Source organism: Pseudophryne corroboree, unplaced genomic scaffold (assembly GCF_028390025.1).
Source record: "Pseudophryne corroboree isolate aPseCor3 unplaced genomic scaffold, aPseCor3.hap2 scaffold_2326, whole genome shotgun sequence".
NCBI lineage: Eukaryota > Metazoa > Chordata > Amphibia > Anura > Myobatrachidae > Pseudophryne > Pseudophryne corroboree.
The window spans coordinates 1-59,364 of record NW_026968979.1 but is presented as its reverse complement, the minus strand read 5'-3'; the positions used below and the strand labels follow the sequence as shown (position 1 = coordinate 59,364).

The window sequence follows — 59,364 nt, the reverse complement described above, 5'->3', positions numbered from 1 at the left end:
ACGACCACGAATTTCCCTAGGAAGTCACGGAGCACATCGTTAATGAGGTCTTGAAAAACTGCCGGAGCATTGGACAGGCCGAACGGCATCACCAGGTATTCGTAGTGACCCGACTGAGTACTGAAGGCCGTTTTCCACTCATCTCCAGATTTAATTCGGATGAGGTTGTACGCTCCTCTAAGGTCAATTTTAGAAAAAATCACAGCAGAACGTAACTGATCAAAGAGTACAGAAATCAACGGCAAAGGATAGGTGTTTTTAACTGAGATCTTATTCAGGGCTCTAAAATCAATGCAAGGTCTAAGCGAGCCATCCTTTTTCTCCACAAAGAAGAAGCCTGCACTTAAAGGAGATTTTGATGGTCTAATAAATCCTTTCTCAAGGCTCTCCTTTACATAATCATTCATAGCCGCAGTTTCTGGCCCGGATAATGCATATAATCTTCCCTTTGGCAATGCGGCACCAGGAATTAACTCAATAGCACAATCATAAGGCCGATGGGGAGGCAGAATGTCCGCATTGCCTTTGGAGAAAACATCAGCAAACTCCTGGTATTCCACCGGAATGAGTTCTGGAATGATAGCTGCTACTCTGACTGGAAACGTGATACATTCCTTATCACAAAAAGTACCCCAATGTGAAATCTTCCCCGACCGCCAATCAATGGTGGGATTATGAAAGGCCAGCCAAGGGTGACCCAGAACAACTGGAACTGCTGGGCAATGTGTAAGAAAGAACTCGATTTTCTCGGAATGTAGAGCTCCTACTGTAAGTAGTACAGGGGGTGTACGGAGAGAAATAATCCCATTAGACAGCGGACTCCCATCTAAGCCATGCATGGTGACACACCTACCCTACAAGGTGAAAAAGCCTGAGGTAACCTTTGAGGGGGTCACATGAGCTGAACGAGTTATGTGAAAAAGCTTGGGAATCTCCAGATAAAAGACTGCAGATTTCCAAAAGGATTCTTATGGCGTATCCTTTCCCATCAATGGATAGGTTACGATGGGAATCCTACCCTAGGGTGGACAAAGCATTAACACGCTTATCCAAGAAGGTAGCCCTCCCGTCCCAGTATACGGCTACCCTCAAAGAGTCTGCTGACCGCAAACAGGAGATTACCCTGAAGTCCATTTATACACATTCAGGTACCTTACTCAGACCGGCAATTGCGTCGGCCTGGGTGTGTAGTGCTGTAGCGGCATGGACGGATACCTTATCTGAGGGGATGGATACCCTAGATAAGGATACTATTTTATTGACCCTGGGGCATATAAGAGATGCCGGGCATTAAGCCGCTTAGCCGATTCAATCTATTGCAGGTTCTTATGGTCAGTCAATACCGAAATAGTATGTTTTGCTCCCTCCAGCCAATGCCTCCACTCCTCGAAAGCCCATTTTACCGCCAGTAACTCCCGATTACCAACGTCATAGTTGGATTCAGCGGAGGAGAATTTCCTGGACATAAAGGCACAAGGATGTAACTCCAGAGACTCCGGATCCTTTTGAGAAAGGATAGCCCCCACTCCAACCTCCGAGGCATCAACCTCCACCACAAAGGGCAATTCCGGATTAGGATGTCAGAGGACTGGAGCCGAGACAAAGGCTTGTTTCAAGGCCCGGAAGGACAACTCAGCTTCACGCGACCAGTTGGTAGGATCCGCTCCTTTCTTTGTCAGAGCTACAATGGGAGCAACCAGGTCAGAAAAAGAATGAATGAACCTCCTATAATAATTCGCAAACCCTAAAAAACGCTTAATTGCTTTTAAATTGGTGGGTTGCGCCCAACTAAGGATGGCCTGGAGTTTCTTTGGTTCCATGGAAAATTATGTACCCTAAAAAAGATACTTCCGTGACATGAAACTCACACTTCTCCAGCTTGGCATATAAATGATTCTCACATAACTTTTGAAGAACCAGACGCACCTGGGTAACATGTTGTTCCATTGATTTAGAAAAAATCAGGATGTCGTCTAAGTAAACGACCACGAATTTCCCTAGGAAGTCACGGAGCACATCGTTAATGAGGTCTTGAAAAACTGCCGGAGCATTGGACAGGCCGAACGGCATCACCAGGTATTCGTAGTGACCCGACTGAGAACTGAAGGCCGTTTTCCACTCATCTCCAGATTTAATTCGGATGAGGTTGTACGCTCCTCTAAGGTCAATTTTAGAAAAAATCACAGCAGAACGTAACTGATCAAAGAGTACAGAAATCAACGGCAAAGGATAGGTGTTTTTAACTGAGATCTTATTCAGGGCTCTAAAATCAATGCAAGGTCTAAGCGAGCCATCCTTTTTCTCCACAAAGAAGAAGCCTGCACTTAAAGGAGATTTTGATGGTCTAATAAATCCTTTCTCAAGGCTCTCCTTTACATAATCATTCATAGCCGCAGTTTCTGGCCCGGATAATGCATATAATCTTCCCTTTGGCAATGCGGCACCAGGAATTAACTCAATAGCACAATCATAAGGCCGATGGGGAGGCAGAATGTCCGCATTGCCTTTGGAGAAAACATCAGCAAACTCCTGGTATTCCACCGGAATGAGTTCTGGAATGATAGCTGCTACTCTGACTGGAAACGTGATACATTCCTTATCACAAAAAGTACCCCAATGTGAAATCTTCCCCGACCGCCAATCAATGGTGGGATTATGAAAGGCCAGCCAAGGGTGACCCAGAACAACTGGAACTGCTGGGCAATGTGTAAGAAAGAACTCGATTTTCTCGGAATGTAGAGCTCCTACTGTAAGTAGTACAGGGGGTGTACGGAGAGAAATAATCCCATTAGACAGCGGACTCCCATCTAAGCCATGCATGGTGACACACCTACCCAAAGGTAACTGAGGAATGCCTAAGGCCTTAGCCCAAGTTAAATCCATAAAGTTTCCTGCAGCTCCACTGTCAACAAAAGCCGACACCAAAGAACTGAGGCTGCCAAAGGAAACTTTAACTGGGACTAAAAGGGAGTTATTCGAGGAGATAAGCTGCAGACCTAGGTGAACCCCCTCACAATTCACCTGGTCAAAGCGTTTCCCGACTTGTTCGGACAATTACGAGCAAAATGTCCCTTACCCCCACAGTACAGACAAAGACCAGAATTTTGCCTTCTGGCTCTTTCTTCAGGAGACAGCCGGGAGAGACCCATCTGCATGGTCTCCTCTACGTCTTCAGGAATGGAATATACACACGGACTTGTCCTTACAGGTGCTCCTTTTTCAGCCCTCCGCTCTCTGAGACGACGATCAATCTTAATAGAAAGCTCCATGAGTTTATCGAGAGTCTCAGGAGCAGGGTACTGAAGGAGACTGTCTTTTATAGACTCTGATAAGCCGAGGCGAAACTGACTGCGCAGGGCTGGGTCATTCCAGCCACAGTCGTTCGACCAACGGCGAAACTCCGTACAATAAACCTCTGCAGGATTTCTACCCTGTCTGAGAGGGCGCAACTGACTTTCAGCGGACGCCTCTCTATCAGGGTCATCATACAAGAGCCCTAAAGACTCAAAAAAAGCGTCAATTGACAACAATGCCGGATCCTCTGCTCTTAAACCAAATGCCCAGGTCTGAGGATCCCCCTGGAGCAAAGAAATAATAAACCCGACCCGCTGAGATTCAGTACCCGAGGAAGTCGGTCTTAAACGAAAATAAAGTTTACAGGATTCTTTAAAATTAAAAAACTCTTTTCTATCACCAGAAAAACGGTCAGGCAAATGCATCTTTGGTTCAGGGACTACCCTTGGGGAAGCTCGCAAAAGATCTTCCTGCGACTTCACCCGAAGAGAAAGATCCTGAACCATCTGAGTAAGTTCTTGAATCTGGCTGACTAAGAGCTGACCAGGATTTGGCCCTAAACCTGTTGGATTCATGAGGCCGATAAACTCTCACAAAACTGAATGAGAAAAAATTAAACCCCGTTTAATTTTAAGTTTTGGTATGGCCGGTAATAATGTTATGATTCCAGCACTCTGGTCAGAGAAGATCTTATGGCAAGGACTGGAGCACTGGAACGGAATGCTGGGGAAGGGAGCAGGACAGGAAAATAGCCCCTGGCGCCCTAACTCTGTTGTCTCACCCGTGTTGTCAGAAATCCCCTGCAAGACTATGGTTTCTTGAGCCCTTGGCAGCCGCGTTTGAAGGGCGGATTATGTCTGCCCAACTTCGATGCCCCCCCGGTCTTAATGAGAGACAAAGGGAAACCTGAGACAGGGTGATAACAAGAGGCCCTCTAACTAAACAACCAGGCCAGGGGCTAAGCAAACTCAAAACTATAATATGTGCGGAGAAACCGCCAGGAAACAGGACAACCAAAATATCCACTTGTCCAATTCTCCTACCCGGCACCGCCAAGTACCAGAGAGGACTTGTGGAAGCGGAACCATCCGCAAATGCTCCAAACACAAAATATAAAAGGTAAAGCGGCTGAGCCGCAACACACGGCAGAGCCGCAACTCACGAACACCACTGGATATAAAACGGTGATCAGTCAGGACTCCAGGGAACCAAACGACCTCTTGGGATGAGATGACAACTCCCGAATACCGGACTTCTGCGGACTGGAATGACCGGATACAGCAGGACTGGAAACAGACTCTCAGCAAACAAAGGCAGCATGCAGGAAGCTATTACCGGCGTCTGTGAGAAGCCCTGGGAGTGTATTTAACAAGGAGTCCTCCAATCAGCTGCTAAAGGCTGATTAGAATAAATGCCGTGCAGCTGCCTTGCTGCACGGCCAGAGAGCAGGTGAATATCTTAATTTCCTAAAGCCTAGCAACGGGGAACGCGGTCCGCCAGTGGCGTCCCCGTTGCTAGGGTCCGTGCGGCTCAGCGCGCCCGGCGTCTAGCGTTGCTAGGGAGCCGGCGGCTGTACGTGCACGGCGTCTCTAGTTGCTAGGCGCCGGGCCGCGCAGACCATCAAGCGGACCCCGGCGCCTAACAGTATGACTCCCAAAAACAACAACCGCGTCATTGGGACCAACTGCGATTTTGGCAAGTTTAGGAGCCAACCATGTTGTTGAAGAACTGTCAGGGAGAGTGCAATGTTTTGCACCAACTGGTCCCTGGATCTCACCTTTATCAGGAAATCATCCAAGTACGGGATAATTGTGACTCCTTGCTTGCGAAGGAGAACCATAATTTCCGCCATCACCCTGGTGAAAATCCTCGGAGCCGTGGACAGACCAAACGGCAATGTCTGAAATTGGTAATGACAATCCTGAATTGCAAACCTTAGGTAGCTTGAGGCAGTGGCTAAATGGGAACATGTAAGTAGGCATCCTTTATGTCTACCAAAACCATGAAATCTCCGTCCTCCGGACTGGAGATCACTGCCCTGAGAAATTCCATCTTGAAATTTAATTTCTTTAGGAAGAAATTGAGGGATTTCAGATTTAAGATTGGTCTGACTGAGCCGTCCGGCTTCGGGACCACGAAGAGGCTTGAATAAAAACCTTCTCCCTGCTGACTAAGGCCAATTTGAACAATCGGTGAGGGGGAACGTCTTGAAACCCCAGTTTGTACCCTTGGGACACTATTTGTAAAACCCACGAGTCCAGGTCCGAATGAATCCAGAACTGACTGAAGAGTTTTAGACGTGCCCCCACTGGTGTGGGCTCCTGCAAGAAAGCCCCAGTGTCATGCAGTGGATTTGGCAGAAGCAGAGGACAATCTCTGGTCCTGCGATCTTGAAGAGGCTACAGACCTCTTCCTTTTCCTTCCTCTACCTGCAAAGAAAGGGGAATCTAAACTTCTTGCATATCTATTGGGCCAAAATGACTGCGGTAGATAATGATGCGTCTTCATCCGTTGACAGGGAACATAGGGCAAGAAGGTTGACTTACCATTGAAATGAGGATGCATCTTGCTGCCTTTCCAATGAAGCAAGTTTAATTTAGTAATAGGTGAAAAACCATCCTTACAAAGGTGTTAATCAGAGACTTGGCTTTGTGGACACTTTTCAGAGAACAAATTTGTTAGCATAAAAATAAAGCCAGAAAATGAAGAGCTGTTTAATCACTCAATTGGATTTTTCTGCCAGCATATTTTTTTTCTCTGCAACCCACTGCTAAATTGTGCTTCCTAGCTGTTTTTATAAAATCACTGAATCAAATCTAACTCTGATTACATCAGAGAAGGCCAGGTACCCTACACCATAACAGGGGGTTTGAAATTTTGACTTGTCTACTTAAAGATCACCAAAATCTGATAACAAGGTCAATTAGGTCCCTGGGTGGGATTGAACCACCAACCTTATGGTTAATAGCCGTACATACTAACTGATTGCGCCACAGAGACACTTTGCGAAAGACCATACTGACAAAGGCTAATAAGCATTCATCTAAAACGTTTCCTAGAAAAACTTTAAAAAGTCAATAATCTGGAGAGTTTTTGTAAGATGTTTCTTCCATCAACCAACGAAGAAACACATTGGTACTTTCCCATGATGAGTGAGTGCTTCAGGATCTCTTGCACTTACATGTGCAGCAGAGTACTGCAATGGAAGCATGCTGGGCCCATAACCCAGAGGTAGGCAGATTGAAACTATCCTCTGCTATTTGCATTTTTTTTTGTTAATTAAAGTAATCCAAAACTGGGATTGATATTTTGGCTCTTTTATTTTTACTTAAAGTACAATAACTTTTACCATTTTAATTTGTTTTAATAGTATATTGACAGTATTGTTTTCTTTCAAAAATCCACTTCATTTTCTTTACCCTATTATTAAAATGGTAATTGACAAAAACAAACTACATTGTCACCAGAAGAGCAATACAAAATGTACAAGTGATATATTAAAATCATCTTTCCAGCTTGAATTTCAATGATGCATTGGGGCAACGATTTTGTGAGAAACATCTTCACCCTTAAATAAAGATTTTCTTAATTCCTTACCTGTGTGCTAATTAGATATCACCTTGTTTTCACATTAAACAGACTTCCACATGAGAAAGCAGCAAGGATGCAGTGGCGTTAATGTTTCCTGGTGTCAACCTGTATTATTTCAGTAGACATTGAAATGAGGATGCATCTTGCTGCCTTTCCAATGAAGCAAGTTTAATTTAGTAATAGGTGAAAAACCATCCTTACAAAGGTGTTAATCAGAGACTTGGCTTTGTGGACACTTTTCAGAGAACAAATTTGTTAGCATAAAAATAAAGCCAGAAAATAAAGAGCTGTTTAATCACTCAATTGGATTTTTCTGCCAGCATATTTTTTTTCTCTGCAAACCACTGCTAAATTGTGCTTCCTAGCTGTTTTTATAAAATCACTGAATCAAATCTAACTCTGATTACATCAGAGAAGGCCAGGTACCCTACACCATAACAGGGGGTTTAAAATTTTGACTTGTCTACTTAAAGATCACCAAAATCTGATAACAAGGTCAATTAGGTCCCTGGGTGGGATTGAACCACCAACCTTTTGGTTAATAGCCGTACATACTAACTGATTGCGCCACAGAGACACTTTGCAAAAGTACATACTGACAAAGGCTAATAAGCATTCATCTAAAACGTTTCCTAGAAAAACTTTAAAAAGTCAATAATCTGGAGAGTTTTTGTAAGATGTTTCTTCCATCAACCAACGAAGAAACACATTGGTACTTTCCCATGATGAGTGAGTGCTTCAGGATCTCTTGCACTTACATGTGCAGCAGAGTACAGCAATGGAAGCATGCTGGGCCCATAACCCAGAGGTAGGCAGATTGAAACTATCCTCTGCTATATGCATTTTTTTGTTTGTTAATTAAAGTAATCCAAAACTGGGATTGATATTTTGGCTCTTTTATTTTTACTTAAAGTACAACAACTTTTACCATTTTAATTTATTTTAATAGTATATTGACAGTATTGTTTTCTTTCAAAAATCCACTTCATTTTCTTTACCCTATTATTAAAATGGTAATTGACAAAAACAAACTACATTGTCACCAGAAGAGCAATACAAAATGTACAAGTGATATATTAAAATCATATTTCCAGCTTGAATTTCAATGATGCATTGGGGCAACGATTTTGTGAGAAACATCTTCACCCTTAAATAAAGATTTTCTTAATTCCTTACCCGTGTGCTAATTAGATATCACCTTGTTTTCATATTAAACAGACTTCCACATGAGAAAGCAGCAAGGATGCAGTGGCGTTAATGTTTCCTGGTGTCAACTTGTATTATTTCAGTAGACATTGAAATGAGGATGCATCTTGCTGCCTTTCCAATGAAGCAAGTTTAATTTAGTAATAGGTGAAAAACCATCCTTACAAAGGTGTTAATCAGAGACTTGGCTTTGTGGACACTTTTCAGAGAACAAATTTGTTAGCATAAAAATAAAGCCAGAAAATGAAGAGCTGTTTAATCACTCAATTGGATTTTTCTGCCAGCATATTTTTTTTCTCTGCAACCCACTGCTAAATTGTGCTTCCTAGCTGTTTTTATAAAATCACTGAATCAAATCTAACTCTGATTACATCAGAGAAGGCCAGGTACCCTACACCGTAACAGGGGGTTTGAAATTTTGACTTGTCTACTTAAAGATCACCAAAATCTGATAACAAGGGAAATTAGGTCCCTGGGTGGGATTGAACCACCAACCTTATGGTAAAAAGCCGTACATACTAACTGATTGCGCCACAGAGACACTTTGCAAAAGTCCTTACTGACAAAGGCTAATAAGCATTCATCTAAAACGTTTCCTAGAAAAACTTTAAAAAGTCAATAATCTGGAGAGTTTTTGTAAGATGTTTCTTCCATCAACCAATGAAGAAACACATTGGTACTTTCCCATGATGAGTGAGTGCTTCAGGATCTCTTGCACTTACATGTGCAGCAGAGTACTGCAATGGAAGCATGCTGGGCCCATAACCCAGAGGTAGGCAGATTGAAACTATCCTCTGCTATATGCATTTTTTTTTGTTAATTAAAGTAATCCAAAACTGGGACTGATATTTTGTCTTTTATTTTTACTTAAAGTACAATAACTTTTACCATTTTAATTTGTTTTAATAGTATATTGACAGTATTGTTTTCTTTCAAAAATCCACTTCATTTTCTTTACCCTATTATTAAAATGGTAATTGACAAAAACAAACTACATTGTCACCAGAAGAGCAATACAAAATGTACAAGTGATATTTTAAAATCATCTTTCCAGCTTGAATTTCAATGATGCATTGGGGCAACGATTTTGTGAGAAAACATCTTCACCCTTAAATAAAGATTTTCTTAATTCCTTACCTGTGTGCTAATTAGATATCACCTTGTTTTCACATTAAACAGACTTCCACATGAGAAAGCAGCAAGGATGCAGTGGCGTTAATGTTTCCTGGTGTCAACCTGTATTATTTCAGTAGACATTGAAATGAGGATACATCTTGCTGCCTTTCCAATGAAGCAAGTTTAATTTAGTAATAGGTGAAAAACCATCCCTACAAAGGTGTTAATCAGAGACTTGGCTTTGTGGACACTTTTCAGAGAACAAATTTGTTAGCATAAAAATAAAGCCAGAAAATGAAGAGCTGTTGAATCACGCAATTTGATTTTTTTGCCAGCATATTTCTTTTTCTCTGCAACCCACTGCTAAATTGTGCTTCCTAGCTGTTTTTATAAAATCACTGAATCAAATCTAACTCTGATTACATCAGAGAAGGCCAGGTACCCTACACCATAACAGGGGGTATGAAATTTGACTTGTCTACTTAAAGATCACCAAAATCTGATAACAAGGTCAATTACGTCCCTGGGTGGGATTGAACCACCAACCTTTTGGTTAATAGCCGTACACACTAACTGATTGCGCCACAGAGACACTTTTCAAAAGTGCATACTGACAAATGCTAATAAGCATTCATCTAAAACGTTTCCTAGAAAAACTTAAAAAAGTCAATAATCTGGAGCGTTTTTGTAAGATGTTTCTTCTATCAACCAACGAAGAAACACATTGGTACTTTCCCATGATGAATGAGTGATTCAGGATCTCTTGCACTTACATGTGCAGCAGAGTACAGCAATGGAAGCATGCTGGGCCCATAACCCAGAGGTAGGCAGATTGAAACTATCCTCTGCTATATGCATTTTTTTTTTGTTAATTAAAGTAATCCAAAACTGGGATTGATATTTTGGCTCTTTTATTTTTACTTAAAGTACAATAACTTTTACCATTTTAATTTGTTTTAATAGTATATTGACAGTATTGTTTTCTTTCAAAAATCCACTTCATTTTCTTTACCCTATTATTAAAATGGTAATTGACAAAAACAAACTACATTGTCACCAGAAGAGCAATACAAAATGTACAAGTGATATATTAAAATCATCTTTCCAGCTTGAATTTCAATGATGCATTGGGTCAACAAATTTGTGAGAAACATCTTCACCCTTAAATAAAGATTTTCTTAATTCCTTACCTGTGTGCTAATTAGATATCACCTTGTTTTCACATTAAACAGACTTCCACATGAGAAAGCAGCAAGGAAGCAGTGGCGTTAATGTTTCCTGGTATCAACTTGTATTATTTCAGTAGACATTGAAATGAGGATGCATCTTGCTGCCTTTCCAATGAAGCAAGTTTAATTTAGTAATAGGTGAAAAACCATCCTTACAAAGGTGTTAATCAGAGACTTGGCTTTGTGGACACTTTTCAGAGAACAAATTTGTTAGCATAAAAATAAAGCCAGAAAATGAAGAGCTGTTTAATCACTGGATTGGATTTTTCTGCCAGCATATTTTTTTTCTCTGCAACCCACTGCTAAATTGTGCTTCCTAGCTGTTTTTTTATAAAATCACTGAATAAAATCTAACTCTGATTACATCAGAGAAGGCCATGTACCCTACACCATAAGAGGGGGTTTGAAATTTTGACTTGTCTACTTAAATATCACCAAAATCTGATCACAAGTTTAATTACGTCCCTAGGTGGGATTGAACCACCAACCTTTCGGTTAATAGCCAAACACACTAACCGATTGCGCCACAGAGACACTTTGCAAAAAGTGCATACTGACAAAGGCTAATAAGCATACATCTAGAACGTTTCCTAGAAAAACATTAAAAAATCAATAATCTGGAGAGTTTTTGTAAGATGTTTCTTCTATCAACCAACGAAGAAACACATTGGTACTTTCCCATGATGAGTGAGTGCTTCAGGATCTCTTGCACTTACATGTGCAGCAGAGTACAGCAATGGAAGCATGCTGGGCCCATAACCCAGAGGTAGGCAGATTGAAACTATCCTCTGCTATATGCATTTTTTTTGTTAATTAAAGTAATCCAAAACTGGGATTGATATTTTGGCTCTTTTATTTTTACTTAAAGTACAATAACTTTTACCATTTTAATTTGTTTTAATAGTATATTGACAGTATTGTTTTCTTTCAAAAATCCACTTCATTTTCTTTACCCTATTATTAAAATGGTAATTGACAAAAACAAACTACATTGTCACCAGAAGAGCAATACAAAATGTACAAGTGATATATTAAAATCATCTTTCCAGCTTGAATTTCAATGATGCATTGGGGCAACGATTTTGTGAGAAACATCTTCACCCTTAAATAAAGATTTTCTTAATTCCTTACCTGTGTGCTAATTAGATATCACCTTGTTTTCACATTAAACAGACTTCCACATGAGAAAGCAGCAAGGATGCAGTGGCGTTAATGTTTCCTGGTGTCAACCTGTATTATTTCAGTAGACATTGAAATGAGGATGCATCTTGCTGCCTTTCCAATGAAGCAAGTTTAATTTAGTAATAGGTGAAAAACCATCCTTACAAAGGTGTTAATCAGAGACTTGGCTTTGTGGACACTTTTCAGAGAACAAATTTGTTAGCATAAAAATAAAGCCAGAAAATAAAGAGCTGTTTAATCACTCAATTGGATTTTTCTGCCAGCATATTTTTTTTCTCTGCAAACCACTGCTAAATTGTGCTTCCTAGCTGTTTTTATAAAATCACTGAATCAAATCTAACTCTGATTACATCAGAGAAGGCCAGGTACCCTACACCATAACAGGGGGTTTGAAATTTTGACTTGTCTACTTAAAGATCACCAAAATCTGATAACAAGGTCAATTAGGTCCCTGGGTGGGATTGAACCACCAACCTTTTGGTTAATAGCCGTACATACTAACTGATTGCGCCACAGAGACACTTTGCAAAAGTCCTTACTGACAAAGGCTAATAAGCATTCATCTAAAACGTTTCCTAGAAAAACTTTAAAAAGTCAATAATCTGGAGAGTTTTTGTAAGATGTTTCTTCCATCAACCAACGAAGAAACACATTGGTACTTTCCCATGATGAGTGAGTGCTTCAGGATCTCTTGCACTTACATGTGCAGCAGAGTACAGCAATGGAAGCATGCTGGGCCCATAACCCAGAGGTAGGCAGATTGAAACTATCCTCTGCTATATGCATTTTTTTGTTTGTTAATTAAAGTAATCCAAAACTGGGATTGATATTTTGGCTCTTTTATTTTTACTTAAAGTACAACAACTTTTACCATTTTAATTTATTTTAATAGTATATTGACAGTATTGTTTTCTTTCAAAAATCCACTTCATTTTCTTTACCCTATTATTAAAATGGTAATTGACAAAAACAAACTACATTGTCACCAGAAGAGCAATACAAAATGTACAAGTGATATATTAAAATCATATTTCCAGCTTGAATTTCAATGATGCATTGGGGCAACGATTTTGTGAGAAACATCTTCACCCTTAAATAAAGATTTTCTTAATTCCTTACCCGTGTGCTAATTAGATATCACCTTGTTTTCATATTAAACAGACTTCCACATGAGAAAGCAGCAAGGATGCAGTGGCGTTAATGTTTCCTGGTGTCAACTTGTATTATTTCAGTAGACATTGAAATGAGGATGCATCTTGCTGCCTTTCCAATGAAGCAAGTTTAATTTAGTAATAGGTGAAAAACCATCCTTACAAAGGTGTTAATCAGAGACTTGGCTTTGTGGACACTTTTCAGAGAACAAATTTGTTAGCATAAAAATAAAGCCAGAAAATGAAGAGCTGTTTAATCACTCAATTGGATTTTTCTGCCAGCATATTTTTTTTCTCTGCAACCCACTGCTAAATTGTGCTTCCTAGCTGTTTTTATAAAATCACTGAATCAAATCTAACTCTGATTACATCAGAGAAGGCCAGGTACCCTACACCGTAACAGGGGGTTTGAAATTTTGACTTGTCTACTTAAAGATCACCAAAATCTGATAACAAGGGAAATTAGGTCCCTGGGTGGGATTGAACCACCAACCTTATGGTAAATAGCCGTACATACTAACTGATTGCGCCACAGAGACACTTTGCAAAAGTCCTTACTGACAAAGGCTAATAAGCATTCATCTAAAACGTTTCCTAGAAAAACTTTAAAAAGTCAATAATCTGGAGAGTTTTTGTAAGATGTTTCTTCCATCAACCAATGAAGAAACACATTGGTACTTTCCCATGATGAGTGAGTGCTTCAGGATCTCTTGCACTTACATGTGCAGCAGAGTACTGCAATGGAAGCATGCTGGGCCCATAACCCAGAGGTAGGCAGATTGAAACTATCCTCTGCTATATGCATTTTTTTTGTTAATTAAAGTAATCCAAAACTGGGACTGATATTTTGTCTTTTATTTTTACTTAAAGTACAATAACTTTTACCATTTTAATTTGTTTTAATAGTATATTGACAGTATTGTTTTCTTTCAAAAATCCACTTCATTTTCTTTACCCTATTATTAAAATGGTAATTGACAAAAACAAACTACATTGTCACCAGAAGAGCAATACAAAATGTACAAGTGATATTTTAAAATCATCTTTCCAGCTTGAATTTCAATGATGCATTGGGGCAACGATTTTGTGAGAAAACATCTAAACCCTTAAATAAAGATTTTCTTAATTCCTTACCTGTGTGCTAATTAGATATCACCTTGTTTTCACATTAAACAGACTTCCACATGAGAAAGCAGCAAGGATGCAGTGGCGTTAATGTTTCCTGGTGTCAACCTGTATTATTTCAGTAGACATTGAAATGAGGATACATCTTGCTGCCTTTCCAATGAAGCAAGTTTAATTTAGTAATAGGTGAAAAACCATCCCTACAAAGGTGTTAATCAGAGACTTGGCTTTGTGGACACTTTTCAGAGAACAAATTTGTTAGCATAAAAATAAAGCCAGAAAATGAAGAGCTGTTGAATCACGCAATTTGATTTTTTTGCCAGCATATTTCTTTTTCTCTGCAACCCACTGCTAAATTGTGCTTCCTAGCTGTTTTTATAAAATCACTGAATCAAATCTAACTCTGATTACATCAGAGAAGGCCAGGTACCCTACACCATAACAGGGGGTATGAAATTTGACTTGTCTACTTAAAGATCACCAAAATCTGATAACAAGGTCAATTACGTCCCTGGGTGGGATTGAACCACCAACCTTTTGGTTAATAGCCGTACACACTAACTGATTGCGCCACAGAGACACTTTTCAAAAGTACATACTGACAAATGCTAATAAGCATTCATCTAAAACGTTTCCTAGAAAAACTTAAAAAAGTCAATAATCTGGAGCGTTTTTGTAAGATGTTTCTTCTATCAACCAACGAAGAAACACATTGGTACTTTCCCATGATGAATGAGTGATTCAGGATCTCTTGCACTTACATGTGCAGCAGAGTACAGCAATGGAAGCATGCTGGGCCCATAACCCAGAGGTAGGCAGATTGAAACTATCCTCTGCTATATGCATTTTTTTTTTGTTAATTAAAGTAATCCAAAACTGGGATTGATATTTTGGCTCTTTTATTTTTACTTAAAGTACAATAACTTTTACCATTTTAATTTGTTTTAATAGTATATTGACAGTATTGTTTTCTTTCAAAAATCCACTTCATTTTCTTTACCCTATTATTAAAATGGTAATTGACAAAAACAAACTACATTGTCACCAGAAGAGCAATACAAAATGTACAAGTGATATATTAAAATCATCTTTCCAGCTTGAATTTCAATGATGCATTGGGTCAACAAATTTGTGAGAAACATCTTCACCCTTAAATAAAGATTTTCTTAATTCCTTACCTGTGTGCTAATTAGATATCACCTTGTTTTCACATTAAACAGACTTCCACATGAGAAAGCAGCAAGGAAGCAGTGGCGTTAATGTTTCCTGGTATCAACTTGTATTATTTCAGTAGACATTGAAATGAGGATGCATCTTGCTGCCTTTCCAATGAAGCAAGTTTAATTTAGTAATAGGTGAAAAACCATCCTTACAAAGGTGTTAATCAGAGACTTGGCTTTGTGGACACTTTTCAGAGAACAAATTTGTTAGCATAAAAATAAAGCCAGAAAATGAAGAGCTGTTTAATCACTGGATTGGATTTTTCTGCCAGCATATTTTTTTTCTCTGCAACCCACTGCTAAATTGTGCTTCCTAGCTGTTTTTTTATAAAATCACTGAATAAAATCTAACTCTGATTACATCAGAGAAGGCCATGTACCCTACACCATAAGAGGGGGTTTGAAATTTTGACTTGTCTACTTAAATATCACCAAAATCTGATCACAAGTTTAATTACGTCCCTAGGTGGGATTGAACCACCAACCTTTCGGTTAATAGCCAAACACACTAACCGATTGCGCCACAGAGACACTTTGCAAAAAGTGCATACTGACAAAGGCTAATAAGCATACATCTAGAACGTTTCCTAGAAAAACATTAAAAAATCAATAATCTGGAGAGTTTTTGTAAGATGTTTCTTCTATCAACCAACGAAGAAACACATTGGTACTTTCCCATGATGAGTGAGTGCTTCAGGATCTCTTGCACTTACATGTGCAGCAGAGTACAGCAATGGAAGCATGCTGGGCCCATAACCCAGAGGTAGGCAGATTGAAACTATCCTCTGCTATATGCATTTTTTTTGTTAATTAAAGTAATCCAAAACTGGGATTGATATTTTGGCTCTTTTATTTTTACTTAAAGTACAATAACTTTTACCATTTTAATTTGTTTTAATAGTATATTGACAGTATTGTTTTCTTTCAAAAATCCACTTAATTTTCTTTACCCTATTATTAAAATGGTAATTGACAAAAACAAACTACATTGTCACCAGAAGAGCAATACAAAATGTACAAGTGATATATTAAAATCATCTTTCCAGCTTGAATTTCAATGATGCATTGGGGAAACGATTTTGTGAGAAACATCTTCACCCTTAAATAAAGATTTCTTAATTCCTTACCTGTGTGATAATTAGATATCACCTTGTTTTCGCATTAAACAGACTTCCACATGAGAAAGCAGCAAGGATGCAGTGGCGTTAATGTTTCCTGGTGTCAACTTGTATTATTTCAGTAGACATTGAAATGAGGATGCATCTTGCTGCCTTTCCAATGAAGCAAGTTTAATTTAGTAATAGGTGAAAAACCATCCTTACAAAGGTGTTAATCAGAGACTTGGCTTTGTGGACACTTTTCAGAGAACAAATTTGTTAGCATAAAAATAAAGCCAGAAAATGAAGAGCTGTTTAATCACTCAATTGAATTTTTCTGCCAGCATATTTTTTTTCTCTGCAAACCACTGCTAAATTGTGCTTCCTAGCTGTTTTTATAAAATCAATGAATCAAATCTAACTCTGATTACATCAGAGAAGGCCAGGTACCCTACACCATAAGAGGGGGTTTGAAATTTTGACTTGTCAATTTAAAGATCACCAAAATCTGATAACAAGATCAATTACATCCCTGGGTGGGATTTAACCACCAACCTTTTAGTTAATAGCCGTACACACTAACTGATTGTGCCACAGAGACACTTTGCGAAAGTGCATACTGACAAAGGCTAATAAGCATTCATCTAAAACGTTTCCTAGAAAAACTTTAAAAAGTCAATAATCTGGAGAGTTTTTGTAAGATGTTTCTTCCATCAACCAACGAAGAAACACATTGGTACTTTCCCATGATGAGTGAGTGCTTCAGGATCTCTTGCACTTACATGTGCAGCAGAGTACAGCAATGGAAGCATGCTGGGCTCATAACCCAGAGGTAGGCAGATTGAAACTATCCTCTGCTGTATGCTTTTTTTTTTAATTAAAGTAATCCAAAACTGGGATTGATATTTTGGCTCTTTTATTTTTACTTAAAGTACAATAACTTTTACCATTTTAATTTGTTTTAATAGTATATTGACAGTATTGTTTTCTTTCAAAAATACACTTAATTTTCTTTACCCTATTATTAAAATGGTAATTGACAAAAACAAACTACATTGTCACCAGAAGAGCAATACAAAATGTACAAGTGATATATTAAAATCATCTTTCCAGCTTGAATTTCAATGATGCATTGGGGCAACGATTTTGTGAGAAACATCTTCACCCTTAAATAAAGATTTTCTTAATTCCTTACCTGTGTGCTAATTAGATATCACCTTGTTTTCGCATTAAACAGACTTCCACATGAGAAAGCAGCAAGGATGCAGTGGCGTTAATGTTTCCTGGTGTCAACTTGTATTATTTCAGTAGACATTGAAATGAGGATGCATCTTGCTGCCTTTCCAATGAAGCAAGTTTAATTTAGTAATAGGTGAAAAACCATCCCTACAAAGGTGTTAATCAGAGACTTGGCTTTGTGGACACTTTTCAGAGAACAAATTTGTTAGCATAAAAATAAAGCCAGAAAATGAAGAGCTGTTTAATCACTCAATTGGATTTGTTTTGCCAGCATATTTTTTTTCTCTGCAACCCACTGCTAAATTGTGCTTCCTAGCTGTTTTTTATAAAATCACTGAATCAAATCTAACTCTGATTACATCAAAGAAGGCCAGGTACCCTACACAATAAGAGGGGGTTTGAAATTTTGACTTGTCTACTTAAATATCACCAAAATCTGATCACAAGGTCAATTACGTTCCTGGGTGGGATTGAACCACCAACCTTTTGGTTATTAGCCTTACACACTAACCAATTGCACCACAGAGACACATTGCAAGAAGTACATACTGACAAAGGCTAATAAGCATTCATCAAGAACGTTTCCTAGAAAAACTTTAAAAAGTCAATAATCTGGAGAGTTTTTGTAAGATGTTTCTTCCATCAACCAACAAAGAAACACATTGGTACTTTCCCATGATAAGTGAGTGCTTCAGGATCTCTTGCACTTACATGTGCAGCAGAGTACTGCAATGGAAGCATGCTGGGCCCATAACCCAGAGATAGGCAGATTGAAACTATCCTCTGCTATATGCATTTTTTTTTTGTTAATTAAAGTAATCCAAAACTGGGATTGATATTTTGTCTCTTTTATTTTTACTTAAAGTACAATAACTTTTACCATTTTAATTTGTTTTAATAGTATATTGACAGTATTGTTTTCTTTCAAAAATCCACTTCATTTTCTTTACCCTATTATTAAAATGGTAATTGACAAAAACAAACTACATTGTCACCAGAAGAGCAATACAAAATGTACAAGTGATATATTAAATTCATCTTTCCAGCATGAATTTCAATGATGCATTGGGTCAACAATTTTGTGAGAAACATCTTCACCCTTAAATAAAGATTTTCTTAATTCCTTACCTGTGTGCTAATTAGATATCACCTTGTTTTCACATTAAACAGACTTCCACATGAGAAAGCAGCAAGGATGCAGTGGCGTTAATGTTTCCTGGTGTCAACTTGTATTATTTCAGTAGACATTGAAATGAGGATGCATCTTGCTGCCTTTCCAATGAAGCAAGTTTAATTTAGTAATAGGTGAAAAACCATCCTTACAAAGGTGTTAATCAGAGACTTGGCTTTGTGGACACTTTTCAGAGAACAAATTTGTTAGCATAAAAATAAAGCCAGAAAATGAAGAGCTGTTTAATCACTCAATTGGATTTTTCTGCCAGCATATTTTTTTTCTCTGCAACCCACTGCTAAATTGTGCTTCCTAGCTGTTTTTATAAAATCACTGAATCAAATCAAACTCTGATTACATCAGAGAAGGCCAGGTACCCTACACAATAAGAGGGGGTTTGAAATTTTGACTTGTCTACTTAAATATCACCAAAATCTGACCACAAGGTCAATTACGTCCCTGGGTGGGATTGAACCACCAACCTTTTGGTTAATAGCCGAACACACTAACCGATTGCGCCACAGAGACACTTTGTGAAAAGTTCATACTGACAAAGGCTAATAAGCATACATCTAGAACGTTTCCTAGAAAAACATTAAAAAATCAATAATCTGGAGAGTTTTTGTAAGATGTTTCTTCCATCAACCAACAAATAAACACATTGGTACTTTCCCATGATGAGTGAGTGCTTCAGGATCTCTTGCACTTACATGTGCAGCAGAGTACTGCAATGGAAGCATGCTGGACCCATAACCCAGAGGTAGGCAGATTGAAACTATTCTTTGCTATATGCATTTTTTTTTGTTAATTTAAGTAATCAAAACTGGGATTGATATTTTTGCTCTTTTATTTTTACTTAAAGTACAATAACTTTTACCATTTTAATTTGTTTTAATAGTATATTGACAGTATAGTTTTCTTTCAAAAATCCACTTAATTTTCTTTACCCTATTATTAAAATGGTAATTGACAAAAAAAACTACATTGTCACCAGAAGAGCAATACAAAATGTACAAGTGATATATTAAAATCATCTTTCCAGCTTGAATTTCAATGATGCATTGGGGCAACAATTTTGTGAGAAACATCTTCACCCTTAAATAAAGATTTTCGTAATTCCTTACCTGTGTGCTAATTAGATATCACCTTGTTTTCACATTAAACAGACTTCCACATGAGAAAGCAGCAAGGATGCAGTGGCGTTAATGTTTCCTGGTTTCAACCTGTATTATTTCAGTAGACATTGAAATGAGGATGCATCTTGCTGCCTTTCCAATGAAGCAAGTTTAATTTAGTAATAGGTGAAAAACCATCCCTACAAAGGTGTTAATCAGAGACTTGGCTTTGTGGACATTTTTCAGAGAACAAATTTGTTAGCATAAAAATAAAGCCAGAAAATGAAGAGCTGTTTAATCACGCAATTTGATTTTTTTGCCAGCATATTTCTTTTTCTCTGCAACCCACTGCTAAATTGTGCTTCCTAGATGTTTTTATAAAATCACTGAATTAAATCTAACTCTGATTACATCTGAGAAGGCCAGGTACCCTACACAATAACAGGGGGTATGAAATTTGACTTGTCTACTTAAAGATCACCAAAATCTGATAACAAGGTCAATTACGTCCCTGGGTGGGATTGAACCACCAACCTTTTGGTTAATAGCCGTACACACTAACTGATTGCGCCACAGATACACTTTGCAAAAGTACATACTGACAAATGCTAATAAGCATTCATCTAAAACGTTTCCTAGAAAAACTTAAAAAAGTCAATAATCTGGAGAGTTTTTGTAAGATGTTTCTTCTATCAACCAACGAAGAAACACATTGGTACTTTCCCATGATGAGTGAGTGCTTCAGGATCTCTTGCACTTACATGTGCAGCAGAGTACAGCAATGGAAGCATGCTGGGCCCATAACCCAGAGGTAGGCAGATTGAAACTATCCTCTGCTATATGCATTTTTTTTTGTTAATTAAAGTAATCCAAAACTGGGATTGATATTTTGGCTCTTTTATTTTTACTTAAAGTACAATAACTTTTACCATTTTAATTTGTTTTAATAGTATATTGACAGTATTGTTTTCTTTCAAAAATCCACTTCATTTTCTTTACCCTATTATTAAAATGGTAATTGACAAAAACAAACTACATTGTCACCAGAAGAGCAATACAAAATGTACAAGTGATATATTAAATTCATCTTTCCAGCATGAATTTCAATGATGCATTGGGTCAACAATTTTGTGAGAAACATCTTCACCCTTAAATAAAGATTTTCTTAATTCCTTACCCGTGTGCTAATTAGATATCACCTTGTTTTCACATTAAACAGACTTCCACATGAGAAAGCAGCAAGGATGCAGTGGCGTTAATGTTTCCTGGTGTCAACTTGTATTATTTCAGTAGACATTGAAATGAGGATGCATCTTGCTGCCTTTCCAATGAAGCAAGTTTAATTTAGTAATAGGTGAAAAACCATCCTTACAAAGGTGTTAATCAGAGACTTGGCTTTGTGCACACTTTTCAGAGAACAAATTTGTTAGCATAAAAATAAAGCCAGAAAATGAAGAGCTGTTTAATCACTCAATTGGATTTTTCTGCCAGCATATTTTTTTTCTCTGCAACCCACTGCTAAATTGTGCTTCCTAGCTGTTTTTTATAAAATCACTGAATCAAATCTAACTCTGATTACATCAGAGAAGGCCAGGTACCCTACACAATAAGAGGGGGTTTGAAATTTGACTTGTCTACTTAAATATCACCAAAATCTGACCACAAGGTCAATTACGTCCCTGGGTGGGATTGAACCACCAACCTTTTGGTTAATAGCCGAACACACTAACCGATTGCGCCACAGAGACACTTTGCGAAAAGTACATACTGACAAAGGCTAATAAGCATACATCTAGAACGTTTCCTAGAAAAACATTAAAAAATCAATAATCTGGAGAGTTTTTGTAAGATGTTTCTTCCATCAACCAACAAATAAACACATTGGTACTTTCCCATGATGAGTGAGTGCTTCAGGATCTCTTGCACTTACATGTGCAGCAGAGTACTGCAATGGAAGCATGCTGGACCCATAACCCAGAGGTAGGCAGATTGAAACTATTCTTTGCTATATGCATTTTTTTTTGTTAATTTAAGTAATCAAAACTGGGATTGATATTTTTGCTCTTTTATTTTTACTTAAAGTACAATAACTTTTACCATTTTAATTTGTTTTAATAGTATATTGACAGTATTGTTTTCTTTCAAAAATCCACTTCATTTTCTTTACCCTATTATTAAAATGGTAATTGACAAAAAAACTACATTGTCACCAGAAGAGCAATACAAAATGTACAAGTGATATATTAAAATCATCTTTCCAGCTTGAATTTCAATGATGCATTGGGGCAACAATTTTGTGAGAAACATCTTCACCCTTAAATAAAGATTTTCGTAATTCCTTACCTGTGTGCTAATTAGATATCACCTTGTTTTCACATTAAACAGACTTCCACATGAGAAAGCAGCAAGGATGCAGTGGCGTTAATGTTTCCTGGTTTCAACCTGTATTATTTCAGTAGACATTGAAATGAGGATGCATCTTGCTGCCTTTCCAATGAAGCAAGTTTAATTTAGTAATAGGTGAAAAACCATCCATACAAAGGTGTTAATCAGAGACTTGGCTTTGTGGACACTTTTCAGAGAACAAATTTGTTAGCATAAAAATAAAGCCAGAAAATGAAGAGCTGTTTAATCACGCAATTTGATTTTTTTGCCAGCATATTTCTTTTTCTCTGCAACCCACTGCTAAATTGTGCTTCCTAGCTGTTTTTATAAAATCAATGAATCAAATCTAACTCTGATTACATCAGAGAAGGCCAGGTACCCTACACCATAAGAGGGGGTTTGAAATTTTGACTTGTCTACTGAAAGATCACCAAAATCTGATAACAAGATCAATTACATCTCTGGGTGGGATTGAACCACCAACCTTTTAGTTAATAGCCGTACACACTAACTGATTGCGCCACAGAGACACTTTGCAAAACTGCATACTGACAAAGGCTAATAAACATTCATCTAAAACGTTTCCTAGAAAAACTTTAAAAAGTCAATAATCTGGAGAGTTTTTGTAAGATGTTTCTTCCATCAACCAACGAAGAAACACATTGGTACTTTCCCATGATGAGTGAGTGCTTCAGGATCTCTTGCACTTACATGTGCAGCAGAGTACAGCAATGGAAGCATGCTGGGCTCATAACCCAGAGGTAGGCAGATTGAAACTATCCTCTGCTGTATGCTTTTTTTTTTTAATTTAAGTAATCCAAAACTGGGATTGATATTTTGGCTCTTTTATTTTTACTTAAAGTACAATAACTTTTACCATTTTAATTTGTTTTAATAGTATATTGACAGTATTGTTTTCTTTAAAAAATCCACTTAATTTTCTTTACCCTATTATTAAAATGGTAATTGACAAAAACAAACTACATTGTCACCAGAAGAGCAATACAAAATGTACAAGTGATATATTAAAATCATCTTTCCAGCTTGAATTTCAATGATGCATTGGGGCAACGATTTTGTGAGAAACATCTTCACCCTTAAATAAAGATTTTCTTAATTCCTTACCTGTGTGCTAATTAGATATCACCTTGTTTTCGCATTAAACAGACTTCCACATGAGAAAGCAGTAAGGATGCAGTGGCGTTAATGTTTCCTGGTGTCAACCTGTATTATTTCAGTAGACATTGAAATGAGGATGCATCTTGCTGCCTTTCCAATGAAGCAAGTTTAATTTAGTAATAGGTGAAAAACCATCCCTACAAAGGTGTTAATCAGAGACTTGGCTTTGTGGACACTTTTCAGAGAACAAATTTGTTAGCATAAAAATAAACCAGAAAATGAAGAGCTGTTTAATCACTCAATTGGATTTTTTTGCCAGCATATTTTTTTCTCTGCAACCCACTGCTAAATTGTGCTTCCTAGCTGTTTTTTATAAAATCACTGAATCAAATCTAACTCTGATAACATCAGAGAAGGCCAGGTACCCTACACAATAAGAGGGGGTTTGAAATTTTGACTTGTCTACTTAAAGATCACCAAAATCTGAACACAAGGTCAATTACGTCCCTGGGTGGGATTGAACCACCAACCTTTTGGTTAATAGCCTTACACACTAACCAATTGCGCCACAGAGACACTTTGCAAAAGTACATACTGACAAAATCTAATAAGCATTCATCTAGAACGTTTCCTAGAAAAACTTTAAAAAGTCAATAATCTGGAGAGTTTTTGTAAGATGTTTCTTCCATCAACCAATGAAGAAACACATTGGTACTTTCCCATGATGAGTGAGTGCTTCAGGATCTTTTGCACTTACATGTGCAGCAGAGTACTGCAATGGAAGCATGCTGGGCCCATAACCCAGAGGTAGGCAGATTGAAACTATCCTTTGCTTAATGCATTTTTTTTGTTAATTAAAGTAATCCAAAACTGGGATTGATATTTTGGCTCTTTTATTTTTACTTAAAGTACAATAACTTTTACCATTTTAATTTGTTTTGATAGTATATTGACAGTATTGTTTTCTTTCAAAAATCCACTTAATTTTCTTTACCCTATTATTAAAATGGTAATTGACAAAAACAAACTACATTGTCACCAGAAGAGCAATACAAAATGTACAAGTGATATATTAAAATCATCTTTCCAGCTTGAATTTCAATGATGCATTAGGGCAACGATTTTGTGAGAAACATCTTCACCCTTAAATAAAGATTTTCTTAATTCCTTACCTGTGTGATAATTAGATATCACCTTGTTTTCGCATTAAACAGACTTCCACATGAGAAAGCAGCAAGGATGCAGTGGCGTTAATGTTTCCTGGTGTCAACTTGTATTATTTCAGTAGACATTGAAATGAGGATGCATCTTGCTGCCTTTCCAATGAAGCAAGTTTAATTTAGTAATAGGTGAAAAACCATCCTTACAAAGGTGTTAATCAGAGACTTGGCTTTGTGGACACTTTTCAGAGAACAAATTTGTTAGCATAAAAATAAAGCCAGAAAATGAAGAGCTGTTTAATCACTCAATTGGATTTTTCTGCCAGCATATTTTTTTTCTCTGCAAACCACTGCTAAATTGTGCTTCCTAGCTGTTTTTATAAAATCAATGAATCAAATCTAACTCTGATTACATCAGAGAAGGCCAGGTACCCTACACAATAAGATGGGGTTTGAAATTTTGACTTGTCTACTTAAATATCACCAAAATCTGATCACAAGGTCAATTACGTCCCTGGGTGGGATTGAACCACCAACCTTTTGGTTAATAGCCTTACACACTAACCAATTGCGCCACAGAGACACTTTGCAAAAGTACATACTGACAAAGGCTAATAAGCAATCATCTAGAACGTTTCCTAGAAAAACTTTAAAAAGTCAATAATCTGGAGAGTTTTTGTAAGATGTTTCTTCCATCAATCAATGAAGAAACACATTGGTACTTTCCCATGATGAGTGAGTGCTTCAGGATCTCTTGCACTTACATGTGCAGCAGAGTACTGCAATGGAAGCATGCTGGGCTCATAACCCAGAGGTAGGCAGATTGAAATTATCCTTTGCTATATGCATTTTTTTTGTTAATTAAAGTAATCCAAAACTGGGATTGATATTTTTGCTCTTTTATTTTTACTTAAAGTACAATAACTTTTACCATTTTAATTTGTTTTAATAGTATATTGACAGTATTGTTTTCTTTCAAAAATCCACTTAATTTTCTTTACCCTATTATTAAAATGGTAATTGACAAAAACAAACTACATTGTCACCAGAAGAGCAATACAAAATGTACAAGTGATATATTAAAATCATCTTTCCAGCTTGAATTTCAATGATGCATTGGGGCAACGATTTTGTGAGAAACATCTTCACCCTTAAATAAAGATTTTCTTAATTCCTTACCTGTGTGCTAATTAGATATCACCTTGTTTTCACATTAAACAGACTTCCACATGAGAAAGCAGCAAGGATGCAGTGGCGTTAATGTTTCCTGGTGTCAACCTGTATTATTTCAGTAGACATTGAAATGAGGATGCATCTTGCTGCCTTTCCAATGAAGCAAGTTTAATTTAGTAATAGGTGAAAAACCATCCTTACAAAGGTGTTAATCAGAGACTTGGCTTTGTGGACACTTTTCAGAGAACAAATTTGTTAGCATAAAAATAAAGCCAGAAAATGAAGATCTGTTTAATCACTCAATTGGATTTTTCTGCCAGCATATTTTTTTTCTCTGCAAACCACTGCTAAATTGTGCTTCCTAGCTGTTTTTATAAAATCAATGAATCAAATCTAACTCTGATTACATCAGAGAAGGCCAGGTACCCTACACAATAAGATGGGGTTTGAAATTTTGACTTGTCTACTTAAATATCACCAAAATCTGATCACAAGGTCAATTACGTCCCTGGGTGGGATTGAACCACCAACCTTTTGGTTAATAGCCTTACACACTAACCAATTGCGCCACAGAGACACTTTGCAAAAGTACATACTGACAAAGGCTAATAAGCATTCATCTAGAACGTTTCCTAGAAAAACTTTAAAAAGTCAATAATCTGGAGAGTTTTTGTAAGATGTTTCTTCCATCAACCAATGAAGAAACACATTGGTACTTTCCCATGATGAGTGAGTGCTTCAGGATCTCTTGCACTTACATGTGCAGCAGAGTACTGCAATAGAAGCATGCTGGGCCCATAACCCAGAGGTAGGCAGATTGAAACTATCCTTTGCTATATGCATTTTTTTTGTTAATTAAAGTAATCCAAAACTGGGATTGATATTTTGGCTCTTTTATTTTTACTTAAAGTACAATAACTTTTACCATTTTAATTTGTTTTGATAGTATATTGACAGTATTGTTTTCTTTCAAAAATCCACTTAATTTTCTTTACCCTATTATTAAAATGGTAATTGACAAAAACAAACTACATTGTCACCAGAAGAGCAATACAAAATGTACAAGTGATATATTAAAATCATCTTTCCAGCTTGAATTTCAATGATGCATTGGGGCAACGATTTTGTGAGAAACATCTTCACCCTTAAATAAAGATTTTCTTAATTCCTTACCTGTGTGCTAATTAGATATCACCTTGTTTTCACATTAAACAGACTTCCACATGAGAAAGCAGCAAGGATGCAGTGGCGTTAATGTTTCCTGGTGTCAACCTGTATTATATCAGTAGACATTGAAATGAGGATGCATCTTGCTGCCTTTCCAATGAAGCAAGTTTAATTTAGTAATAGGTGAAAAACCATCCCTACAAAGGTGTTAATCAGAGACTTGGCTTTGTGGACACTTTTCAGAGAACAAATTTGTTAGCATAAAAATAAAGCCAGAAAATGAAGAGCTGTTTAATCACTCAATTGTATTTTTTTTGCCAGCATATTTTTTTTATCTGCAACCCACTGCTAAATTGTGCTTCCTAGCTGTTTTTTATAAAATCACTGAATCAAATCTAACTCTGATTACATCAGAGAAGGCCAGGTACCCTACACAATAAGAGGGGGTTTGAAATTTTGACTTGTCTACTTAAATATCACCAAAATCTGATCATAAGGTCAATTACATTCCTGGGTGGGATTGAACCACCAACCTTTTGTTAATAGCCTTACACACTAACCAATTGCGCCACAGAGACACTTTGCAAAAGTACATACTGACAAAGGCTAATAAGCATTCATCTAGAACGTTTCCTAGAAAAACTTTAAAAAGTCAATAATCTGGAGAGTTTTTTAAGATGTTTCTTCCATCAACCAACGAAGAAACACATTGGTACTTTCCCATGATGAGTGAGTGCTTCAGGATCTCTTGCACTTACATGTGCAGCAGAGTACTGCAATGGAAGCATGCTGGGCTCATAACCCAGAGGTAGGCAGATTGAAATTATCCTTTGCTATATGCATTTTTTTTTGTTAATTAAAGTAATCCAAAACTGGGATTGATATTTTTGCTCTTTTATTTTTACTTAAAGTACAATAACTTTTACCATTTTAATTTGTTTTAATAGTATATTGACAGTATTGTTTTCTTTCAAAAATCCACTTAATTTTCTTTACCCTATTATTAAAATGGTAATTGACAAAAACAAACTACATTGTCACCAGAAGAGCAATACAAAATGTACAAGTGATATATTAAAATCATCTTTCCAGCTTGAATTTCAATGATGCATTGGGGCAACGATTTTGTGAGAAACATCTTCACCCTTAAATAAAGATTTTCTTAATTCCTTACCTGTGTGCTAATTAGATATCACCTTGTTTTCACATTAAACAGACTTCCACATGAGAAAGCAGCAAGGATGCAGTGGCGTTAATGTTTCCTGGTGTCAACCTGTATTATTTCAGTAGACATTGAAATGAGGATGCATCTTGCTGCCTTTCCAATGAAGCAAGTTTAATTTAGTAATAGGTGAAAAACCATCCCTACAAAGGTGTTAATCAGAGACTTGGCTTTGTGGACACTTTTCAGAGAACAAATTTGTTAGCATAAAAATAAACCAGAAAATGAAGAGCTGTTTAATCACTCAATTGGATTTTTTTGCCAGCATATTTTTTTTCTCTGCAACCCACTGCTAAATTGTGCTTCCTAGCTGTTTTTTATAAAACCACTGAATCAAATCTAACTCTGATAACATCAGAGAAGGCCAGGTACCCTACACAATAAGATGGGGTTTGAAATTTTGACTTGTCTACTTAAATATCACCAAAATCTGATCACAAGGTCAATTACGTCCCTGGGTGGGATTGAACCACCAACCTTTTGGTTAATAGCCTTACACACTAACCAATTGCGCCACAGAGACACTTTGCAAAAGTCCATACTGACAAAGGCTAATAAGCATTCATCTAGAACGTTTCCTAGAAAAACTTTAAAAAGTCAATAATCTGGAGAGTTTTTGTAAGATGTTTCTTCCATCAACCAATGAAGAAACACATTGGTACTTTCCCATGATGAGTGAGTGCTTCAGGATCTCTTGCACTTACATGTGCAGCAGAGTACTGCAATGGAAGCATGCTGGGCCCATAACCCAGAGGTAGGCAGATTGAAACTATCCTTTGCTATATGCATTTTTTTTTGTTAATTAAAGTAATCCAAAACTGGGATTGATATTTTTGCTCTTTTATTTTTACTTAAAGTACAATAACTTTTACCATTTTAATTTGTTTTAATAGTATATTGACAGTATTGTTTTCTTTCAAAAATCCACTTAATTTTCTTTACCCTATTATTAAAATGGTAATTGACAAAAACAAACTACATTGTCACCAGAAGAGCAATACAAAATGTACAAGTGATATATTAAAATCATCTTTCCAGCTTGAATTTCAATGATGCATTGGGGCAACGATTTTGTGAGAAACATCTTCACCCTTAAATAAAGATTTTCTTAATTCCTTACCTGTGTGCTAATTAGATATCACATTGTTTTCACATTAAACAAACTTCCACATGAGAAAGCAGCAAGGATGCAGTGGCGTTAATGTTTCCTGGTGTCAACCTGTATTATTTCAGTAGACATTGAAATGAGGATGCATCTTGCTGCCTTTCCAATGAAGCAAGTTTAATTTAGTAATAGGTGAAAAACCATCCCTACAAAGGTGTTAATCAGAGACATGGCTTTGTGGACACTTTTCAGAGAACAAATTTGTTAGCATAAAAATAAAGCCAGAAAATGAAGAGCTGTTTAATCACTCAATTGGATTTTTCTGCCAGCATATTTTTTTTATCTGCAACCCACTGCTAAATTGTGCTTCCTAGCTGTTTTTTATAAAATCACTGAATCAAATCTAACTCTGATTACATCAGAGAAGGCCAGGTACCCTACACAATAAGAGGGGGTTTGAAATTTTGACTTGTCTACTTAAATATCACCAAAATCTGATCACAAGGTCAATTACATTCCTGGGTGAGATTGAACCACCAACCTTTTGATTAATAGCCTTACACACTAACTAATTGCGCCACAGAGACACTTTGCAAAAGTACATACTGACAAAGGCTAATAAGCATTCATCTAGAACGTTTCCTAGAAAAACTTTAAAAAGTCAATAATCTGGAGAGTTTTTGTAAGATGTTTCTTCCATCAACCAACGAAGAAACACATTGGTACTTTCCCATGATGAGTGAGTGCTTCAGGATCTCTTGCACTTACATGTGCAGCAGAGTACTGCAATGGAAGCATGCTGGGCCCATAACCCAGAGGTAGGCAGATTGAAACTATCCTTTGCTATATGCATTTTTTTTTGTTAATTAAAGTAATCCAAAACTGGGATTGATATTTTTGCTCTTTTATTTTTACTTAAAGTACAATAACTTTTACCATTTTAATTTGTTTTAATAGTATATTGACAGTATTGTTTTCTTTCAAAAATCCACTTAATTTTCTTTACCCTATTATTAAAATGGTAATTGACAAAAACAAACTACATTGTCACCAGAAGAGCAATACAAAATGTACAAGTGATATATTAAAATCATCTTTCCAGCTTGAATTTCAATGATGCATTGGGGCAACGATTTTGTGAGAAACATCTTCACCCTTACATAAAGATTTTCTTAATTCCTTACCTGTGTGCTAATTAGATATCACCTTGTTTTCACATTAAACAGACTTCCACATGAGAAAGCAGCAAGGATGCAGTGGCGTTAATGTTTCCTGGTGTCAACTTGTATTATTTCAGTAGACATTGAAATGAGGATGCATCTTGCTGCCTTTCCAATGAAGCAAGTTTAATTTAGTAATACGTGAAAAACCATCCCTACAAAGGTGTTAATCAGAGACTTGGCTTTGTGGACACTTTTCAGAGAACAAATTTGTTAGCATAAAAATAAAGCCAGAAATGAAGAGCTGTTTAATCACTCAATTGGATTTTTTTGCCAGCATATTTCTTTTTCTCTGCAACCCACTGCTAAATTGTGCTTCCTAGCTGTTTTTATAAAATCACTGAATCAAATCTAACTCTGATTACATCAGAGAAGGCTAGGTACCCTACACAATAAGAGGGGGTTTGAAATTTTGACTTGTCTACTTAAATATTACCAAAATCTGATCACAAGGTCAATTACGTCCCTGGGTAGGATTTAACCACCAACCTTTTGGTTAATAGCCGTACACACTAACCAATTGCGCCACAGAGACACTTTGCAAAAAGTACATACTGACAAAGGCTAATAAGCATTCATCTAGAACGTTTCCTAGAAAAACTTTAAAAAGTCAATAATCTGGAGAGTTTTTGTAAGATGTTTCTTCCATCAACCAACAAAGAAACACATTGGTACTTTCCCATGATGAGTGAGTGCTTCAGGATCTCTTGCACTTACATGTGCAGCAGAGTACTGCAATGGAAGCATGCTGGGCCCATAAACCAGAGGTAGGCAGATTGAAACTATCCTTTGCTATATGCATTTTTTTGGTAATTAAAGTAATCCAAAACTGGGATGGATATTTTTGCTCTTTTATTTTTACTTAAAGTACAATAACTTTTACCATTTTAATTTGTTTTAATAGTATATTGACAGTATTGTTTTCTTTCAAAAATCCACTTAATTTTCTTTACCCTATTATTAAAATGGTAATTGACAAAAACAAACTACATTGTCACCAGAAGAGCAATACAAAATGTACAAGTGATATATTAAAATCATCTTTCCAGGTTGAATTTCAATGATGCATTGGGGCAACGATTTTGTGAGAAACATCTTCACCCTTAAATAAAGATTTTCTTAATTGCTTACCTGTGTGCTAATTAGATATCACCTTGTTTTCACATTAAACAGACTTCCACATGAGAAAGCAGCAAGGATGCAGTGCCGTTAATGTTTCCTGGTGTCAACCTGTATTATTTCAGTAGACATTGAAATGAGGATGCATCTTGCTGCCTTTCCAATGAAGCAAGTTTAATTTAGTAATAGGTGAAAAACCATCCTTACAAAGGTGTTAATCAGAGACTTGGCTTTGTGGACACTTTTCAGAGAACAAATTTGTTAGCATAAAAATAAAGCCAGAAAATGAAGAGCTGTTTATTCACTCAATTGGATTTTTCTGCCAGCATATTTTTTTTTTCTCTGCAACCTACTGCTAAATTGTGCTTCCTAGCTGTTTTTATAAAATCACTGAATCAAATCTAACTCTGATTACATCAGGGAAGGCCAGGTACCCACACCATAACAGGGGGTTTGAAATTTTGACTTGTCTACTTTAAGATCACCAAAATCTGATCACAAGGTAAATTACGTCCCTGGGTGGGATTGAACCACCAACCTTTTAGATAATAACCGAACACGCTAACTGATTGCGCCACAGAGACACTTTGCAAACTTACATTCTGACAAACGCTAATAAGCATTCATCTAGAACGTTTCCTAGAAAAACTTTAAAAAGTCAATAATCTGGAGAGTTTTTGTAAGATGTTTCTTCCATCAATCAACGAAGAACATTCATGCTGATTTCTTGCAGCAGCTGGGCACTGTAACAGCTCCAGAGCTGCTCTGTAAGGCAACTAAAAGGGTGTGGGCCCTGCAGCACTACCTGTAGTTCGCATTGTGCGCTGGAAGGCACAAAGTAAGCAGACGGGAGAAGTCAGGATAGTGCGCAAGGGCATAGAAGGGAGCGGCTCAAGAAAAGAGAAGTGGAAACTGACAGCAAACTAGGCTGGAGAGAGACCTGAGACAAAGAGATCTGAATTATACGAGAGCCGACCAGGGGAAACACAAATTATGCAGTCGAGTTTCCCACATTTGGGGAAATAGCTGGAGCAGCACACACAGAGTGCAATGGGTGAGCCTTGCCCTGGGAGAAGCACCTTCATGATCATAGTATCTCACCTGGCAGGTAAGTAGGAGTTGGGCAAGAGCTGAGGAGGGTCGCTGCTCGGGCACCCCCCTGTCAAGTGAAGGAGATCCAACTGAGGCAGCACAAGAGAACTCTCGAAAGAAGAACAAGGCTAGAGGAAGATCTGAGACACAGAAATCTGGCTTTTACCAGAGCTGACCAGAGGAAAGCACAAACACAGTCCCCCACTACCACAAATAATGCAGTCGAGTTTCCCACATTTGGGGAAATCACAGGGGTCAGCATACCCAGAATGCAATGAATGAACCTCACCCTGGGAGAACAATCTTCATGACCATGGTATCTCCTATGCAAAATAAGTATGATTTGGGATAGGGCTGGGGAGGGCCGCTGCTCAGGCACATCTCTGTCAAGTAAAGGAGATTCAACTGAGGCAGCACAAGGGAACTCTCATCTGGGGACAACAACTGCAGGGAGAACACATATTTTCAGATGAACATGGGAGGGCAGAAGGCTGCCTAATACTGAAGCACCCCCAAACAACAAACCAAATGCAACAACTAGTGCAAGCATTCCTGGGGGAAGGCCTGCAGCAGATGGATTTGCATATGGTGATGTCATCCAAGCAGTGGGTCAAAGTTGGCTTCAACCCTCGTCTGCATATGAAAAGAAAAAAGGGATGTGCAGGGCATGGCGGCCTTTTGCGGCGCTTGCATGACCCCTAATTCGCATTAAACACCTCCACCCTCCTTAGGTGTGGGGCTCATGTTGGCTATGCCCCAGCACCTGAAGCATTCAAGCTGATTTCTTGCAGCAGCTGGGCACTGTAACAGCTCCAGAGCTGCTCTGTAAGGCAAGTAAAAGGGTGTGGGCCCTGCAGCACTACCTGTAGTTCGCATTGTGCGTTGGAAGGCACAAAGTAAGCAGACGGGAGAAGTCAGGATAGTGCGCAAGGGCATAGAAGGGAGCGGCTCAAGAAAAGAGAAGTGGAAACAGACAGCAAACTAGGCTGGAGAGAGACCTGAGACAAAGAGATCTGAATTATACGAGAGCCGACCAGAGGAAACACAAATTATGCAGTCAAGTGTCCCACATTTGGGGAAATCGCAGGAGCAGCACACCCAGAGTGCAATGGGTGAGCCTTGCCCTGGGAGAAGCACCTTCCTGATCATAGTATCTCACCTGGCAGGTAAGTAGGAGTTGGGCTAGAGCTGGGGAGGGTCGCTGCTCGGGCACCCCCCTGTCAAGTGAAGGAGATCCAACTGAGGCAGCACAAGGGAACTCTCGAAAGAAGAACAAGGCTAGAGGAAGATCTGAGACAAAGAAATCTGACTTTTACCAGAGCTGACCAGAGGAAAGCACAAACACAGTCCCCCTCTACCACAAATAATGCAGTCGAGTTTCCCACATTTGGGGAAATCACAGGGGTCATCATACCCAGAATGCAATGAATGAACCTCACCCTGGGAGAACAATCTTCATGACCATGATATCTCCTATGCAAAATAAGTATGATTTGGGATAGGGCTGGGGAGGGCCGCTGCTCAGGCACATCTCTGTCAAGTAAAGGCGATTCAACTGAGGCAGCACAAGGGAACTCTCATCTGGGGACAACAACTGCAGGGAGAACACATATTTTCAGATGAACATGGGAGGGCAGAAGGCTGCCTAATACTGAAGCACCCCCAAACAACAAACCAAATGCAACAACTAGTGCAAGCATTCCTGGGGGAAGGCCTGCAGCAGATGGATTTGCATATGGTGATGTCATCCAAGCAGTGGGTCAAAGTTGGCTTCAACCCTCGTCTGCATATGAAAAGAAAAAAGGGATGTGCAGGGCATGGCGGCCTTTTGCGGCGCTTGCATGACCCCTAATTCGCATTAAACACCTCCACCCTCCTTAGGTGTGGGGCTCATGTTGGCTATGCCCCAGCACCTGAAGCATTCAAGCTGATTTCTTGCAGCAGCTGGGCACTGTAACAGCTCCAGAGCTGCTCTGTAAGGCAACTAAAAGGGTGTGGGCCCTGCAGCACTACCTGTAGTTCGCATTGTGCGTTGGAAGGCACAAAGTAAGCAGACAGGAGAAGTCAGGATAGTGCGCAAGGGCATAGAAGGGAGCGGCTCAAGAAAAGAGAAGTGGAAACAGACAGCAAACTAGGCTGGAGAGAGACCTGAGACAAAGAGATCTGAATTATACGAGAGCCGACCAGAGGAAACACAAATTATGCAGTCAAGTGTCCCACATTTGGGGAAATCGCAGGAGCAGCACACCCAGAGTGCAATGGGTGAGCCTTGCCCTGGGAGAAGCACCTTCCTGATCATAGTATCTCACCTGGCAGATAAGTAGGAGTTGGGCTAGAGCTGGGGAGGGTCGCTGCTCGGGCACCCCCCTGTCAAGTGAAGGAGATCCAACTGAGGCAGCACAAGGGAACTCTCGAAAGAAGAACAAGGCTAGAGGAAGATCTGAGACAAAGAAATCTGACTTTTACCAGAGTTGACCAGAAGAAAGCACAAACACAGTCCCCCACTACCACAAATAATGCAGTCGAGTTTCCCACATTTGGGGAAATCACAGGGGTCAGCATACCCAGAATGCAATGAATGAACCTCACCCTGGGAGAACAATCTTCATGACCATGGTATCTCCTATGCAAAATAAGTATGATTTGGGATAGGGCTGGGGAGGGCCGCTGCTCAGGCACATCTCTGTCAAGTAAAGGAGATTCAACTGAGGCAGCACAAGGGAACTCTCATCTGGGGACAACAACTGCAGGGAGAACACATATTTTCAGATGAACATGGGAGGGCAGAAGGCTGCCTAATACTGAAGCACCCCCAAACAACAAACCAAATGCAACAACTAGTGTAAGCATTCCTGGGGGAAGGCCTGCAGCAGATGGATTTGCATATGGTGATGTCATCCAAGCAATGGGTCAAAGTTGGCTTCAACCCTCGTCTGCATATGAAAAGAAAAAAGGGATGTGCAGGGCATGGCGTCCTTTTGTGGCGCTTGGATGACCCTTAATTCGCATTAAACATCTCCACCCTCCTTCGGTGTGGGGCTCATGTTGGCTATGCCCCAGCCCCTGAAGCATTCAAGATGATTTCTTGCAGCAGCTGGGCACTGTAACAGCTCCAGAGCTGTTCTTTAAAGCATGTAAAAGGGTGTGGGCCCTGCAGCACTACCTGTAGTATGCATTGTGCGTTGGAAGGCACAAAGTAAGCAGACGGGAGAGGTCAGGATAGTGCGCAAGGGCATAGAAGGGAGCGGCTCAAGAAAAGAGAAGTGGAAACAGACAGCAAACTAGGCTGGAGAAAGACCTGAGACAAAGAGATCTGAATTATACGAGAGCCGACCAGAGGAAACACAAATTATGCAGTCAAGTTTCCCACATTTGGGGAAATCGCAGTAGCAGCACACCCAGAGTGCAATGGGTGAGCCTTGCCCTGGGAGAAGCACCTTCCTGATCATAGTATCTCACCTGGCAGGTAAGTAGGAGTTGGGCTAGAGCTGGGGAGGGTCGCTGCTCGGGCACCCCCCTGTCAAGTGAAGGAGATCCAACTGAGGCAGCACAAGGGAACTCTCGAAAGAAGAACAAGGCTAGAGGAAGATCTGAGACAAAGAAATCTGACTTTTACCAGAGCTGAGCAGAGGAAAGCACAAACACAGTCCCCCACTACCACAAATAATGCAGTCGAGTTTCCCACATTTGGGGAAATCACAGGGGTCAGCATACCCAGAATGCAATGAATGAACCTCACCCTGGGAGAACAATCTTCATGACCATGGTATCTCCTATGCAAAATAAGTATGATTTGGGATAGGGCTGGGGAGGGCCGCTGCTCAGGCACATCTCTGTCAAGTAAAGGAGATTCAACTGAGGCAGCACAAGGGAACTCTCATCTGGGGACAACAACTGCAGGGAGAACACATATTTTCAGATGAACATGGGAGGGCAGAAGGCTGCCTAATACCGAAGCACCCCCAAACAACAAACCAAATGCAACAACTAGTGCAAGCATTCCTGGGGGAAGGCCTGCAGCAGATTGATTTGCATATGGTAATGCCATCCAAGCAGTGGGTCAAAGTTGGCTTCAACCCTCGTCTGCATATGAAAAGAGAAAAGGGGCGTGCAGGGCATGGCGGCCTTTTGCGGCGCTTGGGTGACCCTTAGTTCGCATTAAACACCTCCACCCTCCTTCGGTGTGGGGCTCATGTTGGCAATGCCCCAGCCCCTGAAGCATTCAAGCTGATTTCTTGCAGCAGCTGGGTACTGTAACAGCTCCAGAGCTGCTCTGTGAGGCAAGTAAAAGGGTGTGGGCCCTGCAGCACTACCTGTAGTTTGCATTGTGTGTTGGAAGGCACAAAGTAAGCAGACGGGAGAAGTCAGGATAGTGCGCAAGGGCATAGAAGGGAGCGGCTCAAGAAAAGAGAAGTGGAAACAGACAGCAAACTAGGCTGGAGAGAGACCTGAGACAAAGAGATCTGAATTATACGAGAGACGACCAGGGGAAACACAAATTATGCAGTCAAGTTTCCCACATTTGGGGAAATCACAGGGGCAGCACACCCAGAGTGCAATGGGTGAGCCTTGCCCTGGGAGAAGCACCTACATGATCATAGTATCTCACCTGGCAGGTAAGTAGGAGTTGGGCTAGAGCTGGGGAGGGTCGCTGCTCGGGTACCCCCCTGTCAAGTGAAGGAGATCCAACTGAGGCAGCACAAGGGAACTCTCGAAAGAGGAACAAGGCTAGAGGAAGATCTGAGACAAAGAAATCTGATTTTTACCAGAGTTGACCAGAAGAAAGCACAAACACAGTCCCCCACTACCACAAATAATGCAGTCGAGTTTCCCACATTTGGGGAAATCACAGGGGTCATCATACCCAGAATGCAATGAATGAACCTCACCCTGGGAGAACAATCTTCATGACCATGGTATCTCCTATGCAAAATAAGTATGATTTGGGATAGGGCTGGGGAGGGCCGCTGCTCAGGCACATCTCTGTCAAGTAAAGGAGATTCAACTGAGGCAGCACAAGGGAACTCTCATCTGGGGACAACAACTGCAGGGAGAACACATATTTTCAGATGAACATGGGAGGGCAGAAGGCTGCCTAATACTGAAGCACCCCCAAACAACAAACCAAATGCAACAACTAGTGCAAGCATTCCTGGGGGAAGGCCTGCAGCAGATGGATTTGCATATGGTGATGTCATCCAAGCAGTGGGTCAAAGTTGGCTTCAACCCTCGTCTGCATATGAAAAGAAAAAAGGGATGTGCAGGGCATGGCGGCCTTTTTCGGCGCTTGCATGACCCCTAATTCGCATTAAACACCTCCACCCTCCTTAGGTGTGGGGCTCATGTTGGCTATGCCCCAGCACCTGAAGCATTCAAGCTGATTTCTTGCAGCAGCTGGGCACTGTAACAGCTCCAGAGCTGCTCTGTAAGGCAACTAAAAGGGTGTGGGCCCTGCAGCACTACCTGTAGTTCGCATTGTGCGTTGGAAGGCACAAAGTAAGCAGACGGGAGAAGTCAGGATAGTGCGCAAGGGCATAGAAGGGAGCGGCTCAAGAAAAGAGAAGTGGAAACAGACAGCAAACTAGGCTGGAGAGAGACCTGAGACAAAGAGATCTGAATTATACGAGAGCCGACCAGAGGAAACACAAATTATGCAGTCAAGTGTCCCACATTTGGGGAAATCGCAGGAGCAGCACACCCAGAGTGCAATGGGTGAGCCTTGCCCTGGGAGAAGCACCTTCCTGATCATAGTATCTCACCTGGCAGGTAAGTAGGAGTTGGGCTAGAGCTGGGGAGGGTCGCTGCTCGGGCACCCCCCTGTCAAGTGAAGGAGATCCAACTGAGGCAGCACAAGGGAACTCTCGAAAGAAGAACAAGGCTAGAGGAAGATCTGAGACAAAGAAATCTGACTTTTACCAGAGTTGACCAGAAGAAAGCACAAACACAGTCCCCCACTACCACAAATAATGCAGTCGAGTTTCCCACATTTGGGGAAATCACAGGGGTCAGCATACCCAGAATGCAATGAATGAACCTCACCCTGGGAGAACAATCTTCATGACCATGGTATCTCCTATGCAAAATAAGTATGATTTGGGATAGGGCTGGGGAGGGCCGCTGCTCAGGCACAGCTCTGTCAAGTAAAGGAGATTCAACTGAGGAAGCACAAGGGAACTCTCATCTGGGGACAACAACTGCAGGGAGAACACATATTTTCAGGTGAACATGGGAGGGCAGAAGGCTGCCTAATACTGAAGCACCCCCAAACAACAAACCAAATGCAACAACTAGTGTAAGCATTCCTGGGGGAAGGCCTGCAGCAGATGGATTTGCATATGGTGATGTCATCCAAGCAGTGGGTCAAAGTTGGCTTCAACCCTCGTCTGCATATGAAAACAAAAAAGGGATGTGCAGGGCATGGCGTCCTTTTGTGGCGCTTGGATGACCCTTAATTCGCATTAAACATCTCCACCCTCCTTCGGTGTGGGGCTCATGTTGGCTTTGCCCCAGCCCCTGAAGCATTCAAGATGATTTCTTGCAGCAGCTGGGCACTGTAACAGCTCCAGAGCTGTTCTGTAAAGCATGTAAAAGGGTGTGGGCCCTGCAGCACTACCTGTAGTATGCATTGTGCGTTGGAAGGCACAAAGTAAGCAGACGGGAGAGGTCAGGATAGTGCGCAAGGGCATAGAAGGGAGCGGCTCAAGAAAAGAGAAGTGGAAACAGACAGCAAACTAGGCTGGAGAAAGACCTGAGACAAAGAGATCTGAATTATACGAGAGCCGACCAGAGGAAACACAAATTATGCAGTCAAGTTTCCCACATTTGGGGAAATCACAGGAGCAGCACACCCAGAGTGCAATGGGTGAGCCTTGCCCTGGGAGAAGCACCTTCCTGATCATAGTATCTCACCTGGCAGGTAAGTAGGAGTTGGGCTAGAGCTGGGGTGGGTCGCTGCTCGGGCACCCCCCTGTCAAGTGAAGGAGATCCAACTGAGGCAGCACAAGGGAACTCTCGAAAGAAGAACAAGGCTAGAGGAAGATCTGAGACAAAGAAATCTGACTTTTACCAGAGCTGAGCAGAGGAAAGCCCAAACACAGTCCCCCACTACCACAAATAATGCAGTCGAGTTTCCCACATTTGGGGAAATCACAGGGGTCAGCATACCCAGAATGCAATGAATGAACCTCACCCTGGGAGAACAATCTTCATGACCATGGTATCTCCTATGCAAAATAAGTATGATTTGGGATAGGGCTGGGGAGGGCCGCTGCTCAGGCACATCTCTGTCAAGTAAAGGAGATTCAACTGAGGCAGCACAAGGGAACTCTCATCTGGGGACAACAACTGCAGGGAGAACACATATTTTCAGATGAACATGGGAGGGCAGAAGGCTGCCTAATACTGAAGCACCCCCAAACAACAAACCAAATGCAACAACTAGTGTAAGCATTCCTGGGGGAAGGCCTGCAGCAGATGGATTTGCATATGGTGATGTCATCCAAGCAGTGGGTCAAAGTTGGCTTCAACCCTCGTCTGCATATGAAAAGAAAAAAGGGATGTGCAGGGCATGGCGTCCTTTTGTGGCGCTTGGATGACCCTTAATTCGCATTAAACATCTCCACCCTCCTTCGGTGTGGGGCTCATGTTGGCTATGCCCCAGCCCCTGAAGCATTCAAGATGATTTCTTGCAGCAGCTGGGCACTGTAACAGCTCCAGAGCTGTTCTGTAAAGCATGTAAAAGGGTGTGGGCCCTGCAGCACTACCTGTAGTATGCATTGTGCGTTGGAAGGCACAAAGTAAGCAGATGGGAGAAGTCAGGATAGTGCGCAAGGGCATAGAAGGGAGCGGCTCAAGAAAAGAGAAGTGGAAACAGACAGCAAACTAGGCTGGAGAGAGACCTGAGACAAAGAGATCTGAATTATACGAGAGCCGACCAGAGGAATCACAAATTATGCAGTCAAGTGTCCCACATTTGGGGAAATTGCAGGAGCAGCACACCCAGAGTGCAATGGGTGAGCCTTGCCCTGGGAGAAGCACCTTCATGATCATAGTATCTCACCTGGCAGGTAAGTAGGAGTTGGGCTAGAGCTGGGGAGGGTCGCTGCTCGGGAACCCCCCTGTCAAGTGAAGGAGATCCAACTGAGGCAGCACAAGGGAACTCTCGAAAGAGGAACAAGGCTAGAGGAAGATCTGAGACAAAGAAATCTGACTTTTAACAGAGCTGACCAGAGGAAAGCACAAACATAGTCCCCCTCTACCACAAATAATGCAGTCGAGTTTCCCACATTTGGGGAAATCACAGGGGTCAGCATACTCAGAATGCAATGAATGAACCTCACCCTGGGAGAACAATCTTCATGACCATGGTATCTCCTATGCAAAATAAGTATGATTTGGGATAGGGCTGGGGAGGGCCGCTGCTCAGGCACATCTCTGTCAAGTAAAGGAGATTCAACTGAGGCAGCACAAGGGAACTCTCATCTGGGGACAACAACTGCAGGGAGAACACATATTTTCAGATGAACATGGGAGGGCAGAAGGCTGCCTAATACTGAAGCACCCCCAAACAACAAACCAAATGCAACTACTAGTACAAGCATTCCTGGGGGAAGGCCTGCAGCAGATGGATTTGCATATGGTGATGTCATCCAAGCAGTGGGTCAAAGTTGGCTTCAACCCTCATCTGCATATGAAAAGAGAAAAGGGGCGTGCAGGGCATGGCGGCCTTTTGCGGCGCTTGTATGACCCCTAGTTCGCATTAAACACCTCCACCCTCCTTCGGTGTGGGGCTCATGTTGGCTATGCCCCAGCCCCTGAAGCATTCAAGCTGATTTCTTGCAGCAGCTGGGCACTGTAACAGCTCCAGAGCTGCTCTGTAAGGCAAGTAAAAGGGTGTGGGCCCTGCAGCACTACCTGTAGTTCGCATTGTGCGTTGGAAGGCACAAAGTAAGCAGATGGGAGAAGTCAGGATAGTGCGCAAGGGCATAGAAGGGAGCGGCTCAAGAAAAGAGAAGTGGAAACAGACAGCAAACTAGGCTGAAGAGAGACCTGAGACAAAGAGATCTGAATTATATGAGAGCCGACCAGGGGAAACACAAATTATGCAGTCAAGTTTCCCACATTTGGGGAAATCAAAGGGGCAGCACACCCAGAGTGCAATGGGTGAGCCTTGCCCTGGGAGAAGCACCGACATCATCATAGTATCTCACCTGGCAGGTAAGTAGGAGTTGGGCTAGAGCTGGGGAGGGTCGCTGCTCGGGCACCCCCCTGTCAAGTGAAGGAGATCCAACTGAGGCAGCACAAGGGAACTCTCGAAAGAAGAACAAGGCTAGAGGAAGATCTGAGACAAAGAAATCTGACTTTTACCAGAGCTGACCAGAGGAAAGCACAAACACAGTCCCCCACTACCACAAATAATGCAGTCGAGTTTCCCACATTTGGGGAAATCACAGGGGTCATCATACCCAGAATGCAATGAATGAACCTCACCCTGGGAGAACAATCTTCATGACCATGATATCTCCTATGCAAAATAAGTATGATTTGGTATAGGGCTGGGGAGGGCCGCTGCTCAGGCACATCTCTGTCAAGTAAAGGCGATTCAACTGAGGCAGCACAAGGGAACTCTCATCTGGGGACAACAACTGCAGGGAGAACACATATTTTCAGATGAACATGGGAGGGCAGAAGGCTGCCTAATACTGAAGCACCCAAAAAACAACAAACCAAATGCAACAACTAGTGCAAGCATTCCTGGGGGAAGGCCTGCAGCAGATGGATTTGCATATGGTGATGTCATCCAAGCAGTGGGTCAAAGTTGGCTTCAACCCTCGTCTGCATATGAAAAGAAAAAAGGGATGTGCAGGGCATGGCGGCCTTTTGCGGCGCTTGCATGACCCCTAATTCGCATTAAACACCTCCACCCTCCTTCGGTGTGGGGCTCATGTTGGCTATGCCCCAGCACCTGAAGCATTCAAGCTGATTTCTTGCAGCAGCTGGGCACTGTAACAGCTCCAGAGCTGCTCTGTAAGGCAAGTAAAAGGGTGTGGGCCCTGCAGCACTACCTGTAGTTCGCATTGTGCGTTGGAAGGCACAAAGTAAGCAGACGGGAGAAGTCAGGATAGTGCGCAAGGGCATAGAAGGGAGCGGCTCAAGAAAAGAGAAGTGGAAACAGACAGCAAACTAGGCTGGAGAGAGACCTGAGACAAAGAGATCTGAATTATACGAGAGCCGACCAGAGGAAACACAAATTATGCAGTCAAGTGCCCCACATTTGGGGAAATCGCAGGAGCAGCACACCCAGAGTGCAATGGGTGAGCCTTGCCCTGGGAGAAGCACCTTCCTGATCATAATATCTCACCAGGCAGGTAAGTAGGAGTTGGGCTAGAGCTGGGGAGGGTCGCTGCTAGGGCACCCCCCTGTCAAGTGAAGGAGATCCAACTGAGGCAGCACAAGGGAACTCTCGAAAGAAGAACAAGGCTAGAGGAAGATCTGAGACAAAGAAATCTGACTTTTACCAGAGCTGAGCAGAGGAAAGCACAAACACAGTCCCCCACTACCACAAATAATGCAGTCGAGTTTCCCACATTTGGGGAAATCACAGGGGTCAGCATACCCAGAATGCAATGAATGAACCTCACCCTGGGAGAACAATCTTCATGACCATGGTATCTCCTATGCAAAATAAGTATGATTTGGGATAGGGCTGGGGAGGGCCGCTGCTCAGGCATATATCTGTCAAGTAAAGGAGATTCATCTGAGGCAGCACAAGGGAACTCTCATCTGGGGACAACAACTGCAGGGAGAACACATATTTTCAAATGAACATGGGAGGGCAGAAGGCTGCCTAATACTGAAGCACCCCCAAACAACAAACCAAATGCAACAACTAGTACAAGCATTCCTGGGGGAAGGTCTGCAGAAGACGGATTTGCATACAGTGATGTCATCCAAGCAGTGGGCCAAAGTTGGCTGGAACCCTCATCTGCATATGAAAAGAGAAAAGGGGTATGCAGGGCATGGCGGCCTTTTGCGGCGCTTGGATGACCCTCAGTTCGCATTAAACACCCCCACCCTCCTTCGGTGTGGGGCTCATGTTGGCAATGCCCCAGCCCCTGAAGCATTCCAGCTGATTTCTTGCAGCAGCTGGGCACTGTAACAGCTCCAGAGCTGCTCTGTAAGGCAACTAAAAGGGTGTGGGCCCTGCAGCACTACCTGTAGTTCGCATTGTGCGTTGGAAGGCACAAAGTAAGCAGACGGGAGAAGTCAGGATAGTGCGCAAGGGCATAGAAGGGAGCGGCTCAAGAAAAGAGAAGTGGAAACAGACAGCAAACTAGGCTGGAGAGAGACCTGAGACAAAGAGATCTGAATTATACGAGAGCCGACCAGAGGAAACACAAATTATGCAGTCAAGTGTCCCACATTTGGGGAAATCGCAGGAGCAGCACACCCAGAGTGCAATGGGTGAGCCTTGCCCTGGGAGAAGCACCTTCCTGATCATAGTATCTCACCTGGCAGGTAAGTAGGAGTTGGGCTAGAGCTGGGGAGGGTCGCTGCTCGGGCACCCCCCTGTCAAGTGAAGGAGATCCAACTGAGGCAGCACAAGGGAACTCTCGAAAGAAGAACAAGGCTAGAGGAAGATCTGAGACAAAGAAATCTGACTTTTACCAGAGCTGACCAGAGGAAAGCACAAACACAGTCCCCCACTACCACAAATAATGCAGTCGAGTTTCCCACATTTGGGGAAATCACAGGGGTCAGCATACCCAGAATGCAATGAATGAACCTCACCCTGGGAGAACAATCTTCATGACCATGGTATCTCCTATGCAAAATAAGTATGATTTGGGATAGGGCTGGGGAGGGCCGCTGCTCAGGCATATCTCTGTCAAGTAAAGGAGATTCAACTGAGGCAGCACAAGGGAACTCTCATCTGGGGACAACAACTGCAGGGAGAACACATATTTTCAAATGAACATGGGAGGGCAGAAGGCTGCCTAATACTGAAGCACCCCCAAACAACAAACCAAATGCAACAACTAGTACAAGCATTCCTGGGGGAAGGTCTGCAGAAGACGGATTTGCATACAGTGATGTCATCCAAGCAGTGGGCCAAAGTTGGCTGGAACCCTCATCTGCATATGAAAAGAGAAAAGGGGTATGCAGGGCATGGCGGCCTTTTGCGGCGCTTGGATGACCCTTAGTTCGCATTAAACACCCCCACCATCCTTCGGTGTGGGGCTCATATTGGCAATGCCCCAGCATTCAAGCTGATTTCTTGCAGCAGCTTGGCACTGTAACAGCTCCAGAGCTGCTCTGTAAGGCAAGTAAAAGGTTGTGGGCCCTGCAGCACTACCTGTAGTTTGCATTGTGCATTGGAAGGCACAAAGTAAGCAGACAGGAGTAGAAGTCAGGATAGTGCACAAGGGTATAGAAGGGAGGGGCTCAAAAAAAAAGAAGTGGAAACAGACAGCAAACTAGGCTGGAGAGAGACCTGAGACAAAGAGATCTGAATTATATGAAAGCCGACCAGTGGAAACACAAATTATGCAGTCAAGTTTCCCACATTTGGGGAAATCACAGGAGCAGCACACCCAGAGTGCAATGGATGAGCCTTGCCCTGGGAGAAGCACCTTCATGATCATAGTATCTCACCTGGCAGGTAAGTAGGAGTTGGGCTAGAGCTGGGGAGGGTCGCTGCTCGGGCACCCCCCTGTCAAGTGAAGGAGATCCAACTGAGGCAGCACAAGGGAACTCTCGAAAGAAGAACAAGGCTAGAGGAAGATCTGAGACAAAGAAATCTGACTTTTACCAGAGCTGACCAGAGGAAAGCACAAACACAGTCCCCCACTACCACAAATAATGCAGTCGAGTTTCCCACATTTGGGGAAATCACAGGGGTCAGCATACCCAGAATGCAATGAATGAACCTCACCCTGGGAGAACAATCTTCATGACCATGGTATCTCCTATGCAAAATAAGTATGATTTGGGATAGGGCTGGGGAGGGCCGCTGCTCAGGCACATCTCTGTCAAGTAAAGGAGATTCAACTGAGGCAGCACAAGGGAACTCTCATCTGGGGACAACAACTGCAGGGAGAACACATATTTTCAGATGAACATGGGAGGGCAGAAGGCTGCCTAATACTGAAGCACCCCCAAACAACAAACCAAATGCAACAACTAGTGCAAGCATTCCTGGGGGAAGGCCTGCAGCAGATGGATTTGCATATGGTGATGTCATCCAAGCAGTGGGTCAAAGTTGGCTTCAACCCTCGTCTGCATATGAAAAGAGAAAAGGGGCATGCAGGGCATGGCGGCCTTTTGCGGCGCTTGGATGACCCCTAGTTCGCATTAAACACCTCCACCCTCCTTCGGTGTGGGGCTCATGTTGGCTATGCCCCAGCCCCTGAAGCATTCAAGCTGATTTCTTGCAGCAGCTGGGCACTGTAACAGCTCCAGAGCTGCTCTGTAAGGCAAGTAAAAGGGTGTGGGCCCTGCAGCACTACCTGTAGTTCGCATTGTGCGTTGGAAGGCACAAAGTAAGCAGATGGGAGAAGTCAGGCTAGTGTGCAAGGGCATAGAAGGGAGCGGCTCAAGAAAAGAGAAGTGGAAACAGACAGCAAACTAGGCTGAAGAGAGACCTGAGACAAAGAGATCTGAATTATATGAGAGCCGACCAGGGGAAACACAAATTATGCAGTCAAGTGTCCCACATTTGGGGAAATCAAAGGGGCAGCACACCCAGAGTGCAATGGGTGAGCCTTGCCCTGGGAGAAGCACCTTCCTGATCATAGTATCTCACCTGGCAGGTAAGTAGGAGTTGGGCTAGAGCTGGGGAGGGTCGCTGCTCGGGCACCCCCCTGTCAAGTGAAGGAGATCCAACTGAGGCAGCACAAGGGAACTCTCGAAAGAAGAACAAGGCTAGAGGAAGATCTGAGACAAAGAAATCTGACTTTTACCAGAGCTGACCAGAGGAAAGCACAAACACAGTCCCCCACTACCACAAATAATGCAGTCGAGTTTCCCATATTTGGGGAAATCACAGGGGTCATCATACCCAGAATGCAATGAATGAACCTCACCCTGGGAGAACAATCTTCATGACCATGATATCTCCTATGCAAAATAAGTATGATTTGGGATAGGGCTGGGGAGGGCCGCTGCTCAGGCACATCTCTGTCAAGTAAAGGCGATTCAACTGAGGCAGCACAAGGGAACTCTCATCTGGGGACAACAACTGCAGGGAGAACACATATTTTCAAATGAACATGGGAGGGCAGAAGGCTGCCTAATACTGAAGCACCCCCAAACAACAAACCAAATGCAACAACTAGTACAAGCATTCCTGGGGGAAGGTCTGCAGAAGACGGATTTGCATACAGTGATGCTGGGCCCATAACCCAGAGGTAGGCAGATTGAAACTATCCTCTGCTATATGCATTTTTTTTGTGTTAATTAAAGTAATCCAAAACTGGGATTGATATTTTGTCTCTTTTATTTTTACTTAAAGTACAATAACTTTTACCATTTTAATTTGTTTTAATAGTATATTGACAGTATTGTTTTCTTTCAAAAATCCACTTCATTTTCTTTACCCTATTATTAAAATGGTAATTGACAAAAACAAACTACATTGTCACCAGAAGAGCAATACAAAATGTACAAGTGATATATTAAAATCATCTTTCCAGCTTGAATTTCAATGATGCATTGGGGCAACGATTTTGTGAGAAACATCTTCACCCTTAAATAAAGATTTTCTTAATTCCTTACCTGTGTGCTAATTAGATATCACCTTGTTTTCACATTAAACAGACTTCCACATGAGAAAGCAGCAAGGATGCAGTGGCGTTAATGTTTCCTGGTGTCAACCTGTATTATTTCAGTAGACATTGAAATGAGGATGCATCTTGCTGCCTTTCCAATGAAGCAAGTTTAATTTAGTAATAGGTGAAAAACCATCCTTACAAAGGTGTTAATCAGAGACTTGGCTTTGTGGACACTTTTCAGAGAACAAATTTGTTAGCATAAAAATAAAGCCAGAAAATAAAGAGCTGTTTAATCACTCAATTGGATTTTTCTGCCAGCATATTTTTTTTCTCTGCAACCCACTGCTAAATTGTGCTTCCTAGCTGTTTTTATAAAATCACTGAATCAAATCTAACTCTGATTACATCAGAGAAGGCCAGGTACCCTACACCATAAAAGGGGGTATGAAATTTTGACTGTCTACTTAAAGATCACCAAAATCTGATAACAAGGTCAATTAGGTCCCTGGGTGGGATTGAACCACCAACCTTTTGGTTAATAGCCGTACATACTAACTGATTGCGCCACAGAGACACTTTGCAAAAGTCCATACTGACAAAGGCTAATAAGCATTCATCTAAAACGTTTCCTAGAAAAACTTTAAAAAGTCAATAATCTGGAAAGTTTTTGTAAGATGTTTCTTCCATCAACCAACGAAGAAACACATTGGTACTTTCCCATGATGAGTGAGTGCTTCAGGATCTCTTGAACTTACATGTGCAGCAGAGTACTGCAATGGAAGCATGCTGGGCCCATAACCCAGAGGTAGGCAGATTGAAACTATCCTCTGCTATATGCATTTTTTTGTTTGTTAATTAAAGTAATCCAAAACTGGGATTGATATTTTGTCTGTTTTATTTTTACTTAAAGTACAATAACTTTTACCATTTTAATTTGTTTTAATAGTATATTGACAGTATTGTTTTCTTTCAAAAATCCACTTCATTTTCTTTACCCTATTATTAAAATGGTAATTGACAAAAACAAACTACATTGTCACCAGAAGAGCAATACAAAATGTACAAGTGATATATTAAAATCATCTTTCCAGCTTGAATTTCAATGATGCATTGGGTCAACAATTTTGTGAGAAACATCTTCACCCTTAAATAAAGATTTTCTTAATTCCTTACCTGTGTGCTAATTAGATATCACCTTGTTTTCACATTAAACAGACTTCCACATGAGAAAGCAGCAAGGATGCAGTGGCGTTAATGTTTCCTGGTGTCAACCTGTATTATTTCAGTAGACATTGAAATGAGGATACATCTTGCTGCCTTTCCAATGAAGCAAGTTTAATTTAGTAATAGGTGAAAAACCATCCCTACAAAGGTGTTAATCAGAGACTTGGCTTTGTGGACACTTTTCAGAGAACAAATTTGTTAGCATAAAAATAAAGCCAGAAAATGAAGAGCTGTTTAATCACGCAATTTGATTTTTTTGCCAGCATATTTCTTTTTCTCTGCAACCCACTGCTAAATTGTGCTTCCTAGATGTTTTTATAAAATCACTGAATCAAATCTAACTCTGATTACATCAGAGAAGGCCAGGTACCCTACACCATAACAGGGGGTATGAAATTTGACTTGTCTACTTAAAGATCACCAAAATCTGATAACAAGGTCAATTACGTCCCTGGGTGGGATTGAACCACCAACCTTTTGGTTAATAGCCGTACACACTAACTGATTGCGCCACAGAGACACTTTGCAAAAGTACATACTGACAAATGCTAATAAGCATTCATCTAAAACGTTTCCTAGAAAAACTTAAAAAAGTCAATAATCTGGAGAGTTTTTGTAAGATGTTTCTTCTATCAACCAACGAAGAAACACATTGGTACTTTCCCATGATGAGTGAGTGCTTCAGGATCTCTTGCACTTACATGTGCAGCAGAGTACAGCAATGGAAGCATGCTGGGCCCATAACCCAGAGGTAGGCAGATTGAAACTATCCTCTGCTATATGCATTTTTTTGTTTGTTAATTAAAGTAATCCAAAACTGGGATTGATATTTTGGCTCTTTTATTTTTACTTAAAGTACAATAACTTTTACCATTTTAATTTGTTTTAATAGTATATTGACAGTATTGTTTTCTTTCAAAAATCCACTTAATTTTCTTTACCCTATTATTAAAATGGTAATTGACAAAAACAAACTACATTGTCACCAGAAGAGCAATACAAAATGTACAAGTGATATATTAAAATCATCTTTCCAGCTTGAATTTCAATGATGCATTGGGGCAACGATTTTGTGAGAAACATCTTCACCCTTAAATAAAGATTTTCTTAATTCCTTACCTGTGTGCTAATTAGATATCACCTTGTTTTCACATTAAACAGACTTACACAAGAGAAAGCAGCAAGGATGCAGTGGCGTTAATGTTTCCTGGTGTCAACCTGTATTAATTCAGTAGACATTGAAATGAGGATGCATCTTGCTGCCTTTCCAATGAAGCAAGTTTAATTTAGTAATAGGTGAAAAACCATCCTTACAAAGGTGTTAATCAGAGACTTGGCTTTGTGGACACTTTTCAGAGAACAAATTTGTTAGCATAAAAATAAAGCCAGAAAATAAAGAGCTGTTTAATCACTCAATTGGATTTTTCTGCCAGCATATTTTTTTTCTCTGCAACCCACTGCTAAATTGTGCTTCCTAGCTGTTTTTATAAAATCACTGAATCAAATCTAACTCTGATTACATCAGAGAAGGCCAGGTACCCTACACCATAACAGGGGGTTTGAAATTTTGACTTGTCTACTTAAAGATCACAAAAATCTGATAACAAGGTCAATTAGGTCCCTGGGTGGGATTGAACCACCAACCTTATGGTTAATAGCCGTACATACTAACTGATTGCGCCACAGAGACACTTTGCAAAAGTCCATACTGACAAAGGCTAATAAGCATTCATCTAAAACGTTTCCTAGAAAAATTTTCAAAAGTCAATAATCTGGAGAGTTTTTGTAAGATGTTTCTTCCATCAACCAACGAAGAAACACATTGGTACTTTCCCATGATGAGTGAGTGCTTCAGGATCTCTTGAACTTACATGTGCAGCAGAGTACTGCAATGGAAGCATGCTGGGCCCATAACCCAGAGGTAGGCAGATTGAAACTATCCTCTGCTATATGCATTTTTTTTTTTGTTAATTAAAGTAATCCAAAACTGGGATTGATATTTTGTCTCTTTTATTTTTACTTAAAGTACAATAACTTTTACCATTTTAATTTGTTTTAATAGTATATTGACAGTATTGCTTTCTTTCAAAAATCCACTTCATTTTCTTTACCCTATTATTAAAATGGTAATTGACAAAAACAAACTACATTGTCACCAGAAGAGCAATACAAAATGTACAAGTGATATATTAAAATCATCTTTCCAGCTTGAATTTCAATGTTGCATTGGGTCAACAATTTTGTGAGAAACATCTTCACCCTTAAATAAAGATTTTCTTAATTCCTTACCTGTGTGCTAATTAGATATCACCTTGTTTTCACATTAAACAGACTTCCACATGAGAAAGCAGCAAGGATGCAGTGGCATTAATGTTTCCTGGTGTCAACTTGTATTATTTCAGTAGACATTGAAATGAGGATGCATCTTGCTGCCTTTCCAATGAAGCAAGTTTAATTTAGTAATAGGTGAAAAACCATCCTTACAAAGGTGTTAATCAGAGACTTGGCTTTGTGGACACTTTTCAGAGAACAAATTTGTTAGCATAAAAATAAAGCCAGAAAATGAAGAGCTGTTTAATCACTCGATTGGATTTTTCTGCCAGCATATTTTTTTTCTCTGCAACCCACTGCTAAATTGTGCTTCCTAGCTGTTTTTTATAAAATCACTGAATCAAATCTAACTCTGATTACATCAGAGAAGGCCATGTACCCTACACCATAAGAGGAGGTTTGAAATTTTGACTTGTCTACTTAAATATCACCAAAATCTGATCACAAGGTTAATTACGTCCCTGGGTGGGATTGAACCACCAACCTTTTGGTTAATAGCCAAACACACTAACCGATTGCGCCACAGAGACACTTTGCAAAAGTCCATACTGACAAAGGCTAATAAGCATTCATCTAAAACGTTTCCTAGAAAAACTTTAAAAAGTCAATAATCTGGAGAGTTTTTGTAAGATGTTTCTTCCATCAACCAACGAAGAAACACATTGGTACTTTCCCATGATAAGTGAGTGCTTCAGGATCTCTTGCACTTACATGTGCAGCAGAGTACTGCAATGGAAGCATGCTGGGCCCATAACCCAGAGGTAGGCAGATTGAAACTATCCTCTGCTATATGCATTTTTTTGTTTGTTAATTAAAGTAATCCAAAACTGGGATTGATATTTTGGCTCTTTTATTTTTACTTAAAGTACAATAACTTTTACCATTTTAATTTGTTTTAATAGTATATTGACAGTATTGTTTTCTTTCAAAAATCCACTTAATTTTCTTTACCCTATAATAAAATGGTAATTGACAAAAACAAACTACATTGTCACCAGAAGAGCAATACAAAATGTACAAGTGATATATTAAAATCATCTTTCCAGCTTGAATTTCAATGATGCATGGGGGCAACGATTTTGTGAGAAACATCTTCACCCTTAAATAAAGATTTTCTTAATTCCTTACCTGTGTGCTAATTAGATATCACCTTGTTTTCACATTAAACAGACTTCCACATGAGAAAGCAGCAAGGATGCAGTGGCGTTAATGTTTCCTGGTGTCAACCTGTATTATTTCAGTAGACATTGAAATGAGGATGCATCTTGCTGCCTTTCCAATGAAGCAAGTTTTATTTAGTAATAGGTGAAAAACCATCCTTACAAAGGTGTTAATCAGAGACTTGGCTTTGTGGACACTTTTCAGAGAACAAATTTGTTAGCATAAAAATAAAGCCAGAAAATAAAGAGCTGTTTAATCACTCAATTGGATTTTTCTGCCAGCATATTTTTTTTCTCTGCAACCCACTGCTAAATTGTGCTTCCTAGCTGTTTTTATAAAATCACTGAATCAAATCTAACTCTGATTACATCAGAGAAGGCCAGGTACCCTACACCATAACAGGGGGTTTGAAATTTTGACTTGTCTACTTAAAGATCACCAAAATCTGATAACAAGGTCAATTAGGTCCCTGGGTGGGATTGAACCACCAACCTTTTGGTTAATAGCCGTACATACTAACTGATTGCGCCACAGAGACACTTTGCAAAAGTCCATACTGACAAAGGCTAATAAGCATTCATCTAAAACGTTTCCTAGAAAAACTTTAAAAAGTCAATAATCTGGAGAGTTTTTGTAAGATGTTTCTTCCATCAACCAACGAAGAAACACATTGGTACTTTCCCATGATGAGTGAGTGCTTCAGGATCTCTTGAACTTACATGTGCAGCAGAGTACTGCAATGGAAGCATGCTGGGCCCATAACCCAGAGGTAGGCAGATTGAAACTATCCTCTGCTATATGCATTTTTTTTTTGTTAATTAAAGTAATCCAAAACTGGGATTGATATTTTGTCTCTTTTATTTTTACTTAAAGTACAATAACTTTTACCATTTTAATTTGTTTTAATAGTATATTGACAGTATTGTTTTCTTTCAAAAATCCACTTCATTTTCTTTACCCTATTATTAAAATGGTAATTGACAAAAACAAACTACATTGTCACCAGAAGAGCAATACAAAATGTACAAGTGATATATTAAAATCACATTTCCAGCTTGAATTTCAATGATGCATTGGGGCAACGATTTTGTGAGAAACATCTTCACCCTTAAATAAAGATTTTCTTAATTCCTTACCTGTGTGCTAATTAGATATCACCTTGTTTTCATATTAAACAGACTTCCACATGAGAAAGCAGCAAGGATGCAGTGGCGTTAATGTTTCCTGGTGTCAACTTGTATTATTTTAGTAGACATTGAAATGAGGATGCATCTTGCTGCCTTTCCAATGAAGCAAGTTTAATTTAGTAATAGGTGAAAAACCATCCTTACAAAGGTGTTAATCAGAGACTTGGCTTTGTGGACACTTTTCAGAGAACAAATTTGTTAGCATAAAAATAAAGCCAGAAAATGAAGAGCTGTTTAATCACTCAATTGGATTTTTCTGCCAGCATATTTTTTTTCTCTGCAACCCACTGCTAAATTGTGCTTCCTAGCTGTTTTTATAAAATCACTGAATCAAATCTAACTCTGATTACATCAGAGAAGGCCAGGTACCCTACACCATAACAGGGGGTATGAAATTTGACTTGTCTACTTAAAGATCACCAAAATCTGATAACAAGGTCAATTAGGTCCCTGGGTGGGATTGAACCACCAACCTTTTGGTTAATAGCCGTACACACTAACTGATTGCGCCACAGAGACACTTTTTCAAAAGCACATACTGACAAAGGCTAATAAGCATTCATCTAAAACGTTTCCTAGAAAAACTTTCAAAAGTTAATAATCTGGAGAGTTTTTGTAAGATGTTTCTTCCATCAACCAACGAAGAAACACATTGGTACTTTCCCATGATGAGTGAGTGCTTCAGGATCTCTTGCACTTACATGTGCAGCAGAGTACAGCAATGGAAGCATGCTGGGCCCATAACCCAGAGGTAGGCAGATTGAAACTATCCTCTGCTATATGCATTTTTTTGTTTGTTAATTAAAGTAATCCAAAACTGGGATTGATATTTTGGCTCTTTTATTTTTACTTAAAGTACAATAACTTTTACCATTTTAATTTGTTTTAATAGTATATTGACAGTATTGTTTTCTTTCAAAAATCCACTTAATTTTCTTTACCCTATTATTAAAATGGTAATTGACAAAAACAAACTACATTGTCACCAGAAGAGCAATACAAAATGTACAAGTGATATATTAAAATCATCTTTCCAGCTTGAATTTCAATGATGCATTGGGGCAACGATTTTGTGAGAAACATCTTCACCCTTAAATAAAGATTTTCTTAATTCCTTACCTGTGTGCTAATTAGATATCACCTTGTTTTCACATTAAACAGACTTCCACAAGAGAAAGCAGCAAGGATGCAGTGGCGTTAATGTTTCCTGGTGTCAACCTGTATTAATTCAGTAGACATTGAAATGAGGATGCATCTTGCTGCCTTTCCAATGAAGCAAGTTTAATTTAGTAATAGGTGAAAAACCATCCTTACAAAGGTGTTAATCAGAGACTTGGCTTTGTGGACACTTTTCAGAGAACAAATTTGTTAGCATAAAAATAAAGCCAGAAAATAAAGAGCTGTTTAATCACTCAATTGGATTTTTCTGCCAGCATATTTTTTTTCTCTGCAACCCACTGCTAAATTGTGCTTCCTAGCTGTTTTTATAAAATCACTGAATCAAATCTAACTCTGATTACATCAGAGAAGGCCAGGTACCCTACACCATAACAGGGGGTTTGAAATTTTGACTTGTCTACTTAAAGATCACAAAAATCTGATAACAAGGTCAATTAGGTCCCTGGGTGGGATTGAACCACCAACCTTATGGTTAATAGCCGTACATACTAACTGATTGCGCCACAGAGACACTTTGCAAAAGTCCATACTGACAAAGGCTAATAAGCATTCATCTAAAACGTTTCCTAGAAAAACTTTCAAAAGTCAATAATCTGGAGAGTTTTTGTAAGATGTTTCTTCCATCAACCAACGAAGAAACACATTGGTACTTTCCCATGATGAGTGAGTGCTTCAGGATCTCTTGAACTTACATGTGCAGCAGAGTACTGCAATGGAAGCATGCTGGGCCCATAACCCAGAGGTAGGCAGATTGAAACTATCCTCTGCTATATGCATTTTTTTTTTTGTTAATTAAAGTAATCCAAAACTGGGATTGATATTTTGTCTCTTTTATTTTTACTTAAAGTACAATAACTTTTACCATTTTAATTTGTTTTAATTTTCCAATGCGCAGCTCTTTGCAAAAGAGAGATATTGGCAAGGAAAAGCTGTCTTGTACCTTTGCATTTTTCTCCCAAACGAAGGTCACTAGAAAGAAAATTTTAAAGCCTCCTGTTAGGCCATCATCTACACGACATAGCCCTGAATTTTCCAATGCGCAGCTCTTTGCAAAAGAGAGATATTGGCAAGGAAAAGCTGTCTTGTACCTTTGCATTTTTCTCCCAAACGAAGGTCACTAGAAAGAAAATTTTAAAGCCTCCTGTTAGGCCATCATCTACACGGCATAGCCATGAATTTTCCAATGCGCAGCTCTTTGCAAAAGAGAGATATTGGCAAGGAAAAGCTGTCTTGTACCTTTGCATTTTTCTCCCAAACGAAGGACACTAGAATTACAATTTTAAAGCCTCCTGTTAGGCCATCATCTACACGACATAGCCCTGAATTTTCCAATGCGCAGCTCTTTGCAAAAGAGAGATATTGGCAAGGAAAAGCTGTCTTGTACCTTTGCATTTTTCTCCCAAACGAAGGACACTAGAATTAAAATTTTAAAGCCTCCTGTTAGGCCATCATCTACACGACATAGCCCTGAATTTTCCAATGCGCAGCTCTTTGCAAAAGAGAGATATTGGCAAGGAAAAGCTGTCTTGTACCTTTGCATTTTTCTCCCAAACGAAGGTCACTAGAAAGAAAATTTTAAAGCCTCCTGTTAGGCCATCATCTACACGACATAGCCCTGAATTTTCCAATGCGCAGCTCTTTGCAAAAGAGAGATATTGGCAAGGAAAAGCTGTCTTGTACCTTTGCATTTTTCTCCCAAACGAAGGACACTAGAATTAAAATTTTAAAGCCTCCTGTTAGGCCATCATCTACACGACATAGCCCTGAATTTTCCAATGCGCAGCTCTTTGCAAAAGAGAGATATTGGCAAGGAAAAGCTGTCTTGTACCTTTGCATTTTTCTCCCAAACGAAGGTCACTAGAAAGAAAATTTTAAAGCCTCCTGTTAGGCCATCATCTACACGACATAGCCCTGAATTTTCCAATGCGTAGCTCTTTGCAAAAGAGAGATATTGGCAAGGAAAAACTGTCTTGTACCTTTGCATTTTTCTCCCAAACGAAGGACACTAGAAAGAAAATTTTAAAGCCTCCTGTTAGGCCATCATCTACACGACATAGCCCTGAATTTTCCAATGCGCAGCTCTTTGCAAAAGAGAGATATTGGCAAGGAAAAGCTGTCTTGTACCTTTGCATTTTTCTCCCAAACGAAGGACACTAGAAAGATCATTTTAAAGCCTCCTGTTAGGCCATCATCTACACGACATAGCCCTGAATTTTCCAATGCGCAGCTCTTTGCAAAAGAGAGATATTGGCAAGGAAAAGCTGTCTTGTACCTTTGCATTTTTCTCCCAAACGAAGGACACTAGAAAGAAAATTTTAAAGCCTCCTGTTAGGCCATCATCTACACGACATAGCCCTGAATTTTCCAATGCGCAGCTCTTTGCAAAAGAGAGATATTGGCAAGGAAAAGCTGTCTTGTACCTTTGCATTTTTCTCCCAAACGAAGGTCACTAGAAAGAAAATTTTAAAGCCTCCTGTTAGGCCATCATCTACACGACATAGCCCTGAATTTTCCAATGCGCAGCTCTTTGCAAAAGAGAGATATTGGCAAGGAAAAGCTGTCTTGTACCTTTGCATTTTTCTCCCAAACGAAGGACACTAGAATTAAAATTTTAAAGCCTCCTGTTAGATCATCTACACGACATAGCCCTGAATTTTCCAATGCGCAGCTCTTTGCAAAAGAGAGATATTGGCAAGGAAAAGCTGTCTTGTACCTTTGCATTTTTCTCCCAAACGAAGGACACTAGAATTAAAATTTTAAAGCCTCCTGTTAGGCCATCATCTACACGACATAGCCCTGAATTTTCCAATGCGCAGCTCTTTGCAAAAGAGAGATATTGGCAAGGAAAAGCTGTCTTGTACCTTTGCATTTTTCTCCCAAACGAAGGACACTAGAAAGATAATTTTAAAGCCTCCTGTTAGGCCATCATCTACACGACATAGCCCTGAATTTTCCAATGCGCAGCTCTTTGCAAAAGAGAGATATTGGCAAGGAAAAGCTGTCTTGTACCTTTGCATTTTTCTCCCAAACGAAGGACACTAGAAAGAAAATTTTAAAGCCTCCTGTTAGGCCATCATCTACACGACATAGCCCTGAATTTTCCAATGCGCAGCTCTTTGCAAAAGAGAGATATTGGCAAGGAAAAGCTGTCTTGTACCTTTGCATTTTTCTCCCAAACGAAGGTCACTAGAAAGAAAATTTTAAAGCCTCCTGTTAGGCCATCATCTACACGACATAGCCCTGAATTTTCCAATGCGCAGCTCTTTGCAAAAGAGAGATATTGGCAAGGAAAAGCTGTCTTGTACCTTTGCATTTTTCTCCCAAACGAAGGACACTAGAATTAAAATTTTAAAGCCTCCTGTTAGGCCATCATCTACACGACATAGCCCTGAATTTTCCAATGCGCAGCTCTTTGCAAAAGAGAGATATTGGCAAGGAAAAGCTGTCTTGTACCTTTGCATTTTTCTCCCAAACGAAGGACACTAGAAATAAAATTTTAAAGCCTCCTGTTAGGCCATCATCTACACGACATAGCCCTGAATTTTCCAATGCACAGCTCTTTGCAAAAGAGAGATATTGGCAAGGAAAAGCTGTCTTGTACCATTGCATTTTTCTCCCAAACGAAGGACACTAGAAAGAAAATTTTAAAGCCTCCTGTTAGGCCATCATCTACACGACATAGCCCTGAATTTTCCAATGCGCAGCTCTTTGCAAAAGAGAGATATTGGCAAGGAAAAGCTGTCTTGTACCTTTGCATTTTTCTCCCAAACGAAGGTCACTAGAAAGAAAATTTTAAAGCCTCCTGTTAGGCCATCATCTACACGACATAGCCCTGAATTTTCCAATGCGCAGCTCTTTGCAAAAGAGAGATATTGGCAAGGAAAAGCTGTCTTGTACCTTTGCATTTTTCTCCCAAACGAAGGACACTAGAATTAAAATTTTAAAGCCTCCTGTTAGACCATCATCTACACGGCATAGCCATGAATTTTCCAATGCGCAGCTCTTTGCAAAAGAGAGATATTGGCAAGGAAAAGCTGTCTTGTACCTTTGCATTTTTCTCCCAAACGAAGGTCACTAGAAAGAAAATTTTAAAGCCTCCTGTTAGGCCATCATCTACACGACATAGCCCTGAATTTTCCAATGCGCAGCTCTTTGCAAAAGAGAGATATTGGCAAGGAAAAGCTGTCTTGTACCTTTGCATTTTTCTCCCAAACGAAGGTCACTAGAAAGAAAATTTTAAAGCCTCCTGTTAGGCCATCATCTACACGGCATAGCCATGAATTTTCCAATGCGCAGCTCTTTGCAAAAGAGAGATATTGGCAAGGAAAAGCTGTCTTGTACCTTTGCATTTTTCTCCCAAACGAAGGTCACTAGAAAGAAAATTTTAAAGCCTCCTGTTAGGCCATCATCTACACGACATAGCCCTGAATTTTCCAATGCGTAGCTCTTTGCAAAAGAGAGATATTGGCAAGGAAAAGCTGTCTTGTACCTTTGCATTTTTCTCCCAAACGAAGGACACTAGAAAGAAAATTTTAAAGCCTCCTGTTAGGCCATCATCTACACGACATAGCCCTGAATTTTCCAATGCGCAGCTCTTTGCAAAAGAGAGATATTGGCAAGGAAAAGCTGTCTTGTACCTTTGCATTTTTCTCCCAAACGAAGGACACTAGAATTAAAATTTTAAAGCCTCCTGTTAGGCCATCATCTACACGACATAGCCCTGAATTTTCCAATGCGCAGCTCTTTGCAAAAGAGAGATATTGGCAAGGAAAAGCTGTCTTGTACCTTTGCATTTTTCTCCCAAACGAAGGTCACTAGAAAGAAAATTTTAAAGCCTCCTGTTAGGCCATCATCTACACGACATAGCCCTGAATTTTCCAATGCGTAGCTCTTTGCAAAAGAGAGATATTGGCAAGGAAAAGCTGTCTTGTACCTTTGCATTTTTCTCCCAAACGAAGGACACTAGAAAGAAAATTTTAAAGCCTCCTGTTAGGCCATCATCTACACGACATA

At 40.2% G+C, this 59,364-nt stretch overlaps 25 non-coding genes and 2 pseudogenes across 25 annotated transcripts; all 27 read right to left on the bottom strand.

Annotated features, from left to right (window-relative positions):
• Positions 1–32,359: 32,359 nt before the first annotated feature.
• On the bottom strand, positions 32,360–32,522 carry LOC135010343 (U1 spliceosomal RNA). Its single transcript, XR_010209748.1, has one exon. It is a non-coding gene; the product is annotated as a U1 spliceosomal RNA (small nuclear RNA).
• A 152-nt stretch (positions 32,523–32,674) lies between these two features.
• LOC135010348 (U1 spliceosomal RNA) lies at positions 32,675–32,838 on the bottom strand. The gene has a single exon (XR_010209751.1). It is a non-coding gene; the product is annotated as a U1 spliceosomal RNA (small nuclear RNA).
• Positions 32,839–33,509: 671 nt separating this feature from the next.
• On the bottom strand, positions 33,510–33,672 carry LOC135010335 (U1 spliceosomal RNA). Its single transcript, XR_010209741.1, has one exon. It is a non-coding gene; the product is annotated as a U1 spliceosomal RNA (small nuclear RNA).
• A 152-nt stretch (positions 33,673–33,824) lies between these two features.
• Positions 33,825–33,988, bottom strand: LOC135010327 (U1 spliceosomal RNA). Its single transcript, XR_010209734.1, has one exon. It is a non-coding gene; the product is annotated as a U1 spliceosomal RNA (small nuclear RNA).
• A 671-nt stretch (positions 33,989–34,659) lies between these two features.
• On the bottom strand, positions 34,660–34,822 carry LOC135010338 (U1 spliceosomal RNA). The gene has a single exon (XR_010209744.1). It is a non-coding gene; the product is annotated as a U1 spliceosomal RNA (small nuclear RNA).
• A 152-nt stretch (positions 34,823–34,974) lies between these two features.
• On the bottom strand, positions 34,975–35,138 carry LOC135010323 (U1 spliceosomal RNA). The gene has a single exon (XR_010209730.1). It is a non-coding gene; the product is annotated as a U1 spliceosomal RNA (small nuclear RNA).
• Positions 35,139–35,809: 671 nt separating this feature from the next.
• On the bottom strand, positions 35,810–35,972 carry LOC135010337 (U1 spliceosomal RNA). Its single transcript, XR_010209743.1, has one exon. It is a non-coding gene; the product is annotated as a U1 spliceosomal RNA (small nuclear RNA).
• Positions 35,973–36,124: 152 nt separating this feature from the next.
• Positions 36,125–36,288, bottom strand: LOC135010347 (U1 spliceosomal RNA). The gene has a single exon (XR_010209750.1). It is a non-coding gene; the product is annotated as a U1 spliceosomal RNA (small nuclear RNA).
• Positions 36,289–36,959: 671 nt separating this feature from the next.
• LOC135010341 (U1 spliceosomal RNA) lies at positions 36,960–37,122 on the bottom strand. Its single transcript, XR_010209747.1, has one exon. It is a non-coding gene; the product is annotated as a U1 spliceosomal RNA (small nuclear RNA).
• Positions 37,123–37,274: 152 nt separating this feature from the next.
• Positions 37,275–37,438, bottom strand: LOC135010328 (U1 spliceosomal RNA). The gene has a single exon (XR_010209735.1). It is a non-coding gene; the product is annotated as a U1 spliceosomal RNA (small nuclear RNA).
• A 671-nt stretch (positions 37,439–38,109) lies between these two features.
• LOC135010334 (U1 spliceosomal RNA) lies at positions 38,110–38,272 on the bottom strand. Its single transcript, XR_010209740.1, has one exon. It is a non-coding gene; the product is annotated as a U1 spliceosomal RNA (small nuclear RNA).
• A 152-nt stretch (positions 38,273–38,424) lies between these two features.
• On the bottom strand, positions 38,425–38,588 carry LOC135010322 (U1 spliceosomal RNA). Its single transcript, XR_010209729.1, has one exon. It is a non-coding gene; the product is annotated as a U1 spliceosomal RNA (small nuclear RNA).
• A 671-nt stretch (positions 38,589–39,259) lies between these two features.
• On the bottom strand, positions 39,260–39,422 carry LOC135010336 (U1 spliceosomal RNA). The gene has a single exon (XR_010209742.1). It is a non-coding gene; the product is annotated as a U1 spliceosomal RNA (small nuclear RNA).
• Positions 39,423–39,574: 152 nt separating this feature from the next.
• On the bottom strand, positions 39,575–39,738 carry LOC135010324 (U1 spliceosomal RNA). The gene has a single exon (XR_010209731.1). It is a non-coding gene; the product is annotated as a U1 spliceosomal RNA (small nuclear RNA).
• A 671-nt stretch (positions 39,739–40,409) lies between these two features.
• Positions 40,410–40,572, bottom strand: LOC135010331 (U1 spliceosomal RNA). Its single transcript, XR_010209737.1, has one exon. It is a non-coding gene; the product is annotated as a U1 spliceosomal RNA (small nuclear RNA).
• A 152-nt stretch (positions 40,573–40,724) lies between these two features.
• Positions 40,725–40,888, bottom strand: LOC135010325 (U1 spliceosomal RNA). The gene has a single exon (XR_010209732.1). It is a non-coding gene; the product is annotated as a U1 spliceosomal RNA (small nuclear RNA).
• Positions 40,889–41,580: 692 nt separating this feature from the next.
• LOC135010346 (U1 spliceosomal RNA) lies at positions 41,581–41,722 on the bottom strand (annotated as a pseudogene).
• Positions 41,723–41,874: 152 nt separating this feature from the next.
• LOC135010326 (U1 spliceosomal RNA) lies at positions 41,875–42,038 on the bottom strand. Its single transcript, XR_010209733.1, has one exon. It is a non-coding gene; the product is annotated as a U1 spliceosomal RNA (small nuclear RNA).
• Positions 42,039–42,710: 672 nt separating this feature from the next.
• Positions 42,711–42,873, bottom strand: LOC135010340 (U1 spliceosomal RNA). The gene has a single exon (XR_010209746.1). It is a non-coding gene; the product is annotated as a U1 spliceosomal RNA (small nuclear RNA).
• A 152-nt stretch (positions 42,874–43,025) lies between these two features.
• Positions 43,026–43,189, bottom strand: LOC135010344 (U1 spliceosomal RNA). Its single transcript, XR_010209749.1, has one exon. It is a non-coding gene; the product is annotated as a U1 spliceosomal RNA (small nuclear RNA).
• Positions 43,190–43,860: 671 nt separating this feature from the next.
• Positions 43,861–44,023, bottom strand: LOC135010332 (U1 spliceosomal RNA). The gene has a single exon (XR_010209738.1). It is a non-coding gene; the product is annotated as a U1 spliceosomal RNA (small nuclear RNA).
• Positions 44,024–44,175: 152 nt separating this feature from the next.
• LOC135010333 (U1 spliceosomal RNA) lies at positions 44,176–44,339 on the bottom strand. The gene has a single exon (XR_010209739.1). It is a non-coding gene; the product is annotated as a U1 spliceosomal RNA (small nuclear RNA).
• Positions 44,340–45,004: 665 nt separating this feature from the next.
• Positions 45,005–45,167, bottom strand: LOC135010339 (U1 spliceosomal RNA). Its single transcript, XR_010209745.1, has one exon. It is a non-coding gene; the product is annotated as a U1 spliceosomal RNA (small nuclear RNA).
• A 152-nt stretch (positions 45,168–45,319) lies between these two features.
• On the bottom strand, positions 45,320–45,483 carry LOC135010321 (U1 spliceosomal RNA). Its single transcript, XR_010209728.1, has one exon. It is a non-coding gene; the product is annotated as a U1 spliceosomal RNA (small nuclear RNA).
• Positions 45,484–46,175: 692 nt separating this feature from the next.
• On the bottom strand, positions 46,176–46,317 carry LOC135010342 (U1 spliceosomal RNA; annotated as a pseudogene).
• A 152-nt stretch (positions 46,318–46,469) lies between these two features.
• Positions 46,470–46,633, bottom strand: LOC135010330 (U1 spliceosomal RNA). The gene has a single exon (XR_010209736.1). It is a non-coding gene; the product is annotated as a U1 spliceosomal RNA (small nuclear RNA).
• Positions 46,634–51,280: 4,647 nt separating this feature from the next.
• On the bottom strand, positions 51,281–51,354 carry TRNAN-AUU (transfer RNA asparagine (anticodon AUU)). Its single transcript has one exon. It is a non-coding gene; the product is annotated as a tRNA-Asn (tRNA).
• Positions 51,355–59,364: the final 8,010 nt, after the last annotated feature.